Source organism: Arachis ipaensis, chromosome B3, assembly GCF_059453495.1.
Source record: "Arachis ipaensis isolate K30076 ecotype BB chromosome B3, ASM5945349v1, whole genome shotgun sequence".
Classification (NCBI taxonomy): Eukaryota; Viridiplantae; Streptophyta; class Magnoliopsida; order Fabales; family Fabaceae; genus Arachis; species Arachis ipaensis.
The window spans coordinates 24,516,040-24,588,128 of NC_142438.1; the positions used below are offsets into that span (position 1 = coordinate 24,516,040).

General features: G+C 34.8%; 5 protein-coding genes across 5 annotated transcripts; 3 read left to right on the top strand and 2 right to left on the bottom strand.

Annotated features, from left to right (window-relative positions):
* Positions 1 to 6,310: 6,310 nt before the first annotated feature.
* On the bottom strand, positions 6,311 to 8,456 carry LOC107630011 (uncharacterized). Its single transcript, XM_088509287.1, has 2 exons — positions 7,327 to 8,456; positions 6,311 to 6,993 (listed from the first exon to the last, which is right to left on the bottom strand). Exons 1-2 carry the CDS (start codon positions 8,284 to 8,286, stop codon positions 6,490 to 6,492), a joined length of 1,464 nt encoding a protein of 487 aa, XP_088365413.1. The 5' UTR covers positions 8,287 to 8,456; the 3' UTR covers positions 6,311 to 6,489.
* A 3,268-nt stretch (positions 8,457 to 11,724) lies between these two features.
* On the top strand, positions 11,725 to 12,702 carry LOC148570078 (uncharacterized). The gene is made up of 3 exons (XM_088506826.1): positions 11,725 to 11,826; positions 11,873 to 12,244; positions 12,352 to 12,702. The coding sequence occupies exons 1-3, from the start codon at positions 11,725 to 11,727 to the stop codon at positions 12,700 to 12,702; spliced, it is 825 nt and encodes a 274-aa protein (XP_088362952.1).
* A 1-nt stretch (position 12,703) lies between these two features.
* Positions 12,704 to 13,297, top strand: LOC148570079 (uncharacterized). Its single transcript, XM_088506827.1, has one exon. It carries the CDS (start codon positions 12,704 to 12,706, stop codon positions 13,295 to 13,297), a length of 594 nt encoding a protein of 197 aa, XP_088362953.1.
* Positions 13,298 to 27,325: 14,028 nt separating this feature from the next.
* Positions 27,326 to 34,407, bottom strand: LOC107632736 (protein trichome birefringence-like 39). The gene is made up of 5 exons (XM_088508139.1): positions 34,026 to 34,407; positions 33,118 to 33,289; positions 29,556 to 29,731; positions 28,817 to 28,975; positions 27,326 to 28,179 (listed from the first exon to the last, which is right to left on the bottom strand). Exons 1-5 carry the CDS (start codon positions 34,316 to 34,318, stop codon positions 27,891 to 27,893), a joined length of 1,089 nt encoding a protein of 362 aa, XP_088364265.1. The 5' UTR covers positions 34,319 to 34,407; the 3' UTR covers positions 27,326 to 27,890.
* Positions 34,408 to 37,657: 3,250 nt separating this feature from the next.
* On the top strand, positions 37,658 to 39,837 carry LOC107632737 (uncharacterized). The gene is made up of 4 exons (XM_016336399.1): positions 37,658 to 37,746; positions 37,864 to 38,399; positions 38,494 to 39,714; positions 39,830 to 39,837. The coding sequence occupies exons 1-4, from the start codon at positions 37,658 to 37,660 to the stop codon at positions 39,835 to 39,837; spliced, it is 1,854 nt and encodes a 617-aa protein (XP_016191885.1).
* The last annotated feature ends 32,252 nt before the right edge of the window (positions 39,838 to 72,089 follow it).

Genomic DNA, 72,089 nt, shown 5'->3' on the forward strand with positions numbered 1-72,089 from the left:
TGCAAGCATCGCAAGGTTGAAAGCCTTTAGGTCTTTGAAATTTAGTCCTCCTTGATTTTTGGGTCTACATGTAATCTGCCAACTTATCCATTGCATCTTTCGCTCTCTATTTTTTGTCCCCACCACAACTATAAAATAGTGCGCTGTAACTCCTCTAGTAAAGTATCAGGCAATCGAAAACAACTCAGAGTATAAATGAAAATTACTGTAGCTACTGCCTTTATCAAAATCTCTCTACCGCTAGGAGAAATTAGAGCTCGTTTCCATTGTTGGAGTTTCTGACGAATCTTGTCTTTAATATAGTTGAAAGTAGCTCTCTTGGACCTCTGAATAATTGACGATAATCCCAAATACTTATTTTGATTTCCAATATGAGGAACCATAAGAAGATTAGACAATTGGTCTCGGGTTTGAAGCGGTGTATTTCTGGTGAAGAAAACAGATGACTTGTCTAGATTAACCACTTGGCCACTTATACCCTCGTAGATCTGTAAGATACTTAGTAAACCCTCGGCAGTTTCCTTCTATAGCTTTGCTAAATAAAATTGAATCATCTGCAAAAAATAGATAGGTAATTCTGGGGCATCTGTGATTCAATCTCAAACCAGAAAGATCTAGTCTCTGTTCTCCTCTGTGGAGCAGATGGGAGAGACCCTCTGCACAAAATAGAAATAGGTAGGGAGAAAGAGGATCGCCTTGACGTAACCCTCTACATGGTTTAAAATAACCATGTGGTTGACCATCCACAGTAACAGAGTAAGAAACTGTCGTCACACATTCCTTCATCCAATCCAGCCATTTATTGCAAAAACCCAACTTTTTCATCATCGCCAAACAAAAGACCATTCGGCTCTATCATAAGCCTTACTCATATCAAACTTTAGAGTTAGGTCACAGTCACCATATCTCTTATTTTTCAGGAAATGCATAAACTCGTGAGCAATAAGAACATTATCACTAATCAACCTCCCTTTAACAAAAGTACTTTGATTGTCACTAATCACTCTATTCATGACTGTTTGCATTCGGTGTACTAAAATTTTAGAGATAATTTTGTAAAAAACACTACTGAGACTTATAGGCCGAATGTGCTTCATAGAGCTCGCATTATCAACTTTGGGAATAAAGCAGATATGAGTGTGATTAAAAGCTTTCAAAATTTTACCTCTAAGGAAAAAACTTCGGACCGTTCTGATCACATCATCCTTAATTGTCCCGCAAAAGTATTGAAAGAATTTAGCTGTAAATCCGTCATCCCCAAGAGCTAAAAAGGGGTTGATAGAGAAAACTGCTGACTTGATTTCCGCATCCAAAACTGGCCGAATCAACCTTTTGTTTGTGGCTGCATCAATTTTCATAGGCACATGTTGAATTTCTTCCTTCGGATCAGCCGGGTTGTTAGAGGAAAAAAGATTTACAAAGTAATTCTCTGTGATTTGAGCAGTTCCATCTGGGTCTGTTGCTGAATTTCCTTCTTCATCCTCCATAACACACACCTTATTCCTCCTTGATCTTGATTTGAATTTAGAGTGGAAGAATTTAGTGTTCCTATCTCCCCAATTCAGCCATTGAACCCTGGATTTTTCTCTCCAATACCGTTCCTCATCCTCCATAGCCTCTTCAAGTTCTGCTTCCAATATTCAAATCTCTGTGGGATTAACATGGCTTCCTTTTTCGTATTCAGCAACCAATCTTTCCTTAATGTATGAAATTCAGACTTGGAAATTAGTGGGGGGGGGGTTCCTTTGCCAGTCCACCAGCCAATGCCTGTAGTTTTTTAGCTTTCCAACTAACTTAAACATTGGAGATCCAGAGATTTCTATTTTCCATGCCTCCTTAACTAATTCCACCACCGCCTCCTTTTCATACCATCTTTCTTGGAAGCGGAATCTTCTCTTAAATCTCCTCTGTTGTCGATCGTCACTTAACAAAATTGGTTTGTGGTCTGACCCAATGCAATATAAATGCGTCATGAATGCATTCGGCCAAGCCGCTCTCCATTCATTAGTGACTAGCACCCTATCCAGTCTCTCCCGTATCAGGTTACCTCCAAATTGACGGTTGCTCCAAGTGAATTTTTCTCCTTCGAAGGCCAAATCCATCAACTCACCATCATTGATAAAGTCATTGAATTCTTAAATTGAGAATTTTGCCTTATTTCGACCATCTTCCTTTTCATGCTAGAATCTGATTGCATTAAAGTCCCCTATCACAATCATCTTTTCGTCCCCAATCTGAACTCTGTGCAGTATTCTTTTGAATTATTCTCTTCTTCTTGTTTCTTCTGTAGCTAAATAAACTCCAATTGCCTCCCATTGTTGATTAGATTCCACATGGTGACACTTGAAGTGAATAAAAAAACTTTTCTGCTCAATGACTTGCAAATTAATGCCTTCCTTTCATGCAACTGACATGCCTCCTGCCTGACCCACTGGATCCACCGTGAAACAATTTGTAAAACCTGCCCTCCTAACAACCCTCTCCACTGTCAAAGCATTGTTTTTAGTTTCGCATAGAAACAATGCTTCGGGAGAATGGGATATTGTGATCCCTTGGATGTTGTGAACTATCAGGGGGTTTTCCAAACCTCGACAGTTCCATATCAGCATCTTCATCCCTCCTTGGGTGCCATATGTTGGGTGGCACCTTCTCCCATGCTTGCTGATGTATCCACTACTTGAAACTGTCTCTTCCTATTCGTCATGTCTTGCAACCCCATATTGCTCCTCTTGGATCTTGAGACCGATTTGAGGGTTGGTTTCCTTCGGTTTCAACTTCAGCTTGCTGCCTCCATTACCTCCTCACTTCGGCTTGTTGCTTTGAAGGTGAATAAACTGTTAGAATTTTCAGCTTCTATCAAATTCTCCTCCCTCACCTTGTTTTCTTCTTTCCAATCCTGGGTCACTCTCTCCCACTTTCTCCTGTCCTCTTTCCCCTTCTGTGATTTGGTTTTCTGGTTTGAAACCTACCTCAGCTCCACTATTTTGTGAATTGCCTTCTTGGACTGATAAGCTAGCAAATGCACGTATTAGATTTACTGGTGTAGGCTTCCTTGACGTTTGTCTCCTCTCCTCCTCCTTTTTAGGTTTGTTAGGATTTTGGTTCTCCTTTAGATTTTCTATTTTTCTCCCCACTTGTTCAGCTCTTAGCCACGAACCCCATTGTTCCTCCTTTGATTGTCCAACTGTCACATCCTCCAAATTCTGCTAGCAATTTCTCACTTCATGACCAATAAAACCACAATAATAACAAAAGTTATCGATACATTCGTATTTCAGGTTCACCTCCATTAATTTCTGATTATTGCCTGAAATTTTAATGGATCTTCTTAGTGATTTTGTGATGTCCAGCATCACTTTCGTCTTCAGCAATCAGTCCTCCTTACCCCCTTATTGAAAACAAATCGGTCTCTAACATGCTCCCAAGTGTTTCTCCTACTTTGCTGCCTAGGTTTCTTGTTTTGCATTGTTCTGGTAATCCCCATAGCTGAACCTATGTTGGAACCATTGCAAACTCCTCATCTTTAATCTCCAAGTCCTCATTCCACCTTCGTAGATTCAAAATGTAATTTTTGAAAAGCCAAGGTGCACCTCTTTCAATCCTAATCAAGTCTGTTTCATTGTCGAAAAAGAGTTGGAACAAGTTTCCTCCATGATCCATGACTTTGAAACATATCGGTTGACTCCAGATCGCATATAAAGCTGCCTCAATAGCCACTGGACTAATTTTCTGATCTGAAAACAACCTGCCTACAAGACTCTTAGAGCATTTTTCTATCCCATCCTTTATGTTCTCATCATTGAACCGAATGACTGTTTCTTCATCTGTCACAATAGCATGAATTCGATCGGCAGCATGTGTTGCCATTGTTCCTTAGTAGTCTTTTATGAGACGGGCTCACAATTAAAGATTCTCCTAAAAAAATCCTAGCAGAGCAGAGTACACAAACAAACCCTAGAAAATAGGGCACAAGTATGTACGAATTAAATGAGTTTACTCATTTAATTTTTTTATTATTTTATTCTTTAGAAAATTTAATTAAAAAATATTAAATAATTTTAGTAATTTTTTAGCTAATATTCATACAAGTCATCAAGAAATTTTATCATATATCTATATAATTTCATTTTAAACTAATTAATTTCTAGTTATTAAAAATCTAATTAAGAAACTAATGTTACAATAACAACACAGTTTATATATGTGGCTAAATAAATTAACAGATCTACTTAACATGTGATAGATTAATCCTTATCCTGTTGGGATGAGGAATACCGTCGACAACCAAAAAACAAAATCTAACCCATTTATAAATAAGTCATATTTTAAACTTGTCAATTTTTACAAGCAAATGAAACCATCTCACAAGTTGCAACTCATTATTGAAAGACTCTTAAAAAAAACCAACATGTCTAATATTAGTAGTAACTTTCAAATGAAAGATTAATATAGTATTTAAAATTTCTCAATGACTTATTAATCCTTCCTAAAAAATTTCCGAAACTTAATTAGAATAGTACAATGCTAGGAACTCAATATTTTTAATAAAAAAAAATAGCAATAGATTAGTATTATTCTAACAAAAGTATTATTCATACATTAAAATTAGTTATTAATGTATTTGTTATAAATATATATATGTAGTTTAATTTACTTCAATATATATTTATATTTTAATATGTATTTTATATTAGTAATTAACTTTAGTAGCTAATTTTAATGTAGACATAACATAGTCGGTAATCTAAATGCAAATCAAATAAAAAAAATATAGAATTACTTTTGTTATTTTATTGGAAGGGACAACAGCACAGTGTTATAGTTTCACTCAGAATATTCAAACTTATATACAGTATTACAGCATTTACTCATCTTGACCTAACAAAAAATATATCTTAATTATTTTGTTTTGATTTTGCCCCCATATAAATATAATGCTTATTGTGTTCATCATCCTCCAAATAATTACCACACTCTCAACTCCTCAAAATCAATAATCAAATCCTTCCCACTTAACAATGGCGGCAAATACAATTCCAGTGGTGCAAGTCTCCATACTTGCACTCATCATTTTCTCAACATTCTTCTTCGTGAATTTCCAGGTTCTTCTTCCTAGTACCCTCCATGACCACCCATTGGTTCAAAGAAAACTCGTAAGCAAACGCATTCTCCATAAACTAGGCATCGACCTATCGAAGCGTGCGCGAATTCGAGTAGAAGATGATGCTCCTGGAACTGGAGGTGCTGATAGAATCTCACCTGGCGGACCTGATCCTCAGCACAATCGCCGAAAATCTCCACTGAGCAACTAGATTTGGTTTCTATAGAATTTGGCTATATACTCTGCGCCACTACTCATGCATGATTACTTTCGTTGTATGAGTTTAAAGATATATTTACTATAAGAGGTAATTCTCAATTTGGTTTCTGAAATTTTTAATGTGTATTAATTAAGTTCTTGACGTATATTATTCTGGGTGCATTTATATAAAATATCAAGAGGACGTAATTGAACATTATCTTTTTTTTTTTTACTAATTGTTTGTTTTGTACATATTTTTTTACCATTGAATATAGTTTTTATAAATCATATTCAAGGATGAATTATTATTCTATATTTTATTCAATGGTGAAAAAATATACAATGACTTATAGAACGAATATTTAGAAATATTTTTCATAATTTTGTAGGTAGTACCTTCTATTAAACTTGAAAATTAAATTTCATAAATAGACACAGAATTATAGTATATATCAAATAAAAGCCAGCGTGCAAGAAAATCCATGTAGTAGTATGTGAAATTAAACTTGGTATATTTGTAGTCCAAGTGGGTGGAAGATATAGTAATATATGTATGTGAAACTCATCTTATGCTATTACGGAAAATTCATCATATATACTGTTCTATGTCATCATAATAATGATCTCAATGTATCGAAATTATTTCTTTTAAGAAAGCATTCTCATTTTGAAGGCCTATCGATGCAGTATATATATATAGGATCTCTGCTTCTAATTTGTTGCAAAAGATTTTTCATATTTTCCCCGTGGCGTTGTTGGAATTCCTAATACACGAATAACTTATATATTTTAATATTTGGTAGAATTTTGGTCCTGTGGATAGTATTTTTATACATAACTGACTACTACCTTTCACATGGAGAATCTTCTTGATGTTATTATTCCTTGGCTGACTCGAAAATATAACCAGTTATTGAGTTAACACTGGCAAAGGATGATACCGGATTTGCAATATGTAAACTATTAAAAAGGAGAAACGAGATGACAAACAAAACATTCAAAGGATGAAAAATGCAGTTCTCACAAATAATTATTCATTCATTCATTTATTTACAAACCCATAAAACGTACATGCTATTTATTCTCAGAACCGAATTATAAAAATTGGTCCTTACTTATTTATCTACATCACCATAACCGTAAAAACAGATGAAACTTTCAACTAGCACACAATCAAAATAACTGCTTCACACAATGTTCTGCCTTTCCTCTGCTTCACCCTCTCCAACAACATACACTTGGGTTGTCTCTGCTATTTCTGATATGGTTTCACCTATGGCATTCAGAACCCCACCACCACCACCACCACCACCCTGACTCTGCGCCTTCATTGCAGGTTTAATCATGGTTTCTCCAATCTCAGCCACAGTCTCACCTACTGCTCCCAGCACCTGGCTTCCTCCTTCATTCACATTATCCAATGGCTTCACCCTTTCACCACTATCACCCAATGTTCCACCAACGTTTTGATATGGTTGCTGTTCCCTTTGGTGGTTAACATTGCCCACAGTTCCTTTTGTTCCCTTTTGAAAATCTTGAGTAACTTCACCTTGAGTGGTAGCAACCCCACCAAGTTGTTCACCTTGATCTCCCTGAAACGTTCTCTCTTCAGATCCTCTTCTCACTCCACCTTCCTGTTCTTGTCCTTCTCCTCTTTCAACAACTTCCGTTGATTTCTTCTCATCAGTTTCCTGAATGCAATTGTGAAGTTTTCACTAATTGATAATAAGAGACTCTTGAACAAAATGCCAAACTGAGATCAACCATAAATCACAGTTTTACTAGTGAGGTATATATACCTAACCAGAAAATATAGAGAGTTAGTTAAAATTAGCCAATTTTAGGATTCAAGCTTATAATTTAAGAGTTAAAGTTAGCATTTAAGTTTATAAATTAGGAGTTAAAATAAATAGAAGAATTTAAAAAAAAAAAAAACTGGTGTTAGAAGAAAAAAAAGGGGTTAATTTCTAGCATTCCTCTATTTAGAATACTAAAAAAGAAATTGGTTGGAGGAAGATAGAAACCAGTCTCTGAGCTGCTCTCTTGGCCTCCAGTTCCGTCTCTTTCTCATCCATCTTCCTTGCTGTATACTCCTTGGCACTATCACCAGCAGCAGCAGCCAACCCTTTAACGGTCCCCACCGACTTCGCGGCGAGCTCAGAAGCCTTCTGCCCAGCATACCCCGCCGCACCCTGGACAGCACCGGACACGACTTTGGTCCCCTCCACAGTCTTATCAGTCGAGTAATGCGCAGCACTCCACCCCGCCGCCGTAGCCTTGTCCTTCAAATCCGCCGCAACTTCAGCGGCACTCTTTCCGCCTTCCACCGTCGCCTCTTTCGCTTTATCCGCTGTTTGTACGATGTATTCCTTCGCGGCGACATAGCCTTCTTTTCCCTTCTCTATAGCGGTTTTATCTTGAGGGATTTGACTAGTGCCGGTTCCGGTGCCTCTGGCTGCTTGTTTTTCTTTCTGGTACCTCTCTTGAGCTGCGGAAATTGCATCCATTGAATTCTGTTGAGCTTGACCTCTGTACTTCGAAATCTCTTCCAAACTTGGCTGTTCATCATTCTTTTCTTTCTGAGTTTCGCCGCTACTCTCTTGTTGAGACCTAGAAATGCCTCCAAGATTTGATTGTTCTTTGTGGTTCTTTTCTTCTCCTTTTTTGTTTATGTCCTTTGCTGCTTCTTGTTGAGCCCGAGCTTCGGAATTCTGCTGTTCCTTTTGTTTATGTTGATCTGCTTTTTGGTTTATGTCCCTTAATGCTTGTTCTGCTCTTTTTTGTTTATTCTCCTGAGTTGGATTCTTTTTATTATTCTGTTGTTGTTGAGCTTGGAAAGAAGAAGCATCTCTAGCTTTGTCAGCACCCTCTTGCAACTTCTCAGTTGTAACATGGTGCCTTTGTGTTTGTGTTTTCATCTTATTAGAGTCCCCTTCTTGTTCCTGTGCCGTGTTTTCTTTGCGAGATATCTGCTGAGACGCCATTGTTTTGTTGTTCCTCCTTTAAAGAACCAAGAAACTGCTTTCTTTGTGGTGTAAGTTGCTTTGTGTTTCAAGAACTTTGGGGAAATTCTGGGCATATAGATTGATAGATAGATAGATAGATGTATGGGAATGAAGTGTAAGTGTATGTAACGGGGTGGGTTTAAAAGAAGAGAAAGGGGAAGGGGAAATGGCGGTTCGAAATTGTCAAAGAGGTGGAGATGGATGGATCAAGTTTGCATGCGGAAGGACACGTGGACGGTTACAACAACAAGTGAGGGCTGTGCACTTTGCACAATTCCCCGTTGAATGGTAGAGATGGTCATAGTGGTGGAGTATGGATCCAGCAGCACTCTTGGGGTGCTTTACATATGTGACACGTGGAAACTTGGAGCATCCTCGAGTTGTTAGCATAGTTAGATACACGACACGTGGCTTGAGTATTTTTCTTTTCTTTTAAAAGACTAAAACAAAAATAATGGATAATTTATTTTATAATTATGTTAAATATACATTATATGCACGGACACTGATGCGAATACAAGATATACGATACTGATGTGAATATAGGATACACATAAATTTTACAATTTTACAAGACACGTGGATATGATATATATATATATATATATATATATATATATATATAATATTTTTTTATATAAATTATAATAATATTTTAATATTTTATTAATATTAAAATATAAAATAAATTTTTAATGACTTTCAATGCTTTTTAATTATATAAAATATTTAAAATATTTTTTATTTTAATAAATAATAATATATATTATTTTTAAATTAATTTTAAAAATACACGGTTGAATACAGCAGACATGCATATTGAGACGAGAGTCAAAGAGTGTCTTTTCCAAAATATATACTACACATGAACTCAAAAATTCAACAAAATAGAATTGACATCAAAATTATATTTTTTAATTTTAATTTTAGTAAAAAAAATATTACATTCATGTAGAGTACAACTCTCTGTAAAATCCAAATTAATGGAATAACAAATCAAACAATTTGTGAGGTACTAAAATTAGACATTCGATATTTATACCATACACACGTGATGCGACAGGAGCCGAAGAAGCAGCACCAGTAACAACAGCGTAGTCTCTCTTTTCGGCAAAAATTCTCCTCTCACTCAACTTATCACTTTCACATATACCTCTCCTCACAAATAAACTCTTCTCTTCTTTTATAAAAAAAAAAAAATCTTTTTTCACAAATTAAAAGACCAACTAAAAGAAGAACAACATTCAAAAGATTCTAGGGTTTGGAATAGAGAAGAATACTATCGTCTGGAAAATGAGTCGTTTTCCATTTTTGTTGATAATTTACCAGAAGATATCTCGAAGAGGAAATTATTCCACCTTTTTACCTGGACAGGAAGAATCATTGACATATATTTGTCTTGTAAGCAGAAAAAAGGTTTGATATATCTTTGTCTTTATACGGTACACGACAAAAGGGGGAGCAGTGAAGGCAATAACGGACATGGACCGAATGAGGCTACGTGGGAAGACAATCTCAGTAAAAGAAGCTACGTATAGAAGGCTTATGAAGGAGACAGTAAGAAGAATGCATATCGAGGGTAGAGAACATATTGCTAATGGGAATATGCGGACTCAACGTGGTGACAAGATGAATATGCTTACAAGTGAGGGAGGGACGATGAAGACTACATCGGAGAAGCAGCCAAACGGCAATGGATGGACGAAGAAGGTTGAAGTAACAGTTGCAGAAGAGAATATGGGTTGGCTAGCAAGGAGTTTAGTCGGGGGGACGACCAAGGCCATAGATTTCAATGCTTTAAAGAATGTAATTAGCAAGAATCTGCCTCAGGTTATTCAAGTCCGTGAATTAGGAGTTTATAAGGCACTTTTAACTTTCGACACTGTGAAGCATGCGGAGGAATCTTACACGTTTAAAATGAATAGTTTCCTGCAATTTTTTCATAGTGTTTGGAGATGGAAAGAATCAGAACGAACTGAGACTAGAAGAGTATGGCTAGAATGTTTTGGAGTGCCATTGCATGTGTGGTTTGCAGAAACATTTAAAAGAATAGGTGGACAATGGGGGGAAGTAGTACAGTGTGACGAAATCAAAATTATCATTCAGCTCTAGAAAAGTCCTAATCAATACTTGTATGTTTGATGTTATTAGTGAGTGGATCCACATAACGGTCGGTATTAGTGGATTTGATGTCCTTGTGAAGGAGGTGGGACGTGAGATATATGGAGCAGAGAGCATGACGGCAGGTGAAAATCAGCGAATGGTGAAGGCCAACTATGATGTAAGTGATAGAGAAAGAAAGGCGTTGGCACCAATGTTTGACCCGGCGGCTGAATTGGTGGAGGCAGGACTAAGGAATCACGATGAAGATAAGGATAGAACAGTAATTCATGACTTATTTTTGAATGATTGGAATCAGGAGCATTTACTATCGTACAAGAAAAAAAGGGAAACGGACTTAAATGCATTAAAAGGAATTGATAGAGGAAAAAATCATGGCGATCTTGAATTTAATATAGAAGGGAACTCCGAAAGGACGGTGTCACAAGGAAATTTTATTTCAAGTGGAGGGTTACATGCAAATCTTATAAGGGCTGAAATGAGGAATATGGTGGGCCATTATTTTCACAAGGAACGTGAAAACAAAAGAGAAAGGAGCGGCATAGGAAAGTTGGGCCTTCATGGAACTGGGCTGCCGAATGATGATATTCAATATAGAATTGTTGAAGGCGAAATGGGTCCTAGTGGGTGGGCTCATGAAGAAGCGGATCAGGTACATTCTCCGCCGGTTGAAGTGCACGCTGCTGATGAAGGAAGGAATGGCGACATGCTCTCTTCGAGGAGCAGCTCCTGCACGCCGCTGGAACCGGTGCAGTCGACGTTGAAACACACACGGGTGGCGACGGGTGAAGACACGCGTCAGAACAGCATCGCGCAGGGGAAAGGGAACGCGGGTCAGACGGTGATGGTGACAAGTGTGGTGAAACATGCCCGGTCAAAGATGGTGGCTCCATGAGTAGCGCCTGTATACGGGATGCGGGACAGCGGCGGTGACGGGAAACAAGGAGCGGGTCTGATTGACGCATGGGATGCAGTGTGGTAGAAATGTTAAGTGATGAAGAGTACCATGGCGAAATCAATGAGCAAGGTAATCGGAGCAACAACAAGAACTTGAATCCAGCAGAGGAAGAAGGCGAAGAAGGTGAGATTATTCCAGAGATAGTAACAGCTTGCAAGGAACATTGTGCAAACGGTAAAGAATGCAACCACAAGGAAAGTGGCTCCGGAACAAACCAAGGGAATCAGAATGTGTTTGATGAAAGGCTGGAGTGGGAGGAATAAATGAAGGAAAATAGAAAAACTTGGGAATTAGCCGTGGAATCAGGTGCAGTTTTACATAATAAAGAAGACGATATCATGGCAATGTTTCAAGCACAGAATGAAGAAATTACAAATAGGAGGAGGCTGGCGAAACAAAAAGAGAAAGCGAGAAGAAGCAGACCTAAGAACTGCAACAAAGTGTGTAAAAATATTTTTAAATGATTTACAGTTTTTGGAATATTAGGGGTTAGGAAGTGATGGAAAGCTGAAAATGATAAAAGAATTGAAAAATAATTATAGATTAAACATGTTAGGTTTGATTGAAACTAAGCGTCAAGTATTAACTAAATTTGATGTTATACGTATTTGGGGAAATGACATGTTGGGGTGGGAATATGTGGAATCCGTAGCTACTTCTGGAGGTTTACTGTTAATGTGGGATGATATGTCGTTTAAAATGAATAATTGTTATAAAGGGAAACGGTGGCTGTGTGTGGAGGGAGTGATGACTAATAATAATCTTAGCTGTGCGTTTTGTTTGGTGTACGGCGCACATGGGAGAGCTGAAAAGCTGGTGATGTGGGAGGAGTTGAGTTATATTGTGGGGCTGTGTCAGGTGTCTTTTTGCTTTATGGGGACTTCAATGAAATATTGCATGTGGAGGAAAGGAAAGAAGTGAGTAGGCTACCACTGTCTGCGAAAGAGTTTAAGATTTGGGTACAGGATATGCAGTTGTTGGATCTTCCTCTAAACGACCGTAAATTCACATGGTTCAGGGGTCGACAATGTAGCCGCATTGATAGGGTTTTAGTCAGTGTAGATTGGATTGAAGCGCTTCCGGATACTCGTTTGAAAGGTGGACCTCGAGTGCTATCAGATCATTGTCCGCTGATTGTGGAAGATACAAGAGTGAAGGGAGGCCCAAGACCGTTTAGAAGTTTAGATGCGTGGTTCACACATGAGTGTTTTTTGAGCATGGTGAAAGAGGAATGGAGAAACTTAGGGGATGTTCAATTCACTAGCAAGCTCAAGGCACTGACGTCTCCTCTGAGAAGATGGCATAGAGACAGGTGACATGGATAGTAAAATAAAGAGATTTGAGGAGGAGATAAAAAAGATTGATGATATGGTAAGTGATGGCACATATGACGGTACAATGGAGGCTAGGCGCAAAGCTTTGGTGAGATGTTGCGAGAAATGGTATATTCGGAAGGAAATTCACTGGAAGCAGATGTCTCGGTCTCGACATGCAAGGGATATGGATAAGAATACCAGATACTTCCATCAAGTAGCCTCGGCTAGAAGGAGGAACAACAGAATTGATGCACTCTTACTGCATGGGAGATTGGTACGGAATCAGTCCAGAATAAAGGTTGCGATCAGAGGGTTTTATAAAGATTTGTATCGACAAGAATATGTGCCATTGATTGGGTTTCGGGAAGGACTAGTGATGAAGATAGAGGGAGATGAAGCTACAGCATTAGAAGTAATGCCTTCTGCTGAGGAAATTAGAGAGGCTGTTTGGAATTGTGAGTCGACAAGAGTCCCAGGTAATGACGGGTATAACATGAACTTCATTAAGAATTGTTGGGATGAGTTTGGTCATGAATTCACTGCAGCTGTATTAGCTTTCTTCCATAGTGCCAAATTACCGACGATGCGAATGTAACTTGGGTGGCGCTAGCTCCAAAGTTTGTGGGTGCCAAGGAGATTAAGGACCTCAGGCCTATTAGCATGGTTGGGTGTATGTACAAAGTGATATCGAAGATTTTGGTAAGAAGGATGAGTTCAGTGATGCCAAGACTAATGGGAGAGACACAGAGTGCTTTCGTGAAGGGCCGGAAAATACATGACGGTGCTCTCATTGCATGTGAAACAGTTCAGTGGCTTAAGACGAGTAAGAAGAAGGCGGCGATTATAAAGCTAGATTTTCAAAAGGCATATGACAGGGTCAGGTGGAGCTTTGTTGATATTGTGTTAGAAAATATGGGTTTCGGACATAAATGGAGAGCATGGGTAAAGGAATGTGTAAGTACAGCCTCTATGTCAGTTCTGATTAATGGGGCACCTTCCAAGCCGTTCAAGATGGAGAGAGACCTAAGACAAGGGGATCCTCTATCTCCATTCCTGTTTGTTCTTGTTGTTGACATATTACATAGGATGGTGGCAGAAGCTGTCAGGAATGGACGTATATCTCCTCTACTGGTTGGGAGGGATAAAATAGAACTGTCACATTTACAGTTTGCGGACAACATTATTTTGTTCTGCCCACCAGAGACTGAAACAATCTTGAATTATAAGAGGCTCCTGCGATGCTTTGAACTCATGTCTGGACTAAGTATCAACTTTGACAAATCGAATTTGATTTCCGTTAATTGTGAATCGGAGTGGGTGACAAATATGTGTGGGCTACTAGGATGTACTGAAGCGGTCCTACCTGTAAGGTACTTGGGAATACCCTTAGGAGCAAATCCTCGACTAGTGAAGATATGGAAACCGATTATAGACAAGGTAGAAGAGAAGCTCGGTCTGTGGAAAGCAAAGGTACTTAACAAAGCTGGAAAGTTAGCTCTTATCAAGTCTGTGCTTAATAGCTTGCCAGTCTACTATCTTAACTTATATAAGATGCCAAAAAGGGTAGCAGAGAGGTCGATTGCGTTGCAAAGAAATTTTTTATGGTAATAATGGTATGCCTCTGGTAAAATGGGAATTGGTGCAGGCTCTGAAAAAGCTAGGAGGCTTGGGAGTGGGAGATGCTGTAATTAGGAATACAGCACTTCTGTTTAAGTGGTGGTGGCGGTTTTCAAAGGAGGATTGTTCGTTGTGGAAGAAGATTGTATGTTCGTGTAATGGCTTAAATCCAAATATAATGCTAGCAAAACAGTTACTACCCACAAGAGGAGGTCCGTGGAAAGATATCTGTCAATTGAAGATAAAGGAGCAACATGTGAAAGACAAAATTCTTAGTGGGCTATCTATGGAAATAGGAGACGGGAGGAGAACTTATTTTTGGGAGGATAATTGGTTACAAGGTGGACCCTTGAAAGAGAGCTTTCCGAGACTTTTCTCTGTTTCAAACCAGCAAGGATCTGTTATAGGGGATTGTGGGTTTTGGGATGGGTTAGAGTGGATATGAAATTTTTTTTTTAGGAGAGAATTGTTTCAATGGGAGTTGGCTCTCGTCAACAAACTTCATGAAAGGCTAAGACCAGTTAAATTATCACCTAGTAGAAAGGACAGCGTGGTGTGGAAATTTGATAAAAAAAAAAAAGGTATTTTTTCTACTAACTCTTTTGTGCATGTGTTGCAGACAGAAACTGCATAAGAGAAAGTCACAAGCTACAACTTTACTAGCTCAATTTGGAGAGATTTGGTTCTGCCAAAAATTGAGCTCTTCACATGGTTTGTCTTAGTGGGAAGAGTAAATACCAAAGAGAGACTGAGTAGACTAGGTGTCAGTCGTCTAAGTGATAATACCTGTGTTTTGTGTAAAAAAGATGTAGAATTTGTTCATCATTTATTTCTCTGCTGTGAGTTTACTTGACAGGTGTGGTGTGCTTGGTTGACATACTTTGATATAGTTTGGGTTGTTCCGGGCTCGATCAAGGACTTGTTTAAGAGTTGGATAGGAGAGTCTGGTAAAAAAGTTGAGCAGAATAAGCGGTTGGTTAGTTTCTGTACAATAATTTGGAATATTTGGATGGAACGAAATACGAGAATATTTAAGAATGAAGAAAGTAACGTTGAGGACATCAAATTGAGGTCGGTGGTGAGCTTCAAAGAGTGGTCTGGTGCTGATCCATGAAGTTGTTGATGGCAATGTCGGAGATGACAATGTATTAGTCGCTGTGGATTACCTTTGTTTTACCTTTTTCTTGTAATTTGGTTCTTTGTGTCACTCCACTTTAGTGTGTTGAACTTTTCTTTGTTCAAAAAAAAAAAAAAAGAACAATAAGTCTTACTCCATTTTGTTCATCATCTAACAATACCAAAAAACCTAAAATTAAAGAAATTTGGTGTTTTAATCTTTAATATCGTTAATTATCTCACCTAATTATGCGAGTAATTAGTTTTTTATTTTATTTTATTTTTCAGTTAAAAAAATATTAGTTAGTTAGACCTTGTTTGGTCATAATAATTTATTGTATGTAAATCATATATATTTAGTGAGATAGTTAATTTTATTAAACAGAAATAACGTATATGTGTTGGTGTGTTAATTTGATTAAACATACATAGTTATTTATAGTTATGGTATTAGACAAAGTCGTTTGTTTAGTTGTATTGAATGAATGTTATTCAGTATAATAATGCAAATTTGATTTATATTATATATTACTTAAGTTAATGTTTTAATAATTATTGTTAGGAGCTAATTATAATTTAGTTTTTTAAATAATGTTATTTATAGTGAAAATAAAATTTAGTATTTGAATAATTAAAGAATTAAATTAGTGTAATAATAGTAATTTAGTTTATGTTCTGGTCTAACCCATTAAGGGCAGGAGGTCCACCTGACCTACTTTCAACCCGACGACTTTTTGACCTGTCTGAGGCAATGTATCTTGCATGATGCCATCCCAGTGAGAGTCTAGACAGTTGGCGGTCTAGACAGCTGGTGGATATTTTCAGACACGAGGGTCCAAATGAAAGGATCCACCCGACGAGTACAGATAAAGGGAGGGAGACTTGCCCCTCCCCCAGGTACGTCATCTTTTTACCCTAATTAGTCGCCTCATCGTACGGACGCTTACTTTAGCATCAAAGTGTCCTTGCAGATGGCCCCACCCGCCGACTCACCGACGATCGTGGCCATACTCGTCGCCAAGCTCACTCCCCGGTCCTGATACTCAACATCCCATCATTGCTCACACCTAGCTGTACAACCGACCACCCATTCCGATGAGCAACCGAACATTAGCGCTGTTTGTAGGGACCTGACGCGAGCATGGAGCTTATCCTTCGTACGAAGGAAATACGAGAGGAGGGAGGAGCTACCGGGCGTCCAGGGGGCCGCCGTAGGAGTAGAGTGAGCTCGAGAACCTCCTGGGAATGTCGAAGGACCCCCTCTCTCCAAGGCGACTCCCATGACCGATCTTTGAAAAAGCGCCCGTTTGGTGGTACCGGTGATGACAACTCTCGAATCATATAGGAGCTCAGGCACAGGGTCCAGAACTTGAAGAGGGAACTGGTGGCAAGAGATCACTACCATCCCGAGTATAGCCGAAACTCTCGCTCACGTTCAGGCGCTCATCTGAGCCTTTTATGCACCCGATCCCCGTCAAGGAGATCGGAAGAGTGCCAACAAAACACCAAGTGGGACGATGGGCGTGATCAAACGGATGCTCACTCCCTCACCTACACCCATGGCAGATCGGAAGCTCGTGGAGAACGAAGGGAAGATCGAGAGAAGAAACGTCGAGATCCCATTATAATGGGAGCCACTCCTTTCCATCCATCAATCCTTAAGGTCTGGCTACCGAAGAACTTCAACAAGCCAACGGACATGAGGTATAATGGAACCAAGGACCCACAAGAGCAATTAACGGCCTTTGAGGTCAGAATAAACTTGGAAGGCGTGGGTGACGCCGTTAGCTGCTGTGCGTTCCCCGTGACCTTGACGGGACTGGCAATTCATTGGTTCAATTTTCTTCGGCAAGGGTCCATCACGGCCTTTGCAGAAATAACGCAGAAATTCCTAGCACAGTTCACCACCCGAATCGCCAAAGTGAAACACCCGATTAACCTGCTAGGAGTGACCCAACGGGTCGGCGAACTGGTGAAGAAATATCTTGACCGATTTAATGATGAGTGTCTAGAAATTGACGGCCTTACAGACTCGGTGGCCAGTCTGTGCCTCACTAACGGTTTGGTAAATGAGGACTTTAGAAAGCACCTGACCACCAGACCAGTCTAGACGATGCAGGAGATACAAAACGTGGCAAGGGAATACATCAACGACGAGAAGGTGAGCCATGTGGTAGCCGCCAACAAGGGGCAGCTAGCCAACCCGCCAGCTCGCCAGATGAGCATCGCCGAAAATCCAAGAGAGGTGTTAAAAGAAGGGACATCTGAAAAACCATTTAAACCATTTTTTTGGGTAGGCAAGTTCGCCAATTACACTCCATTGACCGCTCCCATAGTTGAAGTCTACCATCAAATTGCAGAGAAGGGCATCCTGGCCAAACCAAGGCAGTTGAAAGATAGCACTGGGGGAACAAAAATATTTACTGTGGTTATCACAAAGGTTTTGAGCACAAAACACAGGTTTGTTTTGACTTGAAAGATGCGCTAGAACAGGCCATCCGAGAAGAAAAGCTAAGTGAGTTCTCACAATTCATCCGTGAACTAAGGAGGATGGAGATAGAGCGTTCTGAGGAAGATAGAAGTCGAACTATGAAGTTAAGGCAAGGTCCCCCTGAGAACCCAGACACAACCCCAATTATGGTGGTAAATGTGGTGGTCGGAAGAAATGCCCCACCTAAGTCAACATCTGCGGCGAAGAAAATGCCAGTGTGCTAGCCGTGTCTTCGGGAAACCGCAAGGTTCCTCCCAAACAGCTCTCTGAGATATCGTTTGGCCCTAGGAACCGCTGGTATGACGACCTTCTTGAAGACCAGCCAATGGTGATCACGATAAGGATTGGGACTGGTCTGGTCAAACGAATCTTGTTAAACACAGGGGATGATTCGAACATCATATTTCGAAACGTGTTCGATGCCCTAAGACTCAAAGAGAGCAACCTCAAGGACCACCGTCATGGGGTCGTATGGTTGGGTGAAAATTACATCAAACTCGATGGCTCTGTCATCCTACCGATCTGCGTAGGCTACGGGGCAAGCAGGAAGTCCACAATGACTGAATTCATGGTCTTAAGGGACTCTACGGTGTATAACATCATCCTTGGAAGGAGGACCATCAATGAACTATCGGCTAATATTTGCCCAAAGCTCCTGACAATGAAGTTTATGGCGGACGAAGGATCAGTGGGATTGATTCGGGGAGACATGGAACCGGCGGTTACTTGTGACAACACTGGCTTAACATTGAGGAAGAAATCAAAGGAGGCAGCTGGGGTGTTCTTGGCGGACCTCGACGGCAGGGTCGACGAGCACCCGAGGCCAGAACCACAAGGTGACCTGGAGAAATTCCAGGTAGGGGACACGGAGGATAAGTTCACGTTCATAAACTGTAACCTCCCTCATGAGTTAAAGGAACCTTCGATTGATGTTATTAGAGCTAATGGAGATCTCTTCACTTGGACTCTTGCCGACATGCCAGGGATAGACCCGGCTTCATGTCACATCACTTGGCCGAGAAGCCAGAGGCCCAGCTGGTTGCACATTAAACAAAAAAGATGTCATCAGAGAGAGCTGACGAGGTAGCCAGGCAGACAGCTAGCTTGTTGGAAGCTGGCTTCGTTAGAGAACTCGACTACTCCACATGGCTCTCAAATGTGGTGCTTGTGAAAAAGACGAATGGAAAGTGGAAGATGTGTGTTGATTACTCAGATCTCAATAAGTCGTGTCCCAATGACTCGTTTCCCCTTCCCAACATTGATTCCTTGGTGGACACGGTAGCGGGCTATAGATTTTTAAGCTTCATGGATGCATATTTGGGATACAGCTAGATCTCGATGCATCGGCCTGATGAGGACAAGACAGCGTTTATAACGCCAGGAAGGACTTACTGTTATAAATTCATGCCATTTGGCCTAAAAAATGCAAGGACGACACACCAAAGGCTGATGAACAAGGTCTTCAAAGACCATATTGGCTAGTCGGTAGAGGTCTACCTAGATGACATACTGGTGAAGATGGCCGAACCGAACAGCCTAGTAATCAACCTGAAAGTCATCTTTGACTCACTCCGAAGGCACAACATGAGGCTAAACCCCTCTGAAGTGCGCGTTTGCCATGGAAGCGGGGAAATTTCTTGGATTCATGATCATACAGAGAGGAGTAAAAGCCAACCTGGGTAAATGAAGCCGTTCTTTGCATGATAAGCCCTGGATGCGTAAAGGACGTACGAAGACTAGCAAGGAGGTTGATAGCCCTATCTTGCTTCCTCGGCGCCTTGGCAACAAAAGTGCTATCTTTCTTTAACTTAATGAAGAAGGGGATGACCTTCGAGTGGACCCCTTTAAACTACTTCAAGAAAATCTTGTTGGAGCCACCAGTCCTCAGTAAACCAAAAGAAGGGGAGACCTTGTACCTGTACCTGATAGTCACGGATGAGGCCATTGTCCGGGAAGAGATCAAGCAACAACAGCCTGTATATTTCATAAGTAAGGTACTTTAGGGAGCAGAGCTGAGATATACCAGGCTATAAAAATTAGCTTTTGCCCTATTGATCTCTTCTCGAAGGTTAAGGTAATACTCCAAAGGGTACCCGATCACCCTGCGAACTAATCAGGCCATCCAACAAATCTAGAAAAAGCCTGACCTAGCGGGAAAAATGATGACCTGGGCAATAGAACTGTCTCAGTATGATATCCAGTATGAACCCTGTCACACAATCAAAGCGCAAGCAATGGTTGATTTCTTGGTTGAAATGACTGGAGATGCTCCCAAGGTCCCGAGCACACGGTGGAAGCTCCATGTAGACGGAGCTTCCAACCAAGCGTTTAGAGGAGCTGGGATTATTTTAAAAAGCTCGGAAGGAATAACTTACGAGCAGTCTATTTAATTCGAATTCCCAATTTCTAACAACCAAGCTGAATACAAAGCTATGATCGGCGGCTTGATCCTAGCCAAGCAGGTCAGGGCAAAAAATTTTGAAGTTAACAGTAACTCACATGTCATGACAACCCAAGTGAATGGGACATACCAAGCTTGAGACCCGTTATTTCAAAAATATCTGAAAAAAATGAAACAATTGTGCAAGGATTTTGAAGAGGTAGTGGTCCAACATGTACTTAGAGAGAGAAATGTTAGAGCAGATCTCTCGTCAAAATTGGCGAGCACCAAGCCTGGAATGGAAAATCGATCTCTCATCCAAGGCTTGGTAAAGGAGTCGTCAGTGACCCTTTGCTTGACCCAAGAGGAACCTCCTTCTTGGATCAGCCCAATCTAACATTTTCTCAAGGAAGTGGAGCTTCTGAAAAACAAGAAAGAAGCCAAGGTTGTGAGAAGAGAGGCTGCCAAATACGCAGTGGTACAAGGGCAGCTATACAAGAGAGAGCTCAACCAACCCGTGCTGAAGTGCTTGCAGCCCGATCAGACGGAGTATGTCTTGAGAGAAATGCATGAGGGGTGTTACGGACACCACATTGGGGGAAAATCCTTAGCTCAGAAGCTCGTTAGAGCTGGTTACTACTAGCCCTCCATAATGGCTGATGCTCGGGAGTCCCTTAAGAAATGCAGGAGATGCCAAGAAAAGGTGAACTTCCACAACACACCGGCAGAAGAGCTAAGCTCCGTTTTGGCCCCATGACCCTTCTCCCAATGGGGATTCGACCTGCTGGGCCCTTTCCCAATGGCCTTGGGACAGGTCAAGTATCTAATTGTAGCCATTGATTATTACACCAAATGGGTGAAAGTTGAACCGTTGGCTACTATTTCAGTGTCATCCTTTTTAGACATTTTTTCTTTCTGTCGTTTTTAATTTGTTTCTTCCTCTCAATTTCTGTTTTTTTTATTTATTATTATTGATGATGATAATGATAATTTTGGGTTATGATGGTGATGAAGGAGTTAGAATTAAGTGCTTGATAGTAGAGATTGAAAGTGATAATAGTAATAGGTGAGATGATGCGACGGGTAGGGTGGGGTGGGGTCGGGTGAGGACGATAATATTGCCAATGGGTGAAGGTGTGATATGTGGAAATAGAATTAGTTTGATAGTATTGGTAGTAATGATAATGATAATGACGATGATGATGATTCCAGCCGTAGGTGGGCGGTGGTGGATGAGGTAATGCGTAGTGACAGTGAGATTGGCTGAGATAGAAATCGATGATGATGAAAGTAAGTGAGGATAGCAATATAAAATGGTAGTAGTGGGATAGAATAGGAGAGATAAAGGTGACGTTGATGATATTTGAGAGAAAAATATAATTAAGGGTAGGCTAGGAATATCATAAAAATTTTAACAGTTGACTAAAAAAATTAATTATTGACTAGTGTTTAAATCATTTTGTCAAACAGAATATATTTTGGATATCATTTTATCGTTATCATTTTATAGGGATCATTTTGTCAAAATCAAAATCTTTCGAAAACCAAGATGACTATTTTATCGTTATCATTTTATGGGGATCATTTTGTCAAAATCAAAACCTTTCTTCTCCATTCTAAATTTTCTACATGCTATCTCTAACCTCTAACTTTGGTGTAACTTCAAATTACAATAACTTAAAAAAGACCAACAAATATTTTTCAAACTCCAAGCCCAAAATTAACATACTTCTTGAAATTAGTTGGGATTTAGCCTAAAATCTTTTTCATCCCCTTGAGGTATTTTCAGATATAAATGTCAATGTAGAACATGAAGTTGTACAGGAGAATTTGGTAACTTTATTAAAATATGGAGTTCTGTTTGGTCAATTTTTTTAATTTTTGGACATGCGTCTAGGCCCACAAAGAGGACCCGACCCAAATCCCATCAGCTTCCCCTTCCTCAACCCGTTTTTCCTCCTCCACGCGGGTCTTCTATCTTTGATTCCGCCTCCATTGCTGCTGTTTTCCGAACTTCTTCCTGGCAACACCATTTCGCGCGATGCCATCTTCTTCGTCTCGCTGTGACTTGGAAGGGCTATGTCCTGTCTTCTTTCTCCCGTCGCAGATCAATTTCAGCGGCCATCGAAGACCTTCAAGGTTCACTCGGTGCCGTCGCCGTTGTTGACAACCATGCGACACCTCCGCCATTCGAACTTCCATATTCCAACCTTATCAGTGGCAATGAGCTTGGACACTGAGCAGATGGTGCTCTTCCTAGGTCATCGCTGCTGCACAGAACACCCTTCCGATTATATCTCTATGTCATCACTGGGCTGAGAAGGATGACCAACAACACGTCCGTTGTAATCCATGCTGCTTTTTGGGGGTGATGATGAAAATCTGTGCTAGTTTAGAATTTTTCAAAAATAAGAATCACTTCGTCGATAGCATAGTCCAAACTGGCAATTAAATTCCATCAATCAAAGTTTAAATTTCAAATACAAAATAATTGAGAGTAGTTAAACCTCGGGTTGTCTTCCCTAGGAACTAGTGACAATAAGCGCACAATTTTGGTTGTGAAAATCAAGGGGTGTTTTCAATAAGGAAGCAAGCAATTAAGAAATAAAAGAACGATCAAAATTGTAATTAATAAACTAATAAAGGGATAAAAGAACTATGTATGTAATATGAACAAGTAAAGCTCAAAATTGATGGAAAAGTGGTTCAAAACATAAATGGAACCTTGACTTGGGATGAGTTATGGAATTCTTTCCTTGCCATAACCACAACTATGATAATTATGATGGATTAATCTCACCTAGTCAACCCTTAACATCGAAGAGTAAGTCAAGTGAGCATAATTGTTATTAATCCACAAATACTAGCTAACTTACTAATTACCTTAGTAAAAAGCTAGCGTTAGTGCAAACAATAACAACTAACAACCCAAGAATTATCACTAAATATCGGACATTATGACTCTAGTATTCTATAAATTCGTTTTTCCAAGCCAAGGGGAGAAAATCTACCCCATAATAAAAATTGGTATTTCATCAAACGCATGGTGGGCATAATCATAAAACATGGCAAAATTAAGAAAATGATAAAAACTATGAACAACCAAAGAACAAAATCAACAATGGCAACTCAATAAAAATATAAAAATCACTAAACATCAAATTCATCAACCAAGACTCAAAATTGCAAAACTATATGTATATTGATAAAGTGCATTAAAATATAAGAAAGTGTAGAACAAGTAGTGCAATAAAAGAGAAAATTAAAGAATACTTACAATGAAAATAATTATAATCCAAGATCAAAATTGAAAAATGCAAATTTGTAGCATAAACCCTAGTTAAATACTAAGAAAGTTGAGAGAAAACCTAAGAGAAACTAGCCTAAAACTACCCTAAAAACTATCTAAGTGTGTTGTATAATGTATGGTCTGTTGTGTGGTTGCTTGCCCTCCTTATATGCTCCAAAGCCTTCAGAAAATGGCCAAAAAGCCCCCCAAATCGCGAGCACGTGACTTTTTAATGAAGTCACGTGCAGGGACTTGTGCGTACGCACACATGCTGATTTTCTCTTATGCGTACGCACAGGATATTGTGCGTACGCACACTTAGCTATGTGCTTCTTCTTTGTTTTTTTCATGTTTTATCCCAATTTCATGCTTCTCTTCCATTCTTATCAAGCCATTCCTATCTATTACACCTGAAATTACTCATCAAAACTATCAAGGCATCAAATAGAATGAAACTGGAATAAAATTGATCAAATTAAGTACAAAAATAGCATGTTTTTATAATTAGACATAATTTAGAGAGAAAACACAAAAGCATGCTATTTAGGTGAATAAATGTGGGTTTATATGATGAAATCCACCCAAATTAATCCAAAATTTATCATTAAATATGGATTCATCAATTCTCCCACACTTAAACAATAGCATGCCCTCATGCTAATCACAATCAAAGGAGAAAGGTAAAAGGGGCAAGCAACTTATTTAATACACTATCTACATGCATGCAACTATACTAAATGCTATCTATCTATATCTATATTATGGTTTCCTATTGAGTTTGGCAAAAAAATAAACAAGAGATTTTCAATTAATCCAAAATAGATCATTAGAGCCAAGGAAAGAAATTAATGCAATATGATCAATGTTCAAAGATTTGATTTGAAGTTTTCAAAATTAATTTTAACAACTTGCAAGAAAACACAAGATAAGAGATGGAATCATAAAATTGAACGATCGAACCCCTCACAAGATGTGTATACACTCTAGTCGTTCAATATTTAGGGCTTAATCACTCAATTCTCCTTTAATCATGTTTTCTAGGATTTGCTAGGCATCTAACAATCAACAAATACTTGATGCATGAATACAAATATCATTAGGTCTTTGGAGGGTTGTAATGGGGTTAGGATAAGGGTAGGATTAATATGGTTAAGTGAACTAGTAGATTAGATCTTTGATTAGCTCAAGTATCCCACCTAATCCTATATTAACCTATTTACACAAAAGAAAACAACCTAATTTCCCATTCATCTCCTTTTTCTCACTCACTCATGCATCTTCTTTCTAATTCTCATACATATACATCTTTATTTAACATTATTATTATCATTCATTCCTTTTTCTTTTTCTCTTTTTCTCTTCTTTTTTTTTTTTTTTTTTTTGCAAAAGTATATACACCTAAATTTTCTTTTATTAGCAAAGAGAGAGGCATATGTTTCAAGTAATGAATGCATGAGTGTTTATCCATTATTTTTTTTCCAAAATTTCACAATGAATACCCAAAATAAACTGATTACCAATGTTTTCCACAAATCTCCCCCACACTTGAGTAACACACACTCCTCAACCCAAGCTAATCAAAGATACAATTCATGGACATAATGGTATTTCACTTAGGGAGAATGATGTGCTTAAAAATTAGAATAAAGGGAGATTAAAAGGCTCAAAAGTGGTTTACAATGGTAGCTATAAGGGTTGGCCATATGAGTTAGTGAGTTCAATTTCAAAAATGACCTCAATCATACTAAATGCATTCAAAACACCAAATATAGGACATAAAAACTCAAGCAAATCTAAACAATCATAAAGGAGTATAACACACAAGAACAAAATTTGTGGTTGAAAATATGAAACCACACAATTAAAGCTCAAATCTCACTAAGTGTTTTGTTCAAGCTCTTTTCTATGTTCCATAAGAAGAATACTTCAAGTAAGTTGAAAAAAACAAGTTTTCAAATCTAATCAATGGAATGCCCTAAAAGAAATTTCTTAAAAATCCTTTATTGTTTTTACTAACTCATTTCTTATACTAGGCAACATGCAAATGCAAATATTTACTACAATAAGACTATAAGCAAGCCAAGATGTGTGTGTGAGAGCAAACTAAGCAAAGTGTAATACAATGAAATATTAACAAATATTCACAAAATTCATAACTACTAAAACTAAAAAATAGTGCAAAGTGTTGAGAAAGAGAAATTTATGCCCCGAAGTTGCGGATCCTCCTCCACACTTAATCATTGCACGGTCCTTCATGCATGCACATAATTCGGGAGATGAAGATCTAAGAGGCTCCTCCTTCAGCTGGTGGTCACTGGGGCTCGAACTGCTGTATAAAACAATTAAACAGGAATTGAGGAAGAGTTCATATGAGTGTGGTATTGATAAAAGACAATATGTATATTCTAAGTGTGCATGGTTTAGAACATACACATTGGTCGGGTAAAACGACAACCACACAATCAAAAAGAAATAGCATGTGTTTCTCAATTAAGTAGCTTAGGTTACAAGTAAAGAATAAGTAAGAGTATAGGCACAAACAAACCTAGGTGACCACAACTAAAGTGAATCGAATATATGAGATATTGGATATTGAAATTGTGCAAGTGAAAGAGCAAAATTGATATAGAAGCACAATAAACAATAACCAATCTAATAATGAAAAGAAAAATCATTATTCATCATGAAACATAGTGAAATAGTCACATGGTAAAGGTACTTGTTGCAAAAAGTAACAAACTTGACAAGAATCAAGTCAAGTCACTCAAACAAATGCAAGGCATTAACAACAAACAAGTACCGGTCATGTGATGAATTTGATATGAAAATCATGATGAACAAGTAATTTCAACTCAATTCACTTAATTTAATATGCACTTATAAATAATTTGTCCTAGGATGCAATCAAAACATGAATATTCAAACCCACTAGGTATTAGTAAATTAAAGCAAAGTATAAGTGTTTTGATAAAATCCAATCTTGAATAATATCAATGATCATCCAAGGTGCACAATTCAAAAACAAATTGCCAAACAAGGATATAATTTAACGCATATGATAGCTACAACATATAAATCAAACTCAAAATTCATCTAGACAATGAGACAAAGACTTAATGTTTAGTGCACATCTTCATCAAAGATTAAGCCAAGATTCCAAACAAGAAACAGCCCAATCAATATCAAGCAAATACTTGCAACTTATTTAATTAACAAACAACTAAACCACAACTAATATAATTACTAAAATGAAAATGAGATGCAAAGAAAACTAGCATTTTCAACAACTGCTGTACGGATGCCATCTCAACCCTTCATTTGGCATCTTGTTCTATAATTATTCAAGATCTTGAAAATACTTTTCTCACCAAAAAAACATTTCTTTACTCTTTAAGCTGGTAAAAAAAAGTTTTAAAATCCATGAGCTAAACCTCTGTTCTTTTTTTCATGTTTGCATTTTATTTTGCTTACTCGCCTCGCATATTTGCTTTCTCCTCACGTTCTACCTTTCTTACTTTTAATTTTGATGCGATTAAATTCTACATCTATGTTAATTTGTGAAGAAAAAGAGAGACTCTATAAGAATAAAGGCTTTAAAATTGAATTTAAAAATTGAATTCTTCATCTCTGAAATTGAATTTAAAACACATTTGTTACTAAAAAAGTTAGATACTAAGATATTCATAAGAAAAATCACTTTGGCTCTGTAAATTAAGATTGTGAAAATAAATTTGATTACTAAGTTACATTATTCATTATTGACAGTCGACGAAGAAAACAATTACAATAGTACAATGCAAGGCAAGTTTCTGCCACACTAATCTACATTTACAATTTAGAGCACCAAGCCTACTTATTGTCCACTTAAACCAACAAATTGCAAAATTAAATGTCCCCTAGAGTTGAAAACAATTGGTTTTCATCTAACAATTACTACTATTACACGTATACATACGTAGCATAAAACATTACGTCCATCTATCCTTTATTTATTATTGGATATGATGCAAAACCCAATCCATTTACATTGGGTTTTCCTATCCAACAATAAAAAGAATAAAAATCAACGTAGGTGATTACTTTCACATCTTCGTCTAAAAATGATATTACGAACCGGTAGATGGTTTAATCAAATATATTCAATCAAATATATCAAACCATCTAACAGTCCACGCTACCATTTTTACATCATGATGTTTTCATATAGAAGTAACCACCATCAACGTAATATCTCACACATAAAGATATGTTCCAGAACAATTTTGACCTAACAAACAAAGTTTTCAAAGTCTACTTCAACCAGCAAGAGAAGCATGAAGAAGCTCATTCCAAGTATCAGGAAGACCTGGTAGACACCAATGGCTACAATCTGTAGCCATAACTCCACTATAGGCTTCAGGGTGTGCATCTTTTCTGTACTGTGAGAGAGTGGTCACATCCAAGAAATACACTGGCTTTGTTATTCTATTAAGCACCTTGCTCACCACAGTCCAAGCCATTGGTGTCCCTCCCGGGTACTTCAACCCAAAGAATGGTTCTGTCTGACTCATACATGACTTTTCTGGTTGATTCCAATCTCTCCCCCTAACATATACACCCATATCAATAATGTTTGGGAGATAGTAAAAAACAAGTTCAAACAGTTAAAAATTACTTTATTTAGTATTCATTAATTATTCACTAAAATAATTATATAATTTTAGATGTAATAAATATGTAATTATGAATGTTATGTATATGAAATTATGGATGTTATGTTGTATAAGATAATTTTAGATATTGTTTTCCTAATATTACCGCAACCGCATATACCATAAATTGAACACCATAATAAATTATTAACTAAGAACTAGTACCATATAATTAAATAAATTTTAGGTCATGTGTACTTCAACTCTTTAACTTTAAGAAGAATATGAAAATTGAATTCATAAGGTTTCTCAATGTACCATTTTGTTTTTTTTTTTTAATAATTAAATTAGTAATAATAAAACACATGTATCAAATTTGAGAATGTCAAAGTTGCATTTCTCTTTTTAAAAAAAATTGGGATAATTTGCACATAATGTAAAGTTTGAAAGGGTATATAATTACGCTTATGTTAAGCAAAATACATATAGTAGAAGCTATAGAGCATGTATATGTTGAGAAATTTAGGGCAGTAAAATATAATTAAGTGATGGATTAATGAAGGAGAGTGAAGGAGAAATGAATAACTTACTGGTAATGCACAGGGGAAATGCCTAAGAAGAAGACCTTGGTTTGTGATGGATTTATGTTCGTCTCAACCCACCTGGCCCATGTTGTTAGCCCTGTGTAGAATGCAACCATACGGTTCATGTCTTTGTACAACTTGTTATTAATTCGAACATAGTCCCACCTGCCATCAAAATTTGAATATGGATATGAAGATACAGAGGTAGTTGTTTCTTTTTATGAAAAAAGACACACAAACTAGGAAGATGCCATGCTATCCAAAAATTGAAAAACTGACAACGAAGATTCTGAAAGGAAAAAAAGACAAATAATCTCAAAAAAAAAAAAAGTAGATATTTGACAAAATAAAAATTCAAACGTCAAATAATCTTGTTTTCGTTAATAAATAACCTTGATTTCGTAAATGTGAGTGGACGACACGAGTATAAATTTTTATTATAAAAATAGAATTATTTGATAACTGGATTTTCTTTTCAAAATAATTTACGTGTAATTATTTTTACATGAAATTAATAATTAAAAATATTATATAATTTAATCAAATATATTAAATTATATAATTTTTTTAATTATTAACTTTACATAACAATATAGGTATATAAATTTTTATTTGTTTTAAATATTTATTATTTTCAAACTTTTTCAGTTTTTTTTTTTTGGTATTAAGTTAATACTAAAATTTCTTGGATATTATTTTGGTTTTGATAGTTTATTTTAAAAAAAAAAAAAAGAATTGATCATACGGTTGTGCGTTTCCGGTGTGGGTCCACCAATGCCACGTGTTGAAAACCAGAACGTCCATTCCTCTCCAAGCGTCACCACTCTTGATTGAGTCAAGCTTCAAAACTCGCCCTGCTTTTTCATGGTCAAGATCTACCAAATATGCTGTTCGGTACAGATATAATTCTACCCCATAGTCCTGAAAATGTTCCACAACATTTTTATTTTTATTTGTCAAATTACACAATGTAAGTATTGCATATAACTTGTAAGTTGTAGTAATAATATTGCATTTACAGAACTAAATACACGTAAATGCATCAAATTTGAGCTAGACCAGCTATAATCACTAATCAGATACTGAAAAGGTGAAAACTATACACAATACAATTAATCATCTTTTTTATTATCTTCCGAATCTCAACTAAACACATGCAATTATGTATAATTATTTCTAGTAGTATGAAATTGGCAGCATAGTATTATGGAAACTTATATCATAAACTAACATAATGAAAAGGCAAATATGTAAAAAGAAAAGAAAAGAAAAGAAAAAATAATATATGTTAAGTACAGTTTCTGGTTTAACATAAAAACTGGCATGAAAAATTAGATCGCTTTCTCTAATCATTGCCAACTGAGACATTTGATTGAAAAGTTTGTATATGAAGCAATTAATTAGGCTTTGGCCAGTATTGGTTGAACAAAATGGACACGAAAAGCAGTTAATAGATTTTCTATACAAAAGTAGAAAATAGACGGAAACAAAGAATTGGAAAAAATACTGTAACTGAGAAAAATAATAATGAAAATAAAGTGAGTAAAACAGTTTCCTCATTATTGAAACCAAATGAATATATGGTTAACTGGGACTCCACGTCTGTCCTAATAATTGGTAACTAAAATTTTGTCCTTTTATCTTTATCTTTTCGTACTATGAAAATTTCGTGCACGTTTGAATTTGGCCAATTGGAAAAATTAACAGTTCAAGAAAATGTACAAAGAGATTTGAGATATTTAGTTTTAAATTTTAATGTTTGAATTTACGGCTATTGATTATGAGAATAAAAAATAAATAATAAATGAATAGGCACGTATGTAGTAGTAAAAGTTAGCTTTTGTTTCTGAGTAAGTGAATTCCTTAATAATAACATACAACAACAATAATTATCCCTTCAAAGTTCAACAATGTCCCAAATTTTAGTGCTCATACTCAATTGCTTCAAAATGGCACAAAATATATGCAAAATACTTGATAAAACACAAATACCCTATAACTTTTTAAGGAAAAATAAAGATGAAAGAGAAGTTGATAGGACTTGCATGGATAACAAAACATACATAAAACAAAAAAACTGAAAAGCGGTAGATTGTAATGAATTGAGTTAATATGAGTCATGCCATAGTATAGAACTATAGATACATATATACAAGGTATATTTGTAATTTGAGTTTTTTTTTTTTAAATTATTGATATTTGATAATATGTAATTTAAAATGCTAAAAAAATATTTCTTCAAATTACTCTATTTATATTTTCAGAAAAGTTTAAACTTTAGTTTATATAGAAAATTACATATTATAAATTTTATATAAATAATTAATATTTTTATTAAAAAAAGAGTGACTTTTTATCAGAAAAGCTGAAAGTGAAAAAAAAATCATATATATAATTATTATTCATTTATTTATACCGACAATGAGCTAGCAATGTCCCCAGCAGGAAGCAAAGGGTTCCCACCGATCAAATCAAATATTGCTCCCACTTTAATTTATTACTTATTAAATAAAAAATAAACATCCAAATTAAATTAAAAAAAAAATATTTTGACCAAAGAGTAAAAAATAAAATTAGGACCTACTCCAAATATTAAGAACGTTCTTAATTTTTACATCAATACTTTATTCTTAATTTTTTTTTTTGAAAAGGTAAAAGAAAAAATTAAAGCAATCATTTTCTGCACACCTTTCTTTTGTAAATGTTTTTAAAGACGAGCGGAAAAGAGCCATGTTTTATTTTAAATGAATGAAAAAGGATAGATTAATTAGTACGGAGCGAGATACATACAAAGGTAAGATTTATATTTTCTTTTGTTTTAAAATAATCGTCAACCTATATGTAAAAGATAAATGATTAGAGTATTATTTTTATACAAACATTTAGCATAAGCCTTAATATTATTTTTAGTCTTCCTTTTTGTCTTATTTATATTATAAATATTTTAAGTAACTCAATATTATTCCACGGTTAGCTCAATAAAGAATACTACTAATAAAAATGGTGAAATATTCATTAAAAAATCAACCTAATTATAACAAAGTTTAAGATATTATAGTCTTCTTTTCACTCTACATTATTAACAAGTTTTTCTATCTATATAAGAACACATTTTTCTATAAATTACAAAAAAAAATAATATTCAAGAATATATTCACCATTTGTCGGTAGCTTTAACAACGTTGTTTGTGGTTAAAATATTCTTGAATATTTTAAAGGGCATTATAACATAAAGAATACTTTACCTAAAATATATTAAGGGTAAATTACAATAATAAGTCAAGGGGAGCAAAATTTTATACGAATCAGCCAAAACAAAAACTGCTTCATAAATCCATCAATACACGTTTATACACAAATACACGCACACACATAATTCGAACCAGCTGGGTTCGAATTATACACAAATACACGCACACACTAATTTGAATCTACCTAATTCGAATTATACACACAGATATTCATGGTATAATTCATGATATAATTTATTAAAAAATATTCATGAGCATAATTCGAATTATACCATGAATAACTGTGTGTAATTCGAATCAGGTAGATTCGAATTAGTGTGCGCGTGTGTTTGTGTATAATTCGAACCCAGCTGGTTCGAATTATGTGTGCGTGTGTTTGTGTATAATTCGAACCAACCTAGTTCGAATTATGTAGAAATGGAGTTCGAATTTAGCTGGTTCGAACTACATATAAACGTGCATATTGGTGGATTCATAAAGCACTTTTTGTTTTGGCTGATTCGTGTAAAATTTTGCTCCCCTTGCCTTATTACTGATTTGCCCATATATTAATATTTTAAGTTATAATTACCCTAATAATGGTTAATATCTATACACATAAGATAAACAAAAAATAATAAAACAAAAATATATTTAATGGATTAAAATAATTGACACAATAAAATTAAAGAAACTAGGAACCATCAAAATTTTATTTTTTATTATCATTTAATTATTAATTCAATTTTTTTAATTTAATTTTTTTAGTCTAATAATCCAATAACATATTTTATCTCATATTTTTAAATATTAATAACTAATTAATAATAAAAAATAATAAATTTTAATAATTCTCTAATATCCTTTAAATTTAAATTCAATGTTTAATTTCAAAAATGCAATTAAGCATCTAACATAGAAAAAACTAATACAATAACATCTTTGTGTTAGCATTTTTGTTGGACTTTGGATGTCTTATCCCAACGTGTCTGTGTTACAAAATACTAGCAACACTTGTCGAGAAATAAAACAGCACATGGAGGGAAAAAGAAAAGAAAAGAAAAAGAAAAGAGAGACCTGGAATATGACAGAGGAGATGGCATCTTTTTGTCTGAAAGTGGTTCTCGATTTGGGCACCCAAGCATGAATCATACACGCTAATGAATTAAACTGATTCAAACTCAATGAGTCACCCACAAACATGATCTTCTTCCCCTTGAATTTCTCCAAGAACTCCAACCCATTGAACCTGATTAACATACACGACAATTACTATAATGTCCACCCTTAATTATTAATTCAACCCCCAGAACTTGTATTCATAAAGAAAAATTATTGTCATATATTAATAGTAGATTTCCAATTCAAAATATAATACAATGAAAAAACTAGTATATCTAAAGGAATAATGTTACCTGAAAAGTAAAATTGGAGTGAAAAGGGAAAATTATTTTTTAATAAAGCAAAAGTAAAAAAAAAAAAAACAAAATTATTATGTGTTTTTATGAATTTATTAAAAATATTCATTTTTTATCTAATTTTATTTTGAGTAATTATTTAAATTAGTTTTCGAATTTTTAAAATTGAATATTTTAGTTTGTTAAATTTTAAAATAGTTTCTTTAATATTAGTGTAATTTAAAACTTGAGAACTAAAAATCTGATTTTAAAAATGGGATTGATTTGGATAATTATTTATTTATTTTTTATTAAAATTTATTTTAAATATATATATCTCGCTTATTATTTTGAAAAAATTATGTCATGTCACGTTTAGATACATTCTTAATGAGTAATAAAAACGAAAAAAAAAAAACACTTTATTTTGAGAGTAAAAGCGAATGTAACATAAGACTTAATATTAATACTATGAGGAGCACCAGAAAACAGTACTAGAAGATAAAGATGGTGAAGAAGAATGGAAAGTGAGTAAAATAGTAAAATGTGATAATAATAAATAGAAAAAGAGAGGAAGAAAAAAGGTACCTTGGCATGGGACATGAAAATGGCATCCACCTAAACTTCTGGTACATTTTATCAGACCTTCCATTCTTCTGGCAATTGAATTGTGGATCTATGAATGGACACTTTGAAGGGTCATAAAGAGGATATGAAGGGTCATACACCCACTTCCCACGGAACATGTTGCATTTTCCTACAAGCTCTCTATTCGGTCCATTTTCATTTTCATTCAAGCTTGAAGCTTTTGTTAGGTGGCAAATCTGAAACAAGAATATTGAAGAAGCAAGCAGTTTTAGGAGTAATGGCACTGAACCCATTTTCTTGGGTTTCGATACCCCCCTTCTCTTTTTTCTAAGGAAAGAAAATAAATAAAGGACGTGTTCTCAAGGGAACCTTGTCACAAACAAGTGTATATATAATAGCTGTGTGTGTAACATTAAGTGACTGTTTGATCTGAGAGACAGGGGTAAAGAGGGCTTTTCACTTATTCACATGGGTGTGAAAGGACAAAAGAGTAGAGAACAACTTGCTTCCATTTTCTTTCTTATAGAGATGTTTGAAAAATAATAAAAATTTGTTTAAAATTATCGAGTTTTATATTTATTAATTACTTTTAAAATAAATGTATAATATTAGATATAATAAGTATGTAATCAATTTGAATTGATTAAATAATCAGTTAACTCGTCGATTTAGGTAAGTGTTAGAGGTTCGAATTTTGTGTATGTAGTAACTCATTAGCTAATAATAGATCTTTAAATAAAATTTAGATCCGTACAAAATTAAGTTTTTGTTCATTGAATTAGGAGATATTGTGAACAACAAAAAATATAATAAATATATAATTTAAAATATTATGTGTATAAAATTATAAATATTAAATTAGATAAAATAACTTTAAATTATTGTCTTCGTATCTTTTAAACCACATTAATTTTAACATTTAAGAAAGATTTATGGTTTATTAACATCCAAGATTCAAATTTGTCACCCCAATCGATGTTAATTTGCTTGTATTATTAGTTTGAAAATTGATGTTGGTTCATTTAATTTGCTATTTCATACAATTTTATTACCTGTTGTTTAATTTTGTGCACGTGAATTTTTTAATTCTCATGAGAAACCGTGAAAATTTGAATGGATTACTGCTTTTTACCGTAGCTATCATGTGGGGTTGGATCCAAGCCCATGTTGCTTTAAAAATCAATGAATCATGAACGATTATTTATGCATTCAAGAAATAATGGTGTATTGTACTTCACGCATTGAAATTGAATATAATGTTATTTTCTTCGCTTCATTAGTAATTTTCACTAAAATGTAGTATGATTTTGAAAATAAAAACGAGAAATAGTCTTTTTATGATTTTGTTATTGTTGATTAAATTTCATATTTACCATTCAGTCTGTGTAATATGGTACTTTTAGGTAGCGTTTAGTAGAGAGACAGAGATTAAGAAATAAAGATTGAAATAAATTTCAGTATTCTGTTTGGTGTAAAATAGGAGACAGAAATTGAAACAAGAACGAAACTCTAATTTAATTTGTATAAAGAATAAAATTGGAATTAACTAATTGAAATGAAGATATTTTAGGTATAAAATGTTACTAAAGTTTCAGTTTCTATCTCTAAAAATTTTAGTCTCATGTGTCTCTACTTTTTAGAGATACTGAAATATTGAAATTTTAGAGACAGAAACAGAAATTTTAATACCAATCTCTGAACCAACAAACATGATATTGAATCAGTCTCTCAGTTACAGTTCAATGTAACTTAAAAAAAAAAAAAAGAAAAAGAAAGGAAACTATGGAACTTTTGTTTTTTTTTTATTCCACCCTGACAATAATTGAGTTTTGATGTCAAGAATCTGGCCGACGAAGAAGAGGTTTTGAACAATGATTAAATAATATTCACTCAATTTTTTATTAAAATGTTAAGGGTACCTACCACTAACTTTGACTATTTTTTTTTTTGGACTTACTATGACTAATGTTGATGAGAATATAGTACACTGATCGTTTCAGATATGAAAGTATCATGTTTTTGTCCAAGCTTGAGCCTGCCTCAGTTGTGACTTGTGATTTTTCAATCAAAAAAAAAAAAAGAAAAGGGTTTGTGGGTGCTTTTAGCATGGTGTGATGATTTCAGAATATCCTATACTATTTGGATTTGGATAACAGAGACGACTGAGCATATGTCAGTGTTGACCCCAGGAGAATTTGTTACCTTCCTCTTCCTACCACATGTATGTGCCTCCTTTCACATGACCTTCGTTTTAGAAACTTATCTTCTCATTTTTTTCCACACCATCTTTTTCAGTCGGACGGTTTAATTTAAGTTCATCAATAAATTGCTGCATGCATAAATTAAGACGAAATTTAAATTCTCAAAACTTGGATCTTTCATTTATTTGAGATTGAAACCTTGTATAATATAGTTATTGCTATTGTTTTAGGAAAATTAAGTGTTAATATAGTTTATATTACTTGGTTCTCTTGATTAAAATCTATCTATGAATATTGAATTAAGGGCACGCGAGCCATGCAAAGATATGGATCTCCTAAACCAAAGTGTGTTAAATAATATGTATGTAGTGTACAGTGAGATAAAATAAGGAATTATTCTTTACATATAAATATTTTTTTTATATAAGTTTTTACAAATTATTTATATTCACTTGTTTTGGGCTTTTTTATATAAATAATTATTAGAAACACTTTATTTCCGAGAATACGCATGCGCATATCAAGAGCATCGGCCACGAAATGGAGATGCACACCATTTTACAACCAGCGCCAGTAAAATGGAGGAGAGAGGTGCTTGTTCCAACTCAACTTTGGCGCACACGAAATGGAGAGCCATTTAGTGGCTGCCTCCCACGAAATGGAAGGAGAGCCATGTTGTGGCTGCCATCCACGAAATGGGGCAAATTCTGGGGCGGCGGCCACGAATTGGAATGAACTCAGGTCTACCGCACACGAAATGAGACCAGAATTTGGCTATATAAAGGCTCGCAGATGACCCGAAAGAAGGCAGTATCTTCACTCTCGTCTCACTCTCAAAAGTTGCTCTCAATTCTTTTCCCTCTTTCTTTCTTAAAGAATTTCTGGTCTTAAGATTTAGTTGCTATTTCTATGGCTTCGGAGAACGTTTACGTGATTATATACCCAAACGGTGAAATCTCTCATACAGCAGAAGGTATTACATTCGTTTGCGATGATCCACTGTGGATAATGATTCCACCACAGACATCGTTGCAAGAGTTGAAGAATCTGATTCTGATGCATACCGGAATGGTTGGAAAAAAAGAAATCAAGAAGCTGACTTACAGGATGCCTGTTGCAGTGGCCAACTCGTTTTCCTATCAAAAAATGCAAATAAAATCCGATCAGCATGTGTCGATGATGTTTTCTTACCATCGCAGCATAGGAAGCATCTATTCGTTGGAGCTTTGTCTGAATCTTCAAGAAATTGGTGGAAGCTCATCCAGTTCGAATAATGTGGAGGGTGTGAGAAATGTTGGGGCGACTGATTTTGTTCCGGCTCGGGATACTAGTAGGGCCCCAAGTCCAAGTTTCAACGCGTTCGTCCCGCGGGAATAGAGTGCTGGTATTCGTGCTGCACGCCCCGCCCCTTCTACACATTTTGGGGTCGATATGGTTCTTGATGATGCTATTGCAGATTCATCTGACGAGGATGATATTCAAGATTTCAGTGATGGTGAGGCAGAAGCCGTTCCGGAGACGTAGCCTCTGCATGAAAATGCTGTTCCGGCAACACGGGTCGAACCGGTAGGTGGTGGTGTATCATCAACCACTCCAGCATACTGCCTGTCCCTAAATCTTGGAGCAATGCAATCCAGTAACGCAGAGGACGGACCGAGCAGCTACCCTTTGTCAGGAGAGATGGAGCTCGAGATTGGATTGAAATTTCCTAATCGGGAAACAGCGATGCTAGCAGTCAAAAACTACAACATCCGCAGGAGTGCAGAATATAAGGTGGTAGAGTCAGACCAAACTAGGTACGTATGTCGATGCAAGCAGTTCGGGGATCAATGTCGCTGGATGGTACGGGTTGCGAAGACGAGATCCTCTAGATTTTGGAAAATCCGTAAGTACCTAGGGCCTCACAGTTGCTTGGCAAGTTCAATGTCTCAAGACCACGCTCAACTTGACAGTAATGTCATTTGTCAGCACATATTTCCCATGGTGCATGCTGATGCAACAATATGTGTAAAGGTATTGCAAGGATCGGTAGAGTCAGCGTACGGTTACAAGGTGTCATACAAGAAGGTTTGGCACGCGAAGCAAAAGGCAATCGCAAGGATCTTTGGCGATTGGGAGGAGTCGTATGACCAGCTGCGTAGATACCTCACTGCTCTGCAGGCTTTCGTCCCAGGTATTAGTTGCGTTTTATTATCGAATGGTCTTTGATATTTACTATCCTTTGAGTCCTTAACATGGTAATAACTTAGTACGCATTTTCGCACCAGGGACAATTGTTGACCTCGAAACGCGACCTTATTATGTGGGAAACACACTCGACCGTGAGAGTGTCATGTTCCACCAGGTCTTCTGGTCGTTCCCTTCGTGTGTTGAAGCTTTTAGGCACTGTAAACCACTGGTGTCAGTGGATGGAACACACTTGTATGGTAAGTACGCAGGCACCCTTCTCATGGGCATAGCACAGGATGACAATAACAACATTCTACCGGTGGCTTTCGCACTAGTTGAGAGAGAGAACACAGATTCATGGTACTTCTTCCTCACCAATTTGAGGAGGCATGTCGCAACTCGGCCAGGAGTTCTGCTTATATCCGATAGGCATGCGGCAATAAAGGCGGCATTGGAGCGTGAGGGGTGTGGATGGGAACACAATGTGTATTGTGTACGACATATTGCCTCCAACTTCGCAACCAGTTTCAAGAGTAAGGAAGCCAAAAGACACCTGGTTAATGCTGCATATTCGAAAACGCAAGAGCAGTCGCAGTACTACCTAGAGCTTATTAGTAGCGAGGATCCAGTTACATCTCCGCAGATGATGGAGTGGATCCGAGGGTTAAAGCCACCTAAATGGCTGCAGCACCTTGATGAGGGCCGGCGATATGGTCACATGACAACCAATCTTTCTGAGTGTATCAACTCCGTGCTGAAGGGTGCCAGAAATCTACCAGTCTGTGCAATTGTGAAGTCTACTTACCATCGCCTGAATGAGTTGTTCGTCCTCAAGGGTCGGCAAGCACAAGCGCAGATTGCAAGCGGTCAGGTGTTCTCACAGTTCTTGCAAAAAGCCATACTAGCGAACCGTGAGGGGATTCCGCAGATGTTAGTGACGCCGTACGATAGGAATACTACTATTTTCACGGTAGACGAGATAGCTGCTGTAGGGGTGCAGTCACGGTTCCGGGTTAACCTTCAGTACCGCAGATATGACTGTGGTTTCTTCCAGGCGTTACACTATCCCTGTGCACATGCCTTGGCCGCCTGCGCATATGCGAGATTGGACTGGCAACAGTACGTTGATTTAGTCTACCGTGTTGAGAGCGTGTTTCGGGTATACGAAAAGGAATTCCAGCCAATGTCGGATGAGGAGATATGGCCCCCTCGAGAAGGACGCCGTCTTCATCCCAACCCCCTCCTACGACGTTCAATGGAAGGACGTCCGGTGTCTACTAGGATTCGGAATGAAATGGACGACGTTGAGCCGGGACCAGGTAAGAGGTGCGGCCTTTGCAGGACACCAGGACATACCAGGCGCAATTGTCCGCATGTTTCGTCAAGCTAAGTTTCATCCATTTCATGTGTAATGTATTTTGTTCCCAAATGTAGTGTCTTAATCATATTTAATGAAGGTTGATTTTGTTGTCTGTGTTACATTTGCATTGTCGTTTATATTTTAATGATGATAAAGTCCATACTTAAAACAAATAGCAAAATAGCACATAAACAACTAACGAAACATCACATACGCCTTAGATAACTAACGAACCCGCGAATGAAAACAAGTAGGAGTTACAGACAACAAAACTAACATGTAAAAACAACAACAGAAATAAACTAACATAACACTAATGGTGGTCGTGACCCAATCTACCGCCTGTGCCACACGAGGGGGCTCGAGTGTCCCGGCGGGGACGAGCAGCAGGTCCCTCAACCTCCTCCGGGGTAGCATCAGCCCCCGTGTATGAGAGACGTCGTCTGGGCATCTGCATAGCGTCATATGGTCGAAGTGGAGAAACAGCCGTGTCACCAACAGAAGCAGATCTCATCCCCGCATAGGCAGCCTGAGTGTACGTGTCGGAGCGAGGCAGGGCGAGTGCAAGATCTGTCGGTGTGTGTGGGGATGACTGCTGAGGAATGAAGTGGTCCAACCCGTCGAATAAGGAAGAGAAATTTGTCCACCCAACTCTGTCCATAGAATCTATCAAGTCTTGCGTACCTCCTTGGGATGAACCCCCAACCTCGAAGCTACTCTGATATGGCATAACTTGCTGAATGGAAGATGGCTGGGGGGGTCCGCTGATACAACCGGCTGCGGGTAGTAGTAGTCTACTGCGGCTGGAGGAGCATGCGATGGAATATGGTGTCCCATGTCAGGCTCAAAACTGGGTCGGTCTTGTTCAGGCAAATCTTGCTCACCCTCCGCATGTTCTGCTTGATCTTCAACTCTGACCCTCCGGGGACGGCGACGGCGATGGTCTCGGGGAACCGGAGGCAAATTAACCACGGGGCCTCTGCCATACTCCGCCGGCGCGTCTGCGGGTACAACGTCACCTCTCGGGTCATGTAATGCATTAGGGGTGGACAGAAACCTCCTTATTCTCTGAGAGTACCACCTATAGTAATCCTGACTGGGACGCAATGTATCTGCACGATCAATCTGCAGCCGGTATGCATCCGTGCGCCGGTTGGCCCATACCTCAAACCACTCGGATAGTCGAACCGGCCACCATCCGTCATCATTACGAGCCGATTGTCGATGGAAGGTATCTATATTAAGCGGAGGGTTTGGAGGTCCTTGCTTTCCCCCAAACTGTCGCAACACCCGATCAACATTTAGGATCTCAATCCACCTGAAAAATATTAGCGGCACAACGGCGGTATAGAAATCTCCATGCGGATGGCCGAGGAATTCGGCAGGAACTCTAGACAGAATCCAAGGCTCCAAGTACGGTTGCCAAACAAACTGCAAAGAAAAGGAACCCCGTCACAACATCCATATAAGTTGTTATTGAAAACATATTAATAACAACGGGCACCAACCTCGTCGACCTGCAGATTATCCAACCGCAACCGGTGCCTAAGTAGGCGCTGCTCAGCATAGTCATTTTGTCCTTTTTTCCCTGCCCACCTGTATCACAATGTCAGACTTTATTAAAAAATCTATTTCCGTCATGAAAGGATAATTGACAAAATTCACAAAGTATGGAGACCAATAAAATACCTAGTGGCTAAAGGAAAACTGTAGGGTGTGGTGACATTCGGGGCCCAAAACGGTAATATGTAGTATATCCACGACATGAGCAACGTGTGACACCCGGCCATACCCTCAACACTGTAATATGTTGCTAGGCACATAGCACGATATAACCAACAGAGGACGGCACTGCCCCAACTGTAGGTGCCTATGGCATCATACTCAGCCAGTAAAGGCAGATATCGAACATGGACTGTGTTGTTGGCCTTGTCTGGAAGAAGGACGCCTCCCAACAGGTAAAGTATGTAACATCGTGCATACTGCATGAGGCCATTATCATCTAGGTTAAGGGGCATCTGTTGAAGACGAGTTCTGAGCCACTTCAGCTTGATGTTGTACTTCGTTGTCCCTACGTGTCCTGCGGGAACCTCACCTAATAGTTCATGACACCATTCCCAAATATCTCTTTGGTGAAACTTACTCCATAACCTTAACGTACCGCTAACAGGCTGACCATCAACAGGTAGACCTAACTGCATGGCTACATCTTCTAGGGTTATGGTACACTCACCCCAAGGGAGATGAAAAGTATGAGTTTCCGGTCGCCATCGTTCGACAAAGGCACTAATAAGTGGATTGTCGTACTCGAAGCGCTTGATCAACGAGGCATGATAAAATCCAGTGCGTCTCAGATAAGGCTCAAGCCTCTCCCGCCTAATTGCCATGGTTGGATCCTCAGCCTCTAACATGAAAACATCAACCAGCGTGCCATGCGGAGTAAGAACACGTGTGGGCTACAACATAAAAAGCCAAGAAAAACAAAAGTTACGAATACTATATAAAATTTTTAAATATTGACGAAATTAGTTATAACATTTCCTAACAACGGCAATCCAAAAATTTAAAGTAAACTAACCTTATGGAATAAATGTGCCGCTATGTGAAGTTTGTCCAACCGGTTCAAATTTTCCTCCACGTTCACCTCTCCCCCACTCATATTTAGTTTTAATTTTTTTTTTAAAACTCACCACCACAAACTCACCCACTCTCAGCTTTCATTTATCACTCTCAACTTTTTTTTTCTACCCCTATTTCAATTTCACGGTGCATGAAGGTTCTCCCCACCCTCCTTTTATAACACTCCTGGCTCCATTTCCAATACAACCCTGCCACCCGAATACGCCAATGCATGTGAGCTTCCTGCTGCAGCCGCTTTGACCGTCCAATTCGTGCCCGCCAGGAACGAAGTCCCCAACTCGTGGTCGCCGCCAACTAAATGGGCCATTTCGTGGCCGGTGAGCATGAGAAGCTCCATTTCGTGTGCGCCGTCCTGGAGGTGCCTCAAGTCCTTGGTGGCAGGCACGAATTGGAGACCCTGGTTCCTCTTTCCTCCATTTCGCTGGCGCCGCTTCTGAAATGCTGTGCATCTCCATCTCGTGGGCGAAGTACCTGATATGAGCATGCGCATTTCGGCAAAATTTTGGAAGCATGCGTATTCTGGGAAAAAAAGTGATTCCAATGCATATTTATATAAAAAAGCCCTCGTTTTGTGTTGTTATTGCACGTTTTTTTTCTTTTTCGTTATCGTCGTCATCAATACCACCTCTTCCTCTTCCTCATCCTCCTCTTCCTCTTTTTTTTATTGAAATTTCTTCTTCTCCTTTTATTGTTTTGAATCCAATCAAGTGGCTGAGATGTGGTTCAATTCAGAAAAAAAAAAATTGTAGTATTAGAGAAAATATTTTTCTATATTTACAGCAAATTTGGGTATAACATTGAGATATTTAGGTGTAACACGAAAATATTTGGGTGTATTTTCAGAATTTTAAGTGTATTTTTATTCTAATAAGTTTTGTATAATTTAAAACTATTCCTCTTCTTCCTCCTCATCTTCTACTACTTCTTTTTTTTTTTTAATCATCATCACCATCTTCTTCTTCTTTTCTTATTCATCTTTTTCTTTTTGTTTTACCTTCTCAAGTTTCTTCTTGTTTTACTCTCTTAACAAGAATAAAACCAAAAAAATCAAACAAAAAAGAAGAAACACATAATGCTATAAAATTACTTGAAAAATGATAAACTTACATTCATTTAACTAAAAGAAAAAAAAAAGAAAAAAATGCAGCATTAGAGGAAATATTTTTCTGTATTTGCAGTAAATTTGGGTGTAACACAAAAATATTTGGGTGTAACACGAAGATATTTGGGTGTATTTTTATTCAGATAAGTTCTGCATAATTCAAAACTCTTCATCTTCCTCCTCCTTATTTTCTACTGCTTCTTTTTTTTATCATCATCACCATCTTTTTCTTTTTTTCCTTATTCATCTTTTCCTTTTTGTTTTACCTTCTCAAATTTCTTCTTATTTTACTCTCTTAACAAGAATAAAAACAAAAAAATCAAACAAAGACGAAGAAAAAACACATAATACTGCAAAAAATTACTTAAAAGATGATGAACTTACATTTATTTAACTAAAAGAAAAAAAAAAGAAATAAGGAAAAGAAGAAGAAGAAAAAAATGCAGTATTAGAAGAAATATTTTTCTGTATTTGCAGTAAATTTGGGTGTAACATGAAGATATTTGGGTGTAACACGAAGATATTTGAATGAATTTTTATTCTGATAAGTTCTGCATAATTCATAACTCTTCCTCTTCCTCCTTCTCATCTTCTACTACTTCTTCTTCCTCATCTTCTTATTTCGTTTTCTTATAATTCTTCTTGGGAGAAAAATTAAAAAAAAAAAGAAAAAATACATAATATTACAAATCAATAGAAAGAGTAGGAGGAAAAATTTGCAACAACAATAACAACAATAAAAAGAACCACGATGAAGATGAAAATGCGAAGAAGAAGGAAAAGAAGAAGGAGAAGGAGGAAGAATGTAAAATACAAACATTAAAAAAAACTATTTTTCATTTTGTACTATTTAAAATTAAGAAAGCGCATATTTATATGCTCTTCAAATTAAAAATTGTTTTTATTGAATTTGGGCTGATTTGTATAAATTTATATGCGAAAAAGATTTATATATATAACAAACTTTATATAAAATCATATCTTGAATGATTGAATCATACGCATGACGAACTTATTGGTAACTGTACATCATTATTAAAGTGTTTTTGATATGTTTCTCCGTTTTAATTTCTTTTGGCTTTAAAATTTAAATGGATCGTTGGCAACTTGGCGTGTGCGTTTGATAATAATTAATTAGTAGCTGTGGGGGTGCAAGTGCAACAAAAAGAAGATTAATTGAAAATAAACCACTAGCCACCTTACGCATGTGAAAGGTTCTTGTAAAATGAAGGCTTCACTATCATTTTTACCTTATTAGAAACGTGTACTTCGGTGTCAAAATGAAAAAGTTCTTTATTAGTTTTTTTCAAGCAATTCAGGATGGTGAATATTATAGTGCTTACAAAATAGTATCTACTTATTAAAAAATGTTAAAATTAATATTTAATTTAAAAAATATAAAAATAAATAATTTTAAAAAAATAAAAATTTACTAAAAAATTAAGTTGGACAAAATTTAAATATTAACTTATAAGTATTATAGAATTAGCTATATAATATAATCAGTAAATATTATTAATTTTTATTAATATTTAATTAGTAATAATTTATATTTATATTTAATTTATAAATATTTATACACAAATAATATATAATTTATATTTATATTTATTAAAATTTTATACACATAAATTAATACAGTTTGTATTCATATTTTTTAAAATTTTTATATATAAATTAATAAAATTTATTTATTAAAAATAATTTAATATTTATACTAATTAAATAATAACTAAAAATATTAAAAATTACTGACACTTAGAATTTCTCGTTTAAATAACAATCGTAACAAATAAAACAAGATGTGAGCTAATATTAGCACATACTAAAAGCTCTTTTTTTTTACCTTATATATATGTTTGATGATACTTAAAAGCTTGTTATAGTAAAACATTTATATATTAAAAGTAAGTTAAATAATAATGACTGATTTAAATAATAGTAATAATAATTGATATGATAGTTAATTTTATATATATATATATATATATATATATATATATATATAATATATATTTTGTTCAAATCAAAGAATGGAAAAGTCTAGGGGATCAGTAATTTTTGTGTTTTGTGGCCAGCACTTAACTATCAAAAGAAAAGTGAGTGATCTCTCACTATTAAATATAATCTCACAACATTAAAAACATTATTGATAACCAATTAATAATTACAAAACACAAAAGTTGTTAGCCTCCAACATTCCTCTCAAAGAATTTTAGCTAGTTGTCATGAATGAAGTTTCCTTCCCCATTATTGTACTATTTTCTTCAATTCCTAGTTTTTCGTATGTTTTATTAACTGAATGAAGTCCCTCTTTGCTAAATTATTATGATGTATAGAATGTTGTTATTTTTGGTACGGTGAGAGAAACAACAGAAAATCAGTCGGTAAAAACGTATACATTTAAAAATTTAAAAGATACACATAAAAAAACAATCTCAATTAGTTGTTGGTTAATTTTTATTATTCTCACAAATTTAATTAGTAATAAGGGCCAATCATACAGCTGCTTCTATTCTACTCAATTTGAGATTTTTCTTCAATTATGTCAATGAAATTCTTGATTCAATCTTCACTGTATTTGAGCATAACTACATATGAAAATTTTAAATATATAGAAGCAGCATGACACACAAATCAACATGGTTTATCCTATATATTACGAGAAAAATTTAAAGGCAAGTAAAATTTATTATTTTGTATTAATATTTTTAATTATTAATCTAATTTTATTAGTGTAGTCGTAATTCAATAATATATTTTTAATTTATATTTTTAAATATTTTTCATAATTATATATCTAGTATATTCTCGTTAATTTTTTAACCTATTCTAAATTATCATAGTTAAATTCACGTGCTTCGCTAACCAAAATAAATAAATATTCAGGTGCCTAGCTCATATTTTATCAACGGTCCAATTGGAAGACGGTGCAGAGTATAATAAGAGAGAAAAATAAATGAGTGATTCAACATGTTGATCCTCAAATTTTAGCTATAATTCAATTTGATTCCTTAATTTTTAATTGAACTAATTTGATAATCTTAAATAATTTAACATCAATTTAACGAAATCATTCAATTTAATTCTTCAACCATTTTTACATTAACATAAAAATCATGTGAAGTTAATAAAACTAAACAAATAACTCAACAAATGTAGGTCCGAGATAAACGAATTAACGTATTCATCAACTTACATCATCACACAGAGATAACAAAATAGTAATTTAGAAACGAATTAAGGCGAAATGTCAAATTCAGAGAAACAGTTAATCTAACATTGAGGGACTTTAATTCGGGTTACAAAATCAAATTTAGAGATTAAATTAATTCAACTAAAAATCAAAAACCAAATTAAACCACAAATAAAATGTAAAGCACTAAATTAAATCATTATTGAGAATATGTTAAACAAAATTATCGTATATTTAGATATATTTATTCATAAAACATATATTTTTCTAATAAAATATAACTATTAACAAGATAATTCAACTTATCATAATAAAATAATAAAATTTATATAAACTCAACCATAATCCTATCTGTTCTTAACTCACAGATACCCAACCCTACTTGCAGATTACAAAAAAGATACAACATTATTATATAACTTGATGATAATTTAAAATAGAATTGACTTTTATGTGCAAAAAAATATTAAATTATCAATTAATAATTTTTTTTAGTGGCTAAAAATCTTTTACATTTAGTGAGAGGTCTTTAGTTTAACATCCACTTGAAATATAATCTTTATATAAGTATATAAAATATACATATATAGAGTGCGGATTGATTAGGTAGAATTTAGGCTCAACTCGCACCCTACTCGACCTGCACAAGAATTCTACCTGTATCCTATCCTATCCGTTGCAGATTAGATTGACAACCCTATCTAACCAAATGGGATCGGATTAGATACCCAAAAATAGGGTATATGATGCCACCCCTAATTATTGGTTATTTTTCATTATGTGTAGTATAGTTGTAAGCTGAATTAGGTAGCTAGGGTCCCTAAACTTAAAGTATTTGAAGACAAAGCTAAGCTTGTCTTCATTCTTCAACAAGTTGTAGCATGCAGCACCTATCAAACTTGCAAGATGACTATAACTCTACAAGTCAAAGTCTGAGCTGTCATTCATCATGTGCTATTTAATTATTGGAATGGATATATAAACACTTTTGTTATAAAGTAACATGAATTGAATATCCTTTTAGGTACTGCTTTAGTTCCTTCAAAAAAAAAAAAAAATTGAAAGTGATATTTTAGATAAGAATTTATTCGAAAAATTTTCTGGAATAAAATAAAACTGTCTAATAATTACCTAAAACAATTAAAAACTCATTACTTTACAAATTAAAGGTTCAGCTCTTTTCTAGGTGTAGGCAGAATTAACCCAGATTAATTGAATTTTCATGAAAAATGAATCTAGCTTAGGAAGGCAAATTATAGTGGAAGTCAAACTTTGCAAGGAAAATCAGACTATATTATAATAACAGTGGAAGAGAGTGAGAATATAAGAAACTAAAATGGTTTTGTTTATAGATTTTTGTCGGAATCTCATTCACTCAATGATAAGAGCCATCTTATCTAGACGTGTAACTCTATTATTGTTTCTCTTTACATGTGATATTTAACAAGTTCTAGACCAATCCAAAAAAACTTTATAGTTTGAGATTATATGTCTGGGAAAATTTCCTTATATATTTGTAGATTGAAGTGCCTTAATGAGTCCAATATTCACTAAAAAAAAATAACATTAAATACCGTCGGATTTTTTATTATTGTCATATTTATCATCGAAATAAATCAGACGGTATAAATTTTGCTAGTAACATAATATTAGCGGATTTCTTACGTCTAACAATGATTTCTGTTGAATTTAGTGACGAAATATAGTTAGCACAAAAATAAAATCTGTTGAATGTTACTGGCGGAAATTATCCGGCAGTAACGTTAGTACCATGTTGTACGTCTCCTCACTAACTTATTGGCAGATTATTCCGACGATAATGTCGACAGAAATATTTTTTATTTATTTTTTAAAAAATGGTTAGGCTATTATAGTAATTCCGACAGTAGTCTTTTTTATTTTTTTAATAATCTTTTCTGTCCATCTATACTGTATCCCGAATAATTAATAATTGAAATAATGCTTTAAACTTGATGTGAAATATCTAAAATATAAATTAAAAATATGAAATGATGTGGGATTAAAATATCTAAAACAATACTAACTATATTACGTTCTTCGCAAAGTTTCTTAAAGAAATACATATCACAAAACTATATTTACATTAAACATATTCAGATTCATCATTTTCTTCCTCTGATTAACCATCCTCCTCTTCCAAGGTAGTTTCTTAATTATCATTGAACTCGTCTTCCTCTTCTTCGTCGCCATCGACCTCGTCTTCTTCTTGAAGATCGTCTCTAGTGGAAGTGTGTCGGCATCTATTCCAAGGTCAATGACGTCAATCTACCACCGGTATCTACCATCGTTTTAAAATTTTTTTATTAAAAATTTGACTGGGATGTTATAGTCAGAATATTATATTCAGACGGTAATTCTGACAGTAGATTTTTTTTATTCATCTTGTCGCATCAATCTCTAATGTACTTTGATAATTGACAATTGAAATAGTTCTTTAAACCTGATGTTGTGAAGTACGAAAAATATAAATTACAAATACGGAATGTTGGTAATGAAAATATCCAAAACAATGCTACCTATATTACATTCACAAAACTATGTTGACATTCACTGAAATATTTACAAATACGCAATATTTCTTAAAGAAATACACATAACATAACTATGTTTACATCTTCCGAGGTAGTTTTCTAGTTATCATCGAACTCGTCTTCCTCTTCTTCGTTGCCATGGACCTTGTCTTCTTCTTGAAGATCGTCATCCTCTAGCGCAAGTGCGTCGGCATCTAGTCCAAGTCAATGATGTTATTATCCATAATAACAGACCTAAGGGTGATTGACTCACCAGTATCAACCACACCTTTCTCAAAGGAGTTGGGTCTTCAATGTAGTAAAGTTCCTAACCCTCTATCCTATCATCAGACTCGATGCGACATCTTGGCTTAGTCTTAACGACAACCATCCAACTAGACTTGCATGAACCCAAATATGGCAAATAGTATACCTGTCGTGTATTTTGCGGTAGTATAAAAGAATCGTAGTGCGTATATTTTCTGGTTACATTAACTTCAGTGATATCGTAGTCCTTGTGCTTACGTGTTTCTTGTCGTGAACTTGGATCATACCATTCACATTTAAGCACGCACACCTTGTACGCAGTGCAAGAGAAATACTCTAATTCAATTATGTTGAGCAACACACCAAACTAATTAGAATGACCCCTGCCTAAATTCCCACGAATCCAAACTCCGGTGTTATCTATTTTCTTTCCAATCGACCACTGTAAGGTATGGAACCGATATCTGTTAACATTGTATATCGGGTAGCTAGTGGCCTTATTCATTGGGCCCCAACTACGTGCAACTAGTTATGAATATGTTGTGTCAATAGCAGCACGCTGACGTATTCTTTGAACCAATGTGAAAAATTGTTTAATGAAGTCTCAGGATTTACCTCTTGGAATAACCTATATAATAAAATAGGATAACAATGTTTTAATTAGATTAAGTAGCTAGTATCTTACTGATTGCAATAGTTACAAAGATTTAAAAAACTTACATGAAGTAGGGTAAAATTTGGTCACAATTAAGCAACACATGCAGATGTGTGGCATCAATTTCCTTCTGCTTTAACCAGTAGTCACTGCCCGCACCCATTGCAGCTTTTTCAGCCAAAAAGATTGGGTATGTTATTCCACTTGACCAGAATTCTCCTCTCTCATCGTTCCTTGCCAGCCTTGTTCTATGGGACTCAACATCAGACTGAAAATAGAATGAGCAAAATGCAAAAGTTTCCTTAGCTAGGAATGATTCGCAGATGATGCCCTCAATCCGAGCTTTGTTCTTCACAGTGCGCTTGAATGAACCAATCATCCTCTCAAATGGGTACATCCATCGAAATTGGACCGGCCCATATTGTATTGCTTCGTATGGTAGGTGGACTGCTAAATGTTCTATAACGTTAAAAAAGGACGGATGAAATATCCTCTCTAACTTACAAAGTATAATGAAAATATTCTTGTCCATGACTGTGAGGTCATTAATGCTAAGTTATGTAGTACATACACTACAACAAACGCGGCAGATGGCGGCGATTTTTTGACCGCTGCTAAACATTCTGCAATGGTTGGTCGACTTCTGATAGTAAGGGCGCCGGTAAACCTTTAGCGGCGGATTTTTATGACCGCCGGAATAACCGCTGCCAAACTATGTTTAGCGTCGAAAATATTTTGTGGCGGTTAGTGACGATTGGATTTTTGATGGTATAGAATTTCACAAATGAATTCTCGTTGCAAGTATAGCTTCTAAACCAATCACTAATCCTTTCATACAAAAAGTTGTTTGTCACTAGTACAAACCCCTAAAATTTATAAACCGAAGTATTGGACCTCGGGTCGTTCTCCCTAGGAATTACAATAAAGTATTTTGTTATTGGTTATGAGTTATTTTGGGGTTTTGGATAAGAAGCATGAAAAGTAAATGGCAATGAAAATAAACTAACAACTATAAAAAGCTCTTGGCAAGGTGTGAGAACTAGAAGTCCTATCCTAGTTATCCTTCTCAATTATGATGAGAATTGTTCATTGCTCCCACTTAGTCAACCTCTAACCATGGAGGAAAGTCAAGTGGATGAATCAATTTGATTCCTCAAGTCCTAATCAACTCCTAAAGGAATGGCTAGCTTTAGAGGCATTCGAATCAATTAGCAACTTCTAATTATCAATCAATCAAAGGAATTAGATAACTCAAGAGTCACTAATTACTCTACCTAGGCCAAGAGGAACAAAATCTACACTAAAACTAAAAGAGACATTTCAACAAACACATAAAGTGCAAGAGGAGTAAACATTATTAAATGCAAGAATTAAAGGAATCTACAACTACAAAAACAAGAGATCAACAATAGAAAAGCAAAGAAGACACATTTATTATGAATTACCTTTATTGAATTGAGAAAGAGAAAAAGGAACAATACTAGATCTATAACAAAATACAAGAACAACATAAAGGAAATTGCAATAAAAGAATGGAAGAAGAATCAATGTAACTACAAGGAATTGAGATGTAGAAGTAGAAGAACATGAATCTAAATCTAGATCTAAGAATTAAACCTAATCCTAATTCTAATTCTAGAGAGAAGTGAGAGCTTCTCTCTCTAAAACTCTAAACTAAAAGTGATTAGTGGTTGGGAGTGATGATTGGTCAAAAATGATGATGATCCTCCTTAATCCTTCATCCTTTTATTCCTTTCCCTTAGCAATTTGGCGCCAAAAATGGGTTCAGAAACCCTCTCAAATCGCCAGGCACGTGTTGCATTAATGAGGTCATGTGCCATCATCGGCGCGTGCGCGCATGGTACGCGTGCGCGTCCCTGGTCGATTCTGCAATGTGCGCGCGAGCGCCTTGTGCGCGTGCGCGTGCATGGTTGACTTTGCTTCTTTGACTTTTTATGCTTCTCTCCACTTGTATGCTTCCTTTCCTTGCTTCCTTTGATCCATGCCTAGCCTATTTCAATCCTGGGATTACTAGCAAACACATCAAGGCATCTTATGGAATCAAAGAAGAACTAGAATTCATCAAAATAAGGCTTAAAAAGCATGTTTTTACACTTAAGCACAAATATGGGAGAGACAACAAAATCATGCTAATTCCTAGGTTAAATGTGACAAAAGGTTATCAAAATACTCTAAATTCAATGCAAAACAAACCGTCAAATTGGGGTTTGTCAGTTAGCAACCACTGCTATCTTCCAAGACTGAATTTAGAACCTTTTCGCGGCGGGTAGATAACCGCCGCTATTTAATTTAGTTAAAAAAAGAATTTTGCGGCGTTCCATAGTAACCGTCGCTAAAAGTTCAATTTTTTTTTCATTTAAATTGATTATTTGAATTTTGGTTTCATATCACAATCAATATTTAAAAAATCTTTTAATTTTAAAATGTTACGTATTAATTTAACTGATTATGTTTGCAACTACAGTAAAAAAAGTACTTGGCTTAAACCCAATGCTAAGGTATTCCAACTTATATATATATCACAAAAGAAAATAATTAATAACAATTTGTTCTCAAAGTGCACTGTTTATAAAAGAAAAAAAATTGTGTTTAAGATCCCTATTTTGCTCCATTCCTCAAAGACTTCAGCTGTGCATCAATTTCAGGTGGCAAAGTATGTCCTTGCTGTTGGATGATGTATTTTACCAGGTTCTCCATGGTCTGTATCTTTGCCTTGTCTTCTGCTGCCTCTGCCTTATGTTCTGCTGCTGCTACCTTCAATTCTGTAATTTCTGCCTTTTGTTCTGCTGTCACTGCCTTTAATTCTGTAATCTCTCTCTGATATTCCTCAATTTGCACTCCAGAATTCGATTGCGTAGTCTTACGAACAATTTCAGTTGGTCATGGTCCAAAACCTAACCCCTGAACTCGTCCTGAATACTCCTTTCCAAGGACTTGCGCAAGCGAATCAGTAACAGAAATCTCCTTCAAGGTTCCACCTTGGTTCTCGATAATCGTAATCACTTCCTACAGACATACCAGAGTTAAGTTTTTGTGTTTTCGAAGTTAGCAACATGAATAGAGAAAAAGATGTAAATCATTCTTAACAAATACTTACTCCAACAACACATGCATCATCATTCATATATGAGCCATCACTTTTTTATGAGTCATAATAAACATCTCTCCTCTGCTAATGCGCCTTTGCTGTTTTTTCTCCTATAACCACATTAAATATTTACACAATCATACATGTTACAAAAGAATATGACAAACCAAAAAAATATGTATCAAAGATAATAACCCAGTATGTGTATATAGTTGCTTCGACTGATTTATAGCATTTTGTCTACACTTTTTCAATAAATAAAGACACAAATACAGTTGATGATGTAATGAATTGTATAAAGTAATGACCCCTTCATAGTGTCCCGGATTTTATTTTTAAGGTTTGAAATTTATTTGACTGATTTTTGGCTTTTTAATTCTATCACTTTCAATTAATCATTTTATCCAGGTATTAAAAATGTTTAAAACTGCAACACTAAATGGAGTACCAATTCAATATTAATTACCTTCGTAGATTCCTTCAAACGATAGTTAAGGAACCATCTCCACTGCTGTGCATCTATTCCTGATAGTTTACGCTTGACATTTTCTTCAAAACTCTCTTCCTCGTCGTAAACCTTGTGAAACAAGTGGTTTCTTGCTTCCTTCCAGATTTTTCCTAGCCTTTAAATCATTACCCGTTTTTTTTTTCCGCTGTCATCCTCCTCATACCGAAACGTGCGCTAAAAGTTTGAGACATAATGCGATGCACGTCCACAAATGGAAAAGTAAGAATTTGATCTAATTTTACATAACATAATAAATTCCAGATTTTAATATCATACCTTAATTGTGTCATATGCATGTTCCTTTAAAGCATTGTCCATTGTCTTCCAACTGTCTTCATTGATGGGAAAATGTTGAAAGTCAGCACTCAGACTCCCTAGAAACCCACTCAATAATCCAACTGCTTGACCAATCGGTTGTAACTCTTCATTAAACTCCAGAATGATTTGTCTGCTAGGAGGAAGTACTATAGCCTCCTTGACGCTCAAACTCATCGTTCTTGTGACGCCATCATCTAAAAAACAAATTACAAGGATTAATTGCATTAGTGTTGCCTTAAAATTAAAAAGAATACCAAAGTCATCCAATTATAATTAAATAATGCAGACTAAAGATAGAAATTTTATCGCTTACAACAACATTCCAATAATCCGTATCATTGCGACCATTGGACTTGTTACGGGGCACAGCTTCTTCTTCAGCATATAAGTCATCAACGTAATCATCCCATGAGTCAACCTCGTCAGCCTCGGATTATAATCTTCATCATCTGAAGAACTTTGGGCAGGCTCAGAATTGATATGTTGAGTTTTGTCAGCAGTGTTAGCATTGGAGATACAGTTGTACCGCAGTTTCCTAGGCATATTTTCAAACCTGTACCGCGGTTTCTTAGACATATTTTCAAACCTTCAAGCAAACTGCTAACACTTATTAGAGAGTAAAATATACCAAAAGCGAATGATAAAAATGGAATAACTTTAAAATTTCATTGTAACTAAACAGATTACATGCCTTAAATAAAAACCACATCTATTATTGAAATTTTGCAATGAAAATGACACCATAGATTTGACAAGACAAAAATCGTGCAGGGGAGCACACAAGATGAGCTTCCAAACAAGAGTTTAAATCGAACTAGAAGTGCTTGAGAAAAAAACATATTCAAAGATTGCAATCCAAGTTAGTTAAGGAAGGGTTGTGATCAAGAGTAGCACTAGTGCAGTAGTTTCAACCTTCTCTGATTATAGTATTATTGCTTTCAGCCATTACATTACCTACCATACTCTTTCTCTCTATTAATATGTAATTTTTTTATCACATTTAAAGGTCTTCGGTCAATAAAACAAATATTAAAAAATTTATTGAAATTAATAGTTAATATATTTAATATTAGTCAAACTTTGAAATTTGTTTTTTTTTTTCGTTTTTTCTCTTTTATTCTAAGTGAAGGAATCCCTTAACAGGACTCAATAATTGACTAAAATTAATTAACTAAAAATAAAAAATAAATTCAATCAAAGGAAACGTAAAATAGCTACAAGCTTTTATCAATTTCAATGGGTTAACAAAATTTCCTGACTATCCAATATTCCATAAATCTAACATCAGGCGTACTATCAATTTTCATAGACTTTAGTAAATATACAACAAATTTCTTAAGCACTTAAATTATGTTTAATAAAACAATTACGATAGAATATTCGGTGGATAAATTGAAAAGTTAGTAATGATAGAATAACTTACCACAAAAGCAGCAAACGAGTGATGTCAACAAGGACCAGACCAACCGAAGACAATGGAAGACCTTGTACAAGTACATCCAAGAGGAATAACGAACACAATAAGCGTATTAATCTGGTCAACAAAACACGATTCCAAGCTGCAACAGAGGAGGAGCAACAATAGCTGAAACATGCAGCGTAAACTATATAGCAGAGTTTGGCGCAATGGTTTGGCGAGATAAAATAAGACTTGCGGCCCCAAATTAGGCGTATGAATGTGAGGAGAAGGTGGTGAAGATTAAGTTAGGGTTTTCGGTGAAACAGTGTGTGCTGAGGGGTATAAACGTGTGGGAATATTAAAGCTAAAATTTTGAATTTGTTACTAAAATCTTTCCTGGAATATTGGGCCTGATTTGTGCCGTTACACTAAATGAGACTTTTATAAAATATATTTATGCTAATTGATTATCCTTCAGCATAGTAACACATTGTGTGTTGTTAATCAAGTTTTAAATATAACGTGTAACTGTTTCTATTTAATATATTTGAATTCTTCGTTGGTCAAATTTTTTATTTTAACTTTCTGTTAAATTTATTTTAAATATTAAAATTTAGAATGCTTACACAACAAATTTAAACTTTTTTGAAATTTGATTTTTTTAAATATTTATTGTTGTTTTTTCTAAGAAATTTAAAGTCAAATATGAACAGATATATTTTATGTTATGTAAAGGCTATATAAATACTTCTATATTCTTCTACTAAGACCGAAGAATTCTTATTAAGAATTATATTCTTCAATTCAAATTCCATTCCCTAAAGTCAACATCTATTATTTTTTATTTATCTTTTCTTGGTTTTTTGTGACATTCACCCAGGTATAGGTGGTATTGTATATGTTAAATTTATTCTGCATGTGAAATTATGTTATTCACTCCTAACTTAGGCTAATATCTTCTCGAAAAAATTATTTTACTTGCTAATATTTTTCTAATATTTCAATTAACTTTTTGAAAATGTTTTGATTATCTTCTTCATAATTTTTTGTTACCATTGGTTGTACATGTTTTTTGCTTTCTAATTTATGATTATAAAGTCTATGACCTGAGTTGATTATGTTCATCTCTATTGACTCTATGTGCCATGTTAATGCTTTTTAGTTTATAACTAAATCTTTTTAATTTAAAAATTAAAATTAATTTTTTTATACCTTAATTATTTAGCTATGAAGAAAAATATTATTTTTATATCTACTTAATTACGATTACTATTTCACCATCATGACATAAATATTAACTAACTTTCATAAACCACGGTCACTAAAATATTATGTAACACATGAATTTGTTTTAACTTATTTTTCATATAGTAATCCTCAAATTAAAATATTGATTGAACACTTCTGGGTCTCTTTTTAACTTGAAATTATGAATCCTGAATTTTCAGCTTCTGAAAAAATAAATTTAAATCAAATGTACTGTATCTATTTTGAGTTTATTTTATTATTATTTTAATTAAGAGAATTATCTATTTACTCTCTTAATGAGTATAAATTTTCACTACAAAACACATTTATGAAGTCAATTTTTTTAATGATTCTCATGTTTAATAAATTATCATTTGTTTAACTAAATTTTGCAGCTGTGCACCGTATAATTAATATAAGCATTGCTGTTTATACCTCGGATCCTCAAAATACTCAACGCTATCATTCCTGGTGTAGCTTTACCACATAAAGTGTATGTGTGGTGTTAGTGACAAGGCAATGTCAATGATCCTAGACTTGTTGCGAGATGCATTTGAGCACGCTAAACTTTCGAGGACATTTTATGAAACCAAGAAAACGATTAGGAAACTGAGAATTAAATACAAGAAAATAGATGCATGTCCAAATGATTGCATGTTATACCGGGTGATGACGAAGACTTGACCAAGTGCAAACAATGCGGGACTTCAAGATGGAAGCAAAAGGCGTGGAAGGGTTCTATCATCAATCTTAAAACTCATGTCAAGAGAAATGGAAAACCAATACCAGCAAAAACTCTTCGGTACTTTCCTTTCATACCGCGGCTGCAACGGTTATTTATGTGCAGCAAGACATCTAAAGACATGTTATGGCATAAGGAGGGTCATAACAATGACGGTTTCTTGAGGCATCCAAGGGATGCTGAAGCATGGAAAAAGTTTTTATGCGAAGCATACTGCTTTTTCATCGGATCCGCATAGTATTCGACTGGCCTTGGCTAGCGATGGATTTAATCCTTTCGGAAACAGTATTCCGTTTGGCCGGTGATTCTTATCCCGTACAACTTTCTTCCATGGCTTTGTATGAATCAGACCTCTTTCATTCTATCCATGATTATTCCTGGGCCTAAAATGCCAGGTAATGATATAGATATTTACCTGCATCCCTTGATTGATGAATTGAAACAATTATGGGATAACATTGAAACATACGATGTTAATAAGCAATGCACTTTCAAGCTGTTTGCGGCATTGACTTGGACTATTAGTGATTTTTCAGGATTGAGAAATTTATCTGGGTAGAATACGCACAGCGGCTTGGCATGTCCTACCTGTAATTTGGATGCTAGGGCACAACGACTCACATTTAGTCAAAAATGGTGTTTCATGGGTCATCGTCGATTTCTAAGTCAGTGACATAAATTTAGACAGGACCAGGTAAGATTTGATGGCCAAGTAGAGAACAGGGATTCCCCGAAGATGTTGTCTGGAACAGATATCTTGAGGCAACAATCAAATATTCACGTGTCATACGGAAAGGTTACAAACGTTATAGGACATAAAAGATGCAGTGGTGAAGATGCCAACTAGGTTGACTCAAATTAGAAGAAGAAGAGTGTTTTCTTTGAACTCCCATACTGGGAAAATAATATGCTATGCCATAACCTCGATGTAATGCACATAGAGACAAATGTATGCGATAACGTAGTATTCACTGTATTAAATGATGGTGCCAAGTTAAAGGACAATTTGAAAGCTCGAAAGGATTTACAATGCATGGGTATAAGGCCAGAGTTGTGGCCGCGCGATGGTGGAAAAAATCCTTCTGCAATATTTACAATGTCAAAATCACAGAAGGATACATTTCTGAAAACTCTCCAGAAAGTTGTCTTTCCCGATGGTTATGCTAGCAACGTTACGCGTTGTGTTGACTTGCGACAGCGTAAGTTGATTGGATTGAAAAGTCATGATTGTCACATTCTGATGGAACATTTACTTCCAATTCTGGTTAAGAATGCACTGCCTAGCCCCATGGACATCGTAATTGCCAATCTTTCATCATTTTTTCAAACACTCTACGGGAAAGCCATTAACCCTCTACAGCTTGATGAACTCCAAAATCATGTTGTTCATACCCTGTGTCGTATGAAAATGATTTTTCCTCCTTCGTTCTTCACAGTCATGGTACACCTTATCGTTCATCTTGTTGAAGAAGTAAAACTTGGTGGCCCAGTGCATTATCGATGGATGTATCCGATAGAGAGGTTAGTGTGTAAATAACCCTATCTATATAACATGCAGTTGAACAATTTATGATCCTAAGCGTACGAATTGGTTTTATTTGAAAGGTATATGGGTCGTCTGAAGCAGTATGTGTGCAACAGGGCTCAAGCAGAAGGCTCAATTGCAGAGGGATACTTATTGGAGGAAATTCTAACTTTCTGCTCTAGATATCTGGATAACATTGAGACTAGAATGAATCGACTGGTGCGAGTTGACGATGAACCTAGCGGAGTACTCCCTAATGCATATGAAACCATGTTTCCGAAAGTTGGAAAGGCGATAAGGACTGCAACATATTTTAAGCTAAGTCAAATGGAACGACTTCAAGCACATCGTCACGTGCTAGTCTACTGCGAGGCTGTTTTTGACTTTATTGAGTAAGTAATCTTATGTAATATTTCAAACCTCGGAGATAAATCATATAACACGTGCACTATTTGCGAATAATGTTCTGCAATTCCATATAGTTCATTTAGAGCTAAAACAAAGAGAAAGCTACGAGATCAAATAAGGTCACAATCGAAAATAGACAGCATTGTGCACAAGAAATTTGTTCAGTGGCTCAAGCAACAGGTGAGCAAAGAGTATGCATTATGTCAATTGCCTTGATAGCATAAAACATTTACTATAATAAAACGACTTTTGATGAATTTAAGAATGGTTGTTACATGGTAGCAGGTTCCAATGGAGAGCACCCAGTATCCAAACGAGATTAAATGGCTTGCATGTGGACCGATACTTCAAGCAACACGTTATGGGGCATACAATGTCAACGAGTATAAGTTTAGAACTATGGAAAAGGAGGAAGGGATGAAAACCCAAAATAGTGGAGTATATGTCTCGTCTAATATACAAAGTTATGCAAGCATGCGTGACAACAAAGTGGCTGTTGGTAGTGTTCCATACTATGACAAAATAGTAGACATAATTGAGTTGAATTACAGCTGTCGATTCTCAGTTGTGTTGTTCAAGTGTGTTTGGGCGGATACGACTACTAGTAAGGGCATAAAACAAGATCACTTGGGTCTTACTAGTGTTAACTTCTCTCGTTCGATACGCACCGGTGATCAAAAGGACCTTGAGCCGTACATATTGGCATCAGAGGCTCATCTTGTATAATATGTGGATGACGAAGTAGATAAAGAATAGAGTGTAGTGGTTCAAGTCAAGCCACGAGACTTGTATGACATGGGAGAAGAGAATGAAGTAGCTGAAGTTGGTTTTTCTCCACAACCAGGGTTGAACTTCTCAGCGGCAGGTGACATTGGAGACTTCCAGTTGACCAAGGATGATGATATAGAAGACCCCGCAGACAATGCAGATGAAAATACTGACGAGGTTGCATAACAGAACTAGGGTTAAAGTCAACGATTGTTAACAACGGTCTTTTTATGATTAATGTGTTGCTTAATGTTCATCGCTTATGTAGATTGATAGTTATATCACGATTGGAATTTTCAAATTTCAATTAATATCTTACTGTTAATGTGAATTTTCATGAGTAAAAGCAAATTTTTCGTTTCTCTCAATGATTTTAATACGAAAAAGTTAGTTTACGTTAAATTTTTATTCCTTCTACAGTTGTTATTTTTCTTAGGGTTGCATTTTTTATAATCTTTCTATCTATTACGCAATATAATTTCACTAGTGTTACGTTTTGAAAACAATAGTGAACATAACATGATGGTGGAACATGATCAATGAAAACTGAGGACTCTTCGTCATCCTCTGCAAGCACAACAATTGCTACAGAGCTTCTGTTTGAGAAATTTGCCCAAACTACTAACAAAGGTGATGGTAATTGTCGAAAATTTGTGTTTAGTTTTAAAATTATCTTAGCATCTTGTAGTTTGGTTTTTTCTCTAAGTCAGTATTTAATGACTTCGGAGTTTTCAGTTTCTTCTATGTTGTCTCAATCTGTTATGTGCATGTTGATATTTTCAGTCTTACCTGAATATTCTGGAGAAATAGTTTTTGACAGTCTAGATGGAGAAGAGTCTGATTCAGATGACAATTTAGATGATATCTCCTCTGTCGCAGTCGACAGATCCATGCACTTTGATCTGAATAAGGTTCCGGAAGAAGACGATGAAACTTTAGAAGACCAACAAGATAAACAACATGATGTACATGTTAAGAAAAGGTGCTTTGATCTGAATAAAATGCCATGGTATGGAGATGAAATATCAGATCCTCTAAAACGTGAAGCCCATAGATTCATAACAGAGTATTTTTTGTCGGGTCAGTACGATGTTGGAGAGAAATTTTGATCTTTTATTATAAAAAAGTTATGCTGATTTCTTTAGTTTAATAATTTGGGTCGTAGTTGTACATATTTATCTACTTTTAGGGTTTCTTGATTTAGGTTTAGTAAGGCATAACCTTAAAGAGGAGTAACTTTGATTTATGCTCTCTAGAACTTTATTTTAACTTTATAAATTCAGAGTATGATTTTATTTTCTTCTTTTACATCCATGTTTGAAAGCAAATTTAAATGCCAATAATGTAATCAAGAAAATCTTATTGGTAAATTTGTTCACATGAGTTTATATAGCTTATTTAACTTGTGAATTTTTTTTACGTAAAACGAATGTAAAAAAAGTGTTACGAGTTTAAATAACAATGATTTAAACATATGTAGCTTAAGATAGTAGTCTTTACTTAACTAGATTATTCACAGATGGTTTATTACTAAGAAAAATATTGCAATATGTAGTAATACGCATTTTGCGGCGGTTTAAATGAAACCGCAGCAAAATGTAAAACAATAACTCACCTGACGGTATATATAGCGGCGGTTTTCAAAAATACGCCGCTAAATGTATACCTAATTGAAATACAGCAGCGGTTCGAGAAAAACCGCCGCTAAATGTCAGCCTAATTGCAGTCACAACCCTTAACCGCTGCTATCTGCGCTGCAAAATTTCCGCCGCTATCTGCCGGAATTGTTGTAGTGATAACACCCTAAAGGACTCATTTATTTATATAAGGGGTTTTTGGATGTTGGTTGGAAGTTCTCTGCACATGATAGAAGTAAGGACTTTATGAAGACATGACAATCGTGACTCTTTAACCCAGCAAGTCTACCTTGTGACATGTTTACACATCTGCCCACGTTAGAGGTGTAACCATCAGGAAATATTAATCCTCTAATCCACTTACAAATATTTTCTCTCCACTCCTTCGTTAGAGCGAACACCGCCTTTGGTTTATCCCACACCCGTTATCAAGTCTCCTTAAGTTCAGATCTGGCTGCCTCAATGTCCATCAAGTCTAACCTAACCTTATCATTGTCCTTTGTTCGCTCATCATCCATTATTGTGTGCATGATGTTATCAAACACATTTTCTCAATGTGCATCACATCAAGACAATGTCGAACCAAGTTGTCTTTCCAATAAGACAACTCCCAAAGTATACTTTATTTAGTCCAATTATGCTCCCTGCCATATCCCAGAGGTCTCAGGCCTGCCCCGTTATCAACGATTAATGGGATTCTTTTGGCACACTGCCAAACTTGCCTACCAACCAACCTCACAGGTGCCTCTTCGTATTCAGTTTTATTCTTTTTGAACGAGTCTTTTTTGCACCAAAAAGGATGATCCATGTTGAAAAATCTTTGATGGCAATCAAACCATGAATCCTTACTGCTATTCGTCAACCAAAATGCCTTTGTATCCTCCATACAACTAGGACATACAATTCTGCCCTGCGGGGACCAACTTGACAACATGCCGTATATAGGAAAATCGTTAATGATCCACATCAACACCACCCACAGTTGGAAGTTTGTCTTCGTCGAAATATCATACGTTTGTATACTATGAATCCACAACTCCTGTAACTTGTCCACCAAGGGCACAAGAAGACATCTATTTAGGCCTTTAGATTGTCGGGACCAAGTATGATGCAAGTTAGGAACATGTAGGGTCCTTCATGCATATTTCGGGACTTAGGTTATAAGGTGCCACGACTACGGGCCAACAAGAGTAGGCGTTACCGAAATTGAAATTTGGTGCAAATCCGTGAGATCATAAAGTTAGTCTAACGTTCTTGGGCTCACTCGCAAATATAGGATGGACCCGATCAAAATTCTTCCAAGCTTCTCCGTGTGACGGATGCGTCATGACTCCATCATCTCTCTTCTAACTATTATGCTGGGTCATGTGAGGAGATGAACTCATCAATACATACAATCATTTCAACCTAGGGATTAAGGGCAAGTAGTGCATCTGTTTCATTGGAATTTTCTTTAATCGACGTTTACCAATCTGTTCTCTCTCAACAGAACCTCGGTGATCTACAAAAATCTGCATTTATTAAGGTATGCTCCCATCTTGTAGTACAGCATACAACCATTCAAACAGCAATCAATTTTCACCGCATTTAAACCCAATTTCAAAACAGCTTCTTTGCTTTGCAGTGGTTTTGAGGGATGCCAATTGACCCTACGGGTACCAGTTCGTGGCAAAGGGTGGCTCACTTATCAAAAGACTCTTGGGTATGAGTTGACTCAAACTTAATACTCATTATTCTAACACACGTAGACAACTCCGAATGAACGTACCCCTCGTATAAAGGTTTTGTAGCAGATTCTAACAGATGATAAAAATATCTTTGCTTTCGAGTTAAGCTATTCTTCAGCCTCTTCCAATTCTGTAACACTTGTTGCATCATACACCATTTCGTTGTATCTCTCTTGGTTAGCCTCTCATGTCATTTCATCCATGTTTAGGTCTCTCACCACCCGAACCCTCATTGATTAACAACCAGACCTATTCAACTTAGAGGCAGACTGGTTAATTACCTACTTGTCCAACTTCTCCGTGTTCTGTCCATATCCAATACCCATTCTTGAACTCGTTATGGTAGAGGTGAAGCATTATGTCCGCAGGTCCTAACCACTTATTCAGCTGACACTTTTGACACGGACACTTTGATACCCCTGCAGACATAAACGGTTCCATGCTGAAGACATGTGCCATAAACGCATCGATTCCCTCAAAGAATTCGGGTTTTAAACCCTCCAGCCATTGTTATCCCCCTCATACATCCATAGACGATGACTTGGAATCCTATTGAAATACACACCCTAGAATTCAACGAACAAAAAAATTATTAAATTTTTTAGAAATTTCGGTAAAGTGTTCCTTATAATTAGAATCTCCTGTCGAATACAAGTATCATTTTTTGACAAACCAAACATGTTCTAAAATAAATTAAACGAAATTTTGGCAGAACTTTTTCTTAATTCAGAAACATTCATCAAATAAATATAACAGTTTTCACAGAGGAAACAACTACATGCATTAATTAGAACAAACACAAATTTAATAACACATCAAATTTTATTACCCTAATTTAATCAATAAGTTGATAATAAAATATATAACAAAATTCTAAACTCACAAAAAAATTGAAAAAAAAAACTAATTTAATCAATAATTCCAAAAAATTCTAAACTCACATAAAAATCTTAAAAAATAATATATATATATATATATATATATATATATATATATATATATATTACCTCTGTTGGTGGTTGCCGGATGGTGGAGGTGTGGTAGTAACATAAGGTGGCAGTGACCGTGACAACGCCACTATCGTCGACGACAGTGACAACAAACGCGAACAGCAGCGACATTCCCAACGGCTCCAACAGTGACCGACAACTCCAGCGGCAAGAACGTCCAACAGCAGTAGTGGCAAGAACGTCCAACAGCAATAGCAGCAACAGAGCCTCTAGTGGATGGCGGCAATGCCAGCAGCTTCAGTAGTGAGGAGAGAGAAAGAAGAGAGAGAGTGAGTTCAGAGAAGTGAGGGGGAGGGAGTTCGCGTTTGAAATTAATCCCAATATTACTGTCGGATTTACTGGCAGCACCTTCCGATGGAAAATTGTTTAAACATAGCATTTCACTGAAGTGAGTTACTGTCGGCAAAATCCGATGGTAGATCTGCCAGTACTCTTGACGCCAAAAAAAAATTCCACGCCACTTCTCACTGTCAGATTTATATTTGGAACATTACATCTGACGGTAAACAATTCGGGGAACCAAATATAGCCTGGATTCAACGCAAAAACCAACGCTAAATCCGACGGTAATGGGCGCCACTAAATTTTACGGTAATTCTGACGGTATTTAGCGTTTTTCTTGTAATGCTTGATTATCTTAAAGATTTCATTAATCTAATTTTGAATATTTAAGTCTGGCTAAATGATTGAGTTGAAGTTGATTAAAAATTAACGACGATGACTATTAGGATCTTTAGTTATTAGAATTTTGTTGTAGACTGATTCATTGTATATTCTATCTTTTTTATTTTTAATTTTTTTTATACACTTGATATTTAATCTACCATATTTAGTTTCTATTATTTAGAATTTAACTACTAATTGTGCAAAAAATTAAATTTAAATAAAGAATAGAATTTGACCACCTATTGAGTAAAAATAAATAAATATTAGATTCATTGGGAGTAAAATTCGACGGTAATTAGGCAAAAAAAAAATAGTGGAGTGCCAAGACTACCAGTAAGACTTTTTCGAGGATAATTATCAGTGGATTAAATAAAAAATCCGTCGCAGAATTCTACGGTACTTTCAATCCGCTGGTAGGTACCGACGGATTAAAAAATCCAACAATTATTAATTACCGGCAAGGATTATACCGTCGGATAAATTTTAATGAAAAATCTGCCGATAAATATATTACTGATGAATTAAATTAAATTCAACGATACTTAACATTTTTTTTTTGTAATACTAGAGCTAATTGTATTTTTCTTTGAGATAATTATTACAGATAAAATGCTAGTATATTTATGGTGTAATAACGTCTTTTGTAGCCATTCATGCAACCAATGATAACAAAAAATAGTTACTTGTAACCTTCCATTTAATAGTTACCTAGAATTCATTATTAGGTTCTTACGGTCTACCACAAAAGTAGACGAAATGTTGTGAATTACAGAACTTTGCCTACGTCCAAAAGGAAAAAAAAAAAAGTTGAATCCTTAGCTTGTAAATTAAATATGTGCTTTTAATTAATTTGGGGAGAGAGCATTCAGTATAACTGTATGTGTGACTTAATTTTAACTAAAGACTCGAGTGATGAAGGGATTAATCTTTAATATTAGCAATATGATTTTAAAAATCAGACTAAATCAGTCAATTCAATTAAATTAATCGAAAATTGATCATCAGAACGGTTTGATTCAAGTAAAAAATTGGCTAATAACAAATCGATCAAAAAATAAAATAAAAAAACAAATTAAGAAATCGGTTAATCAATTGAATGGGTACGTTTTTAATAGTTAATCGATTTAAAATAATAAAATTTAAAAATAATTTTTATTAAAAAATATATATTTTAATATAAATATATTATTAAGGAATACTACAGAGTTAACATAATTTATTTTTTTGGCCTGTAATTAGCTAACAATATTTAAAAATGTAAATTAAAAATATGTTATTAGATTATTAGGTTAAAAAAATTGAATTCATAGCTAAAATTACTAGCTAAAAGTATTAAATTCTGCTAATCTTTAAACTTTTTTCTATATTATTTTATTATATTCTCGGTTTAAACTATTATATTTTTTAACATCTAACTCTATTAATCAAATAACCAGTTCAATTTTTAGAACTTTAGTGAGCAATATGTATTGTATGATTTGTATATTAATGGAGCAGATGAAACTTGAAAGCGAAGAAAAATCTAATTAGTAGGTGCTGTCTTTAAGGAAGATCACCTTTATTATCTACACTTTATGCATGATATTTATGTCAAACTAATTCAATTAAAGAGTGTGTAGTGTAGGGTCTGTATGTGTGGTTCAGCAGTCCATCCAGCACTCTACGTACGAGAAAGTTATTAGTATTTACTATTTAGAGTAATTTTGCAATAAAATAAAAATGTATGTGACATGTTTTGTTCTGACTTGTCTACTTGTGTAAAAGGAATTAATCACGCCCTCTCATGTGTTCATGTGTACATGTAATCAACAGCTCCAGCTAGAGATCTGACTCAATAAAAAATAGAACGAAGCATAGTTCTCTGGCGGCTCTTAGCTTAAAGGCCACATGCTCTTTGTTAATTTTCAAAATAGATAAAAACTATATGTCTATATGTATATCAGTATATGATAAGATTTGAATTCTCAATATTTATTTTAATAGATGAAAATAACGTAAGATACTCAATTGATTTAGTATAACTATAATATTTTTTAATTATTAATTTTTGATCAATCAATTAATTAATTATTAATATAGTTAACTATGCCAAGTTAGTTTTTGAGGTATGGAGTTTTTTTTTAATTTTTTACTGATCTAAATTTTATTTAAAAATTTATCGTTAATTAATAAATTAATATATACATGAAGTAAAATTTAAATTTTCGATATTTATTTATATTGATAAATGAATTGATCACTTTGCCCAATTCAAAATTGGTTACCACGAGGTATGAATGAAGTTAGCTCTATCATATAATTCATGATCTATTTTAATCGGCATCATAGATCGACGGGACATACAATATATTGTGCTGATTCACTGGCATGCGTGACTTATCATCCAGTCCATCGTTAATTAATTAATTAATTAGAAACTTTGATTTTATTTTTATTAAAATAATATACACATTTAAATTTTTTTATTAATTAAATTAGTTTAATATAATAAAAATTTGTTATAGTTAATATTATTTTAAGTCTTATTATTTAATTTAATTAAATTTTATTTATAAAAAAATTTGAATATATAATATTACTTTTTTTTATTATTACTATTGTTATGAATGTATGTACATACGTATATAATTATCATCTAATTAAAAAGTAGTTAGTGCATGTCAAGATTTTAACTTTTTTTTGTTAATTATATATCGACAAATTCAATCTTCGATCATTTACTATATATCATTTTAAACCTGATTTTTTTTTTTTGAAAGACAACTCTGAAATTTATAACTTTGATAATAAATTAAACTTGGATAAACTATCAAAAAACATCCAAACTATTTTGATACTGACGAAATTCCTAAATTTTGTTATCAACAAAATAATTTTTAAATTATTTAAAAATATGACAAAAATATATATTTGTGATCTAAGATATTTACATTAAAAAAAATTGATGATTCAACAATACTAAAATAATTCGAATATATTTTTTGTGGTTTACCTGTTAAACTATTTATATTTTCACATGGTATACACGTTATATTTTAATAATCTAACTAGTGAATCAAAATAACTAATAACAAAGATTACACTAAATTTATTAACGTTAAACATCAATAAACGTGATATTGAATAACAAATAAGACTCTAATAAGTCACAAAAAAAAAAAGACTCTAATTATAACGCATTAATATAAGGTTAAATGTTTTCTTTCTTTTAAAGAAGCTAGCAAAAGTAGGTTTGTTGTCTATTCCGTAATTTTCTGTTCATGCATTACTATATATGTTCTGCTGCATTCTAGCCTATTAGATATTTTTATAAGTGGTGGGGAATATATAACACTTTTTGACTTACCAAAAAAAAATATAACACTTTTTGAAAAGATCAAAGGCATACCCGATATTGAATTTGGTTGGCCCTTACCAACACATATATTGATAGAAATGTTTCAAAATAATAAAGTATTATTGCGATAGCTAGAAAGAAAAAATAGCGGGTTCAGTGCTTTGACATTCCTATTTATGATTACTTAGTTTATAGTCTAATTATATTATTTTGCAAAATTCTATTTTATTAGTACTTGAACAATTTTTATATGGTATAATTCAATTCACGAAGTGTTATGACTTCCATGATTACCCATACCTAAAGAGACACAAAAAAATCAGTTGTTTGTTATCCATATTCCTTCGGAATCGCAAGTGATATAAAAAATACTAAATAATATATTGGATGTTCATTTTATCAGGTATGTGGATGGTTATTCTAATATTAAGATTTAGATGGGTAATTTGAAGGTATATTGTGTTTTGATTTGATTGGTGGTTGTTCATATTGTTCAAAAAAGTTATTGGTTACCTAACATTACTCATGGAAAAGTATAGGGTACCAATAGATTATTTGTCAACTTATTACCAATAATAATTAATTATTATATTTTAAACACATGTATAAAGAGACATATACAAAAAATACATCTATAAAGACATTTCTATTAGACTCAATCATAAAAAATATCTTTTTATTAGACATATTCACAAAAATACTTCTATTAAACACAATTATAAATAAGAGTTAGTAGAAATTGACAGAAATGCTATTAAAAACATAGCGGGATTGTTCCTGTTGGGAATAAGTAGTATGACCACAATCCAATCAATCACGTGTCAAATAAATTGTTGTTGTTATTATATTAAAATGTTAATATAATAAGGTCCTTGATTAAATTTAAATATTTATCATTGTGATAGTGATCATAATATTGAGAGATAAATCTTTTATAATTTAATCTAAATTGTTCTTGGTCATAGGATTATTAAAAAGGACATTAATAATCCGGAAAGATAAATATATATATAATGGTCTTCATTGGATGAAGATTAATAGATCTCATTTATTAAATTATATATATAGATGGTGCATATAGAGATATGACCATTGAACTGACTCACTTTGAGAATTTCTAATGGTTATAATTACTGTATATTTGTCAATAGGATATTCTCAAGATGAACATAGTAATAGAGTTTCCTTTGACCTGCGACTGTCATAGTAATTAACAATGTATTTATTATACTTTGATTCCGGACACCTAATACCCTAGGGTGCTAGTTGAATGGATATTGTGTATGATTTAAATACTTGTAGAATTAATGATTAGTCAATAAGAAATCCGTCAACTCTCGGTAAAGAGTTTTAGCTCTATGATTATAATGACTGAGATGAATAAAACCTTGGACAAGGGGATTGAATGAATGAAGAAATGAGTTTCTTAGGTCATTCACAGTTCATTATAATAATGGTAACAAGTTAGAGTTTGACAATTAAACCATACTCTAAGGGTTAACCAAGAGCTGAAAAGATGGAAGGAATTATACTTTGTTCTTCTGAGGTTCTTAGTAAAAATATATTACTTCATACTATCAGGTCGTTGAGGAGTGTTGCTAGACGCCAACCTTGATTAGTAAATTTAGTATGACTAATTTACTACCCGTTTAGTATTGAACCTATGGGGTCACACACTAACGAGTGTTCTAATCTTTGCTGTAGAATTATTTAATTATTATTTTGATTTGATCAAATAAATAATTATATTAATTCAAATGGAATATTATTATATTTTTTGCTAGCACCAAGAATATAAAAATAGTATGATAATTGAGAATATTAAATGAGATTTGAAAATAATTAGTTATCCTATTTCTAAATTTGGATGAGATCCTAACTGATTTTGTTTTCAAATTGAGTTATAATATGATTCATAAATTTGAAGGATTCAGATTTAGAATTTCAAGATATGATTTAAATTTGAATTGAGAATCAAATTTGAAATCAGTAACAAATCTCATACTATATATATGTATGCCAAGAGTAGAGAAAATAGCAAAATGAGAAGACAATAACAAGAGTTTTATTCATTTACCTCTACGCATATAAATGTATGTGAGCCTAATTCCTGGAGAAGAATTTTATGGTGTGCAAAGAGTTGCAAGAGGTTTCTCAATTTAGATCAGATATCCATTGGTCAAAGAGTTGACAGCAAAAATTGGTCTCGGTGTGGATACGCATAGCGCCTTCGTACCATCGAAGGAGAAAATGATTTTTACTAGCGTACTCAGATATTTAGATCTGATCTATATATTAAATTATTAGAATAAAATTTAAACACAAAAATAGATCTTTAAAGATTATTTTCTTTTATTCCGCTGCGTGTTATGAACACATGGTAATCCTTCAGTTACAAACTCAACCCTGAGCTTCACGGAGCATATGGAAAATAAATGCCTTTTAAGTTATGACTAAGAATGAAAAACGAGTATATAAGCGTGGATTCTTGTAATATTGAAACCGAGAATCATAATTCATGATCAAAATTTGATATTTTACATAGCAATACATAATTTGATATTTCTATAAACTAATATTGAAGAAATTATTTTAATTTGAAATGGAGGAGAGTGAAATAATATCACAATATTTCAAATTTCAATGATTTAAATTAGGGTGTTCAAATCTAAATCGATTCAATTAAATTGTTTATTCAATTTAATTTAAACCAAAATCGATTAAAATCGCATTAATTTAGATTTGATAAGATTTTATCTTTTACAAATTGATGGATTAGATTTTAGATATATCTTTTATAATCGATCTAATACAATTAAAACCGCACAATGTGCTATAATATTATTATTTTATTATTATATTTACAATTATACTTATAACATGTTCAATTTGTTATATATTTTTATATTATTCATGTATTATTATTTAAAAATATTTTATATTTAAAATATGATTTATTTATTTATTTTAACTAACCTATAATTTTATTTCTATTGTTATGTTATCGTTGATTTTTTAAGATATTATTAAAATTTGTTATGTCATTGTTAGTTATTTAAATTTTAATATTGAGATTTTTTATATATATTTAATTATTTTAATCAATTTATAAAACTGTAAATCCAATCTAATTCAAATCGCTTGAAATTAGATTGGGTCGATTTTTTTTTTAAAGCATCCAATCCAAACTACACTGCAAATAAAATTAATATTCAAATCGAATAAATTTTTTACTCAAAATCGATTCAAATCACACCGTAAACAACACTAATCCAAATTTGTAGGCGACAAGAATATTAACATTTTAGGAATTTTGTCCAGAAACATACATGCATTGGCAATATTAAATATTAGTTATTTCTTCCAGTTAGAATTATATTATGTCACTGTTTGAATATTTTAAAAGAAACTAATAACGAACTTATCCTCTTAAAGAGGTTTGCTATTGATGATGTGAGAGTATCGTTGTCAAATTTGCTGGCTAACTTTAGGGCAGCCACCACCCTCCCCTTGTTTGTAGGACCTTCTGTTTTATGGGTTG

Coding starts and splice junctions, on each gene's coding strand:
- LOC107632736 (XM_088508139.1), bottom strand. CDS start 34,318: ATGGGTTCAGTGCCATTACTCCTAAAACTGCTTGCTTCTTCAATATTC. Junction 33,290..34,025: donor TTTTCATGTCCCATGCCAAG/GTACCTTTTTTC, acceptor TATGTTAATCAG/GTTCAATGGGTTGGAGTTCT. Junction 29,732..33,117: donor TCTCCTCTGTCATATTCCAG/GTCTCTCTTTTC, acceptor GAACATTTTCAG/GACTATGGGGTAGAATTATA.
- LOC148570078 (XM_088506826.1), top strand. CDS start 11,725: ATGGCAATGTTTCAAGCACAGAATGAAGAAATTACAAATAGGAGGAGG. Junction 11,827..11,872: donor GACCTAAGAACTGCAACAAA/GTGTGTAAAAAT, acceptor TTGGAATATTAG/GGGTTAGGAAGTGATGGAAA. Junction 12,245..12,351: donor ATATTGTGGGGCTGTGTCAG/GTGTCTTTTTGC, acceptor ATTTGGGTACAG/GATATGCAGTTGTTGGATCT.
- LOC148570079 (XM_088506827.1), top strand. CDS start 12,704: ATGGATAGTAAAATAAAGAGATTTGAGGAGGAGATAAAAAAGATTGAT.
- LOC107632737 (XM_016336399.1), top strand. CDS start 37,658: ATGGTTCTTGATGATGCTATTGCAGATTCATCTGACGAGGATGATATT. Junction 37,747..37,863: donor GCAGAAGCCGTTCCGGAGAC/GTAGCCTCTGCA, acceptor AATGCAATCCAG/TAACGCAGAGGACGGACCGA. Junction 38,400..38,493: donor TCTGCAGGCTTTCGTCCCAG/GTATTAGTTGCG, acceptor TTTTCGCACCAG/GGACAATTGTTGACCTCGAA.
- LOC107630011 (XM_088509287.1), bottom strand. CDS start 8,286: ATGGCGTCTCAGCAGATATCTCGCAAAGAAAACACGGCACAGGAACAA. Junction 6,994..7,326: donor AGAGAGCAGCTCAGAGACTG/GTTTCTATCTTC, acceptor AATTGCATTCAG/GAAACTGATGAGAAGAAATC.